General features: G+C 33.0%; 1 pseudogene; it reads left to right on the top strand.

Moving 5' to 3' along the window:
• The first annotated feature begins 11,729 nt into the window (after positions 1–11,729).
• LOC149538679 (carotenoid 9,10(9',10')-cleavage dioxygenase 1-like) lies at positions 11,730–55,652 on the top strand (annotated as a pseudogene).
• Positions 55,653–72,089: the final 16,437 nt, after the last annotated feature.

The following is a 72,089-nucleotide window of genomic DNA, read 5'->3' as shown; positions in this document are numbered from 1 at the left end:
AGGCATGGAGAAATACTTTGAAAGTGAGAATGCAACATAAGCTCAAAAGATGAAGGTGACATAGGAAAGAATGAGAGGAGTAGGTCTCACATGGTGGAAGTTCATCCAAGATGAAAGAGTAAAAGAGGGGAAGAAACCCAATGAAAATTAGAAGAGTATGGTGAGTCAAATACAACAAGCCTACCTTCTAGAAGACTTTGAAGTGCAGATGTATACCAAAAGGTAGAATCTCAAGCAAAGGGATAATGATGGGGCAAGCTATACTAAAGAATTCCAAAAACTATACCTCATAACCAAGGTACAAAAAGTTTAAAGCATCAAGATAGAAATGTATGTTAATGGCTTAAGGTGACCTATTCAAGAGGATATTCAATCATGGACTCCTAACATAGTAGAAAAGTGCTATCAATTAGCACTTAATGTTGAGGAAAAGTTGAAGAAGAAGCAAGAATTTAGTAATAGGAGTAGAGGTAAAGGCAAAGAGAAAATTAATCAAAGAGGGAACTTTGGTGGTGGAAGAGGCCAAGAAACTAGACCCCAAGGGGATAGTAAACCAAATGAAGTAAGTGGTTCAAGAAATCCAAGAGGCAGTAATAGTTTCAAGGGTAGAAGTAATAGTTAAGGTAAAGGACCTTCATAATGTACCATCATAAAATGTTATAATTGCAACCAACTAGGATATACCTCATATAGATGTCTAGAGAAGGCTTCTAAATCAAGAGAGAAAGGTGGCTTATGCTCAAGAAGATGGTGGAAATAAGAAGGTAGCAGATCTCTCACTTGATTCATAAGAAGGAGAGAATCTAATGTTTAGGAGGACACTCATTAGGGAGCCCATGAAGGAGGAACCAAGTCAAAGGAGATCCCTATTTAGGGTCAAATGAAAAGTACAAAATAAGGTACATAAGTTTATCATTGACTCTAGTTCTATTGATAGCATTGTGTCAGAATAAGTAGAAGATAAGTTGAAAGTTAAAAAGCTTCCTCATAACAATCCTTATAGGGTCACATGGTTAAATAAAGGTTAGCATGTTGAGGTGAAAGAACAAGCATGGGTACACTTAAATATTTGAAGGTATAAGGACAAAGTGCTTTGTGATATATTGTCCATGGATGCATGTCATATCCTTTTAGGGAGGCCATGGAAATATGATAGAGGCCCAATATGATGGCAGGAAGAATGTATAAAAGTTTAAGAAATGTGAAGAGCCTACACCATTAAATATTTTTTGAAAGGGGAGAGAAAAAATGATGGAAATTAATGGACTCGTGTTAGGTGAGAAGGATTTCCTTAACATCATGAAGGAGAAGGCATAGTGTATTCCATTGTTGTCAAGCCCCAAATGAAAAAAGCATTATCATATCACAATTACCTAAGGAGGTGCAGGAACTATTGAATTAGTTTGATGACATTGTAGGTGATGAAGAGTACAAATTTCCACCTAAGAGAGCTATCATCCATTAGATAGACTTCATCCTTGGGGAATATTTTCCTAATAAGGCATGTTACAACATGAAACCAAGCCAATATGAGGAGATAGCCAAGCAAGTGCAAGATTTGTTAGACCATTACTTGATAAGGAAAACTGTAAGCCCATGTGTAGCACCAACTATCTTGGTGCCAAAGAAGGAATGTACTTGAAGGATGTGTACAGATTCAAGAAAGATCAACAAGATAACAATTAGGTATCGATTCCCAAGAATTGAAGACTTACTTGATTGTTAGGGCAATGCAAAGTACTTCACCAAAATTAACTTGAAGAGTGGATATTGTCAAATAAGGATTAAGGAAGGAGATGAGTAGAAGACAACTGTTAAGACTACTAAGGGGTTATATGAGTGGCTAGTGATGCTCTTTGGTTTCTCAAATGCCCCCTCCACATTCATGAGGCTCATGAAAGAATTTTTTACTGATTATTTGGGTAAGTTTGTTGTAATTTACCTTGAAGATATCTTGATTTTTAGTAGTACAAAGGAAGAACATTTAAGCAATTTAAGTCTAGCTTTAAAAAGGTTGTTTGATGCTCAACTCACCATCAACTTGGAAAAGTATTATTTTATGAAGGAGGAGTTGGTCTACTTGGATTTTTTCATCTCATAGGGACTGGTCAAGATGGATCCTAGCAAGGTGGAGGCTATACTTAGTTGGTCAACACCCAAGTATGCATCAGAGATAAGGAGCTTCCATGGCTTAGCGCAATTCTATAGGAAGTTCATTAAGAATTTTATCCATATTTGTGCACCATTTCTGGAGACTATAAAAGGTGGGATTTGAACCCAATTTAAATGGACTGATGAGGCCACTAGGAAATTTGAAGTGTTGAAACAAGATATTTCCACCCAACCTATTTTAGTCCTACCTAGCTTTGAGAAATTATTCACTATTGAGTGTGATGCTAGTAACCTTGCCATTCAAGTGGTACTTAGCCAAGAGGGTAAACTAGTTGCATTTCATAGTGAAAAACTAAATGAAGCTAAGAGGAAGTATTCTTCCTATAACCTTGAATTGTATTCCTTGGTCCAAGCCTTGAGGAAATGGAGGCATTATCTCTTGCCTAAATAATTTGTGGTGTATTCTGATGATCAGGCCTTAAGATTTCTCAATTCCTAAGAAAATTTGAGTCACAAGCACATGAAGTGGGTAGAGTACATTAAATCATATACCTTCACCATAAAACATAAGAAAGGCATTGCAAATAGGGTTGCAGATGCACTTAGCCATAGTTTGTTGACTATACAAGAAGTGCACATTAGAAGTATAGGGATTGAGAACTTCAAGGAGATGTATCATAATGATCCATACTTTGCTAAACATTATAAGGTGTGTACTAATTATGCTAACCATTTTCATAATGAATACTTGGATTTACCTTGCAAGAAGGCCTCTTATTCAAAGGCAATCAGCTATGTGTCCCAAGGGGTTCTATCAAAGAAAACCTTGTACAAGAGAAGCATAATGGTGCTTTGATTGGGCATTTTGGAGTTCATAAAACAATATATTTGGTCCAAAGGTTCTATTACTAGCCTACATTGAGTAGGGATGTAAAGAAATTTGTGGAGTGTTGCATTGTTTATCAGAAAGCCAAGGGAGTTTCCACCAATGCAGGGCTATACTAGCCATTTCTCATTCCTCAAAGGCCTTAGGAATATTTGAGCATGGACTTTGTGGTGGGGCTACTTAAGATAATGCAAGTCTATGATTGTGTCTATGTCATTGTAATAAGATTCAGCAAATTGGCTCATTTTTTGCCATGTAAGACCACAGATTATGCATGTTCTATTGCTAATTTTTTTTTTTTAGAGAGGTGGTAAGGATACATAGCCTACCTCTTAGCATTGTGTCTGATATGGACACTAAGTTTATGAGTAATTTTTGGAAGACTCTATGGCATAAATTGGGAACTAATATTTCATTTGGATCTACCTACCATCCTTAAATGGATGGGTAGCTAGAAGTGGTCAACAACAACTTGGGGAACCTCTTAAGGTGTTTGACCAAGGAGTATGGTCAAAGTTGGGACCAGATCATTACACAAGTAAAGTATGCTTACAATGACACTATCAATAGATCTACTAGGGAGAGTCTTTTTGGAGTAGAGTATGGAGTGCATCCTATGGGAATTCTTGAGCTAAGGGACATGAAGGCAAGTGCAAAGATCATTGGAGTGGATGAAGAATTTTCTCTTTCCATGAAAAAGGTTCATGACATGGTCAAACAAAGCTTGGAGTAGAATATAGCGAACATGAAGCAAAGGGAGATGCCAAGAAGAGAGATGTAAAATTTGAAATTGGGGACTATGGCATGGTCCATCTTAACAAGCATAGACTTTCCAAGGGATAATCACACAAACTCCATATGAGAAAGGTGGGGTCATGCAAGATTCTAGCCAAGTATAGATCCAATGCCTACCAAGTTGATCTACCAATAGATATGGGCATTTTTACTACCTTTAGTGTTGCAAATTTGGTAGAATACAAGGGTCCCATCCCATCTTACTCTCCAAAAAAGGATGCAAACCTATAGGACATTATAGCAACTTTACCCAAGCCATCTACAAGAAAGTTGCAAGCTGAAAAAGTATTGAGTTCTAAAGTGCACAAAGTGACTAGGAACAAGACCTACATGAAGCATCTTGTAAAGTGGTAGGGAAAACTAGATAGTGAAACCACTTGGGTTATAGAAGTATAATTCAAGAAGTAGGGCATTTTCCTTTCTCTCATTCCCTCTTAAAGTCTTAGAAGGAATTTTGAGCTCATCTAGGGAGTATGGTGCAGGAACACCTAGGCTAGGTCCCTAAAAAGAAACTAAGGGTTTAGGAGTTTGGATAAGACATTAGACCTATTAGATAGGAATAAAGAGTCACAATTCATGCATGTAAAACACCAAACACTAATATAATGCATGAGATGAGCAAATTGGATGTAATGATGCATTTGTTGTCAATTAGGAGCAAAAGTACAAAAAGTGGATTTAGAGGGCCAAATAAGCATAGTGAGGTAGGTAGACATGGAGATGGTCTAAATATGGACTAAATAGATTCCATGTATTTTTTTGGGTCATAAGGTGTATTCCTACCAAGTCTAAGATGAAAAAATGCAAAAATGCAAAAATTGACAATTTTACAAAAGTTGCATATTGACAATTTTGCAAATAGTGCAACATTTCTTGTCAAAGTTACAAAGTTGGTTAATAGTTACTAGGAGGTTACCAATGAGTAAAATTTGGTTTTTTTAGGTGTGGAATGATTTTTTAAGTCCCTAGAAGTCACTTTTCTAGGGTTTAGAACTTTGGCATTGTACGGAATCATACAATAGAATAGCATAGTTGGAATGAAAATTGGAGTTTTGTGTTAGAGTAATTAATTATTTATACTTATTAATTAAATCACTTTGATTTAATTAATTAAGTTTCCTATTACTCTAGTTTTCTTAAGCTTTAATTAATTAAGTTTTCTATTACTCTAGTTTTCTTAAGCTATCTCGTAGGTAAATATAATTAATATTTTATTAATTATAATGTGTAACCCTAGCTTTTTTAGGCTTTAGGTTACCCTTTTTAGGTTTCGATCTCCTTTAGAAGGATTGATCTCTTTGTAAATCAAGAATCCATTGAATAATATTTTTCTTCTTTGTTTGAGTTTTTTAGATCAAACCCTTGCCTCTTCTTGTCTTTTTCTTCTTTGTGACAGGTTTTCTACATGTAGGTTTTTTTGGTTTCATGGATTTGTTATGCTCTTTTACTCAAATCCTACATGGTATCAGAGACAAATCTACTATAGCTTGTTCCATGTTTCAAGAAAAAGGGAGAACAAGGGTTTGGCAGATCAGATCTGGTGTTTTTTTGAGTTCTTTCTAAGAAAATAGGGGGGTCACTAATTTTCAAAGTAGTTTGAGGCCAAACGGACATCACAAATGGATTTAGAAGGCGTCAAAACCCTTGTTTCCATATAAAATTTGTCCAATTTGGACAACGTTGATTTGGGATGCAAATTTTTTTTTGTCAAGCAGGACCATACGACCCTTGGCACGCAGATCAAGGCACTAAAATCATGAAATCACAATTATTTTTTAAATGGCATTTTTTGCCGCAATGGTTTAAAAAATTGCCTGCGATCATCATGATTGCTAGCGGTTAGCAGTAACCGCCTGTGGTAAACTGCCAGCGGTCCGCTAACCGCAACGGCTCCTGGTGACCACCACTGTCAGCACCTCCCGTCCACCATCATGGCCACCAGTAGCTCCACCACCTTTCTTCAATCCACCCCCGCCCACATGTTGGCATGATTTTTTGTGAGATTTTTAATTTTTTTATTATTGTTTTATTTAAAAAATAAATTTTTCATGCATTCTAGAGGCCCTAGAGGTTTTTTTTCTGTAACTTGATCATACGGATGTATTTTTTCGATCTAAAAAATGCACCAAAAAGCTGGTCCCAAGAAAAAAAATTTGGTATAGGTTTTTTGGGGTTTTGGTGCAATTTGGTTGCCTATTTTGGCAGTTAGAGCTAGATGTTCTATTTTGCACTCTAGGAGGTGTATCTTGAGCATCCGATCTCCAATTTTGGACTTCTTTATCTCATTGGAAAGTTATTTATGTGCTCTTTTCATTGATGCTATTTGTTGTTCCAGATTCTACTCTAGGCAGTTTTTATTCAACCTTATGCATTTTTGCATGCTAGTGGATATCTTGGTTGTTTTAGGTCCGGAGATCGATTTTGTTGCTTTAGATGCTTTGTTTTGGGATGTACCTTCTATTGTATCAACCTTATGCTTTTTTTTATCATTTTTTATATTCACTGTAAGAAACTTTATGCAAACACATTGAGATAAAGTGCCACTATTATGTTTTGGGATCTTTTTCATCATTGTGATTCGTTGTACTTGCATTATATTATAAAGTGCCATGGGGGGGATAGTTGATTTCCATTTATGCCCTCTTCCTTTGTCAAGTGAGTGTCCCTTCCATGACATTAGCCCCATGATGTGTTGATGACACATGCCTTTATAGGTCTCTGTACGTCACACTTGATGTGTTTGATTCTTGTGTTGTAGGAGATTTTTGGCCCATCTTTTCAGTTGCTTGTCACCTCACCTCATCTGCATTAAGTGAGGGTTATTCTGTAGTTCTAATGCTTCCTTGGTTTGATCGTTCTTTAGTGTGAGCTATGTATTTAGTACCTAATCCTACATACTAGGTGATTGTAGTGGCTAGCTACCTATACATTTTGGTGAGATGAGTCATCTACCATATAGACATGCTTGTTTTGTGTCTTCTATTTCCATGGAGGTTCTATAGATTAGCACCTTTTGATAGAGTTTTGTGGCTTTTCATGCTTCAATGGTTCTCTTCATGATCTCTCTTTGTTCTTTTCTTCTATAACATTCTTTGCTATCTCTTTTTGGAGAAGGGTTTTTCCCATGTGGTTTTCTCTATTTCTCTAGTTTATAGAGATTCTCTTGTATTGGGTACCTAATCAGGCCTTATTGTTGAAACCCATCTTTATGCTTTCATAGCTATGCTAGGTTACCTTACCTCCTAAGCTTTGCTTAAGGAGGGGTTTTAGAGTAATTAATTTTTTATACTTATTAATTAAATTACTTTGATTTAATTAATTAAGCTGCCTATTACTCTAGTTTGCTTAAGCTATCTCATAGGTACATATAATTAATATTTTATTAATTATAATGTGCAACCCTAGCTTTTTTAGGCTTTAGGTTACCATTTTCGGGTTTCAATCTCCTTTATAAGGATTGATCTCTTTGTAAATCAAGAATCCATTGAATAATATTTTTCTTCTTTGTCTGAGTTTTTCAGATCAAACCCTTGCTTTTTCTTGTCTTTTTCTTCTCCATGACAAGTTTTCTGCATGCAAGTTTTCTTGGGCTTTGTGGATTTGTTATGCTCTTTTGCTCAAATCCTACATTTTGGATTGCTGTGTGATTGAATTAGTGTTTCATTTTGCAATATAGTTTCTAAATTTGTTCTACTATGATTTTTTTTGGTTTGAATTTTTAAGCAATCCATTGGCATGCACAATAAAATGTTTTGCTAAACTATCTTCTTGCTGGCTTATATTGGGAAGACTTAGCAAAATGGTGTCTACAAGCATTCCCCATGGTTGAAACCTTATAAAACCTTGAGGAATTGTAGTAGACATATTTTATATTATGTGGGAGAAGGGATGGAGTGTAACACCCTGCCAAGGGATCCAAAAGAATTAACCTAAAGTTTTACTAAGTTTTCCAAACAATTTTTTTTTTTAAACATGAAAGATAAACCATTCATAACATACACATAGTAATGAAAGCAATAACAAACATTCAACTGAAAATATACAAATCAAGTTACATTCCTTAAGGATCCCAAGATGTTGAGTCACATTTAATCTAATTAATATTAAGTCTAACAACTACCACATCCACATGAAAGAATAATTAAAAGTCCACAGTCCATAATGTATATTTGTTCTAAATGCCTCTTGGAAATTAAATTCGAAATACTCAATCATCCACTATACATGTCACAGGGTATGAAAAGCTTAAAATAATATACATGTGTGAAAATGAAGTACATCATCCTATTCTAATCCATGATGCAAGTGCAATAAAGTAAATGAAACCAAATTCCATACATGATACATCATCATAGAAGATATAAACATCCATTGTAAAAGATAGTCATAAATCATAAACACTACACATAATTATCTAAGTGCATGGTTCCTCCCAATCGTAAATAGCATCATTAGACCATTGTGGGTCCTAGCCATCCCTCTATGCATAACATCCTAAGTCACGGAAGAGATCATCGATATTATCATAGTAAGGACATCACTCCTAAAACATACTACATCATATGCATAAAGCAATCTAAAATGCTACAACATATGCATCAAAAATCTAATCATGCAAAATAAGGCATAAGATAAGTAAACAACATCATCTATCATATGCTAATCATCAATATAAGGATACATGTCCATCATCATAATCCAAGAATAGAATGAAGATAGATGCCAACAAGGAATGGATCAGCCACGGTGTCTCAGATGGATCTCAAATGGTAAGAGTGAAAAAGCACTACCACTTGACCACATGGGACCTAAATGACCCTCTCCCACTGTGTTGAAGAGATAATCTCAAGTCCTAAATAGGTTAACAAATCACATAACACAATTACTCTCTAAGTCAAGGAATTTTAAAATTATACTAACTCAAAGGTTCCAATCACAAACTGACATCTAATCCCAGAGGCATAACAAAGACATGTAGGAAACCTACTATGCAAGTAGGAAAGTGTCATCGCACGAATCACACTAGAGTTACCTTGGTAGTCTCTCAATAGACTCTGGCCCCATAGTGATCCCTATGCAGCCACTGATATCCTCTCATACTGATGAGGCATACTACAGAATGCAAGGTCACAACCAAGCATTCTCTCTACTCCTAACCTAGTTTTTACTAGCACTCAAGGCATGGGTGAGAACATACAATTATCTTATTAAGTTTATTTTAATCCCCATTTAATGTAAATGTTTTCACTTATTAAAACAACTTACAATGAGTTACCCTGGCAGCCACTTAGGGCCCCGACCCCCATTGCAAGCCACTTCCTGATACTACATGTAGATAACCTACCCTAAACTCATGGAATCATAAATCACAAAATCACCATAGTCCTATACAAGCGACTAGAAAAATATTGAAAGATACTCCACAATAAGAGCATCAAATCTCCATGAGCAATTGAAAAGCATCCATTGATAATCATGACCACAAAAGTTATCTATTGGCAACTAAAAGTATCAATGATAATCACAATATCCATTAGTTCTCAACAAGAAACTATAAGGAATTTAATCATATTGATCAAAGACTCCAAAATGGTCAAGTCAAACATGTCACAACATGAAATCATCAAGAATTAAATCAAACACTTCAGTCTCATCAAGACAACTAGAAATTAGTCAAAGGGCCCTTGGTCTACTGGTGAAGTTGAAAGGCACACAAATATTGGAGTTAAGGAAAGCCAACTCTGAAGATGCCCAAGATCACCTACATGCGAGAACCTGTCAAAGAGAATCCAAGAAGAGGAAGAGCATGGAGCAAGGGAAAAACTCTAAATGGACATGAGAGACCACAAATGCAAACACAATGAAAATGTATTTACAATGAGAAGTAATGTGATGTGTTAATGTGATGAAAATACAATGAGAGAGAGCCCACTTATAAAGAGCTCATGGAAGCTTGTAGAACAAGCTGGAAGGTGGTAGAAGATAAGGATGACAACTCAACACATATCCACAAAAAGGTGGAATATGCTAGAAGGGAACAAACTCCCGTGTTGTCAACAACTAACCACTACATCCATTAAATAATAAGTATTAAATAAATGCATTAACATAAGTAAACTTAAGTAATAGAATAAATAATTAACAATTAATTAATTATTTACTCTAACACCCCCCCTTAAGTGCAACTTAGGGGAATGCCTTAAGTTCACAAACTAAGATGAATGCAAAATGGGTCCTGGCAACAAGGCCATGTTAGGTACCCAAGTACAATGCAATAAAATGCAACCTCTGAAAGCAGGGAAAGAGAAAAAACCACGTGGGAAAAATCCTCCCCCAAAAAGAGGTAAAAACCTAGTGAAGAACTGAAGAAGTCTCCAACTAGGGAAATGTCCCCTAAAATAGGAACAAGAAGTGATCATGAAGAAGCATCACTGAAGCATGAAGAGTCGCAAATCTGTCAAATTGCTGATCTAAAGAATCTCCATGGAAGAAGAAGGCACGAATCAAGCATGTCTATATGGTAGATGATCCATCTCATCGAAATGCATAGGTAGCCAGCCACTGCAATCACCTTGTATATAGGATCAACCACTAAATACATAGTTCACACTATCGAACCATCGAACCACAGATGCATTAGAACAAAAACATAACCCACCCTTAATGCAGACAGGGTGTGATGACAGGCAACTGAGAAGGTGGGCCAAAGTCTCCTGTAGATGAACCAAGAATGACAAGAGAGGGAAAGAGGTATAGACACCAATAAAGACATGATCAAACTAACTCTGCATGGGGCTAATGTCATGGAAGGGACACTCACTTGAAAAAGGGAGAAGGCCTAAAATAGCAAACAACTATCCCCCCCATGGTGCTTTATAAAAATAGTGCATGTACAACTGACTCAAAATAACGTTCATGATCCTCAGAATGCAAAAGTGGCACTTTATCTCAGTGCGATCCATAAAAGTGCTTCAAAATGATAGCTACAATGATCAAAACTGAAAAAGAGCTGCAACAAAACAAAGTACAGCTAAAAACAAGAGAATTCATGCCAAAAAAATGATCCTCTAGCCTAAAACACTCAAAATATCTACCATATAGAAAAAATGCCAAAACTATGATAGAAAGAGCACGGGCCAAAAACTCAAGAAAAAGACCACATTTTTGAAAAGGTGACAAAACCATCTTTTCAAAAATATAAATTTTTCAAAAAACAAGCATGGGACGTAAAAGATATGCTTGCCGGAGTCAAAAACATAACTTCAGAATTTGACTGAAAAAACAAAAAATAAAAATGCATCAAAACTTTAAAATATCTACACCAAAGTCTCTGTCTTGGAACCAATTTTTTGGTGCTTCTTTCGAATCAGAAAAATACCTCCGTATGAAAAAGTTATGGCCAAAAAACCACAAGTAGGTCAAAAGGGACATAGGAGAGGTGCAAGGGACATGATGTAGAATGACATCATGCTGATGTCAGTGGTCCGCAACATTAAAATTGATGATTTTGAAGCTGTCATAGTAAAAAAGAGTGCCATGTGGCATGCCACATGGTAAGTCCACATGGAAGCCACATGGCAAAAAGCTGACATGGCAGGGTCCACATGGCAATGTGCCATGTGGCACCCCTGCCATGTGTCTCACACAGATTGGCTGCTTAGGAGCTAATTAGAACACAAAGTTGGAGCTAATGTTGATACTAGCAGAGTGTAGAGGCTGAGCGGCTCATGAGGTGGAGCAGCGCTAAGGTGGTAGAACCAAGCGCTGACATGGTAACGGGCGGTGGTGGCCGCAGGCAGAGGAGCTGAGCAGAGGTTCAAAAATTGCAGAACCACCGGCTGAGAAAACCCATGGTGGAAAAATTAGCAGCTAGGTAGTGCATTCAGGTGGAGAACTTCGGCAGAGAGGCATTGTAGACAGGAGGAGCAGCTAAACAATGGCTGGTCGGAGTGGAGGAACACAGCCTAGGACTGGGTTGAGCCACCGGCAGAAGAAACGCTCAGGCTACGAGTGGGCAGCCTCGTGGTGGCTGCTGGGTGGTGTTGCAGTGGCGAGGCCCAAAATATTTTTTTTTTAATTTTTTTAAATACCAAAATCATCCGTACAATCCGTACGAAAGTGCCTGGAGAAAATTTTATTTGCCTCCCAGAGCTCTATCTCCAAAAATAAAAAGTTTTATATGAATCCTGACTGCAAACGGCCTTCCAGATCCAATGGTGATGTCTGTTTGGGCTGAAAATTCTTTGAAAAATTGTTGATCCCCTAATTTGAAGAAAAAATGCACAAAAAAACTAGGGTTTGTGACTTCAAATCACATCTTCAAAATTCTTCAACCAAGCAGCAGTAGGAAGGCTCTGATACCATGTTGGAGTTGAAGAAAGCCAACTCCAAAGTCGCCCAAGATCACCTACATGCAAGAACCTATCAAAGAGAAGCCAAGAAGAGGAAGAGCATGGAGCAAGGGAAAAACCCTAAATGAACATTAGAGACCACAAATGCAAACACAATGAAAATGTATTTACAATGAGAAGTAATGTGATGTGTTAATGTGATAAAAATACAATGAGAGAGAGCCCACTTATAAAGAGCTCATGGAAGCTTGTAGAACAAGCTGGAAGGTGGTAGAAGATAAGGATGACAACTCAGCACATATCCACAAAAAGGTGGAACATGCTAGAAGGGAACAAACTCCCGTGTTGTCAACAACTAACCACTACATGCATTAAATACTAAGTATTAAATAAATGCATTAACCTAAGTAAGCTTAAGTAATAGAATAAATAATTAACAATTAATTAATTATTTACTCTAACAACAAAGTACCCACTAGGGAATCGAGTCTTGTTGAGTGCAAGACACCAATGTTTAAAAGGGATCCAAAAGAATCATTTAGACACGCATAACACACATGATGAAGACAAGACAAGAAAGAGCGTAATAAAATATGTGAAATAATTACAAGTGCCTACCTGGACACTGATGCTAATTTGCTATGCCTCAAAAAATTATAGAGAAGCTCCTCCTCTCAAAACCTTCTCCTTTCTAAAAATTCCTTCCTTCTCCAACATTCACAATTCCACCAAGAACCAAACCCCCAAATGACTAAGAGTGCTTGTAGAAACATAAGAGCTTGTCCATACACACTAGGAGAGCCTCTATATAAAGGCCTCTAAGATGCATCTAGAATGTGTCTAGAAAGAACTAGGAGATAAGCATGACAACTAAGCACATAACTTCCATGATAAGAAGATAAACATGATGAGGTGTCTACAATGTTGTAGACACCATGTGCTCAAATAATGCGCTAACTCCTAAGTGTAGACAACATGTGCATAATTAGAGTGCAAACTCCTGTGTTGTCAACATGACAACTCACAAGAGTTTGCATACTCCTATGTGAATAAATAATGCATATTAATTTATTTAATATTCACTTGACTATTTTTAAATTAATTTATTAATTTTAAATCTCATGCACTCACTTTATTAAATCCACTTGTTTTATCTTAATATATTCTAATCACATGCATGCATCACGTGATCTAGAATCTTTTAATAATTTTAATATCTTTTCCACCTTTAAATTTATTTTCAAAACTTTAATTGATAAAATATTTATCAACTTAAATAATAATATTATTTAGCACTTATTAAAAATGACCTCTAAAATATTATTAAATAATTATTGTCATGTTCTAAATTTAAATTTATAACTTTTATCTTCAAATTTAATTATTTTATTTAATTAATTTTCCAATTAATTAAATAAAATAAATATCATATTAATTTTCCATTAAATTAAACCATTAATTAAATCTTTTAATTAGGCTTAATTAATAGAAAATACACTAAAGACTCATAAAGTAAAATACAAAAACCCATCATAGAAAAACACATACAAAATCAAACCAAAAGGGCTAATATCATGAATTACATCACTCGACGCATTCGGAGGGTACTCGACTCAGATACTTGTCCTAATTTTCAATTAGGACAAATGGCTTAAAGGGTTGGGATTTGGACTTGAGAATTTTATCTCCCCTCTCTTACCATTGAGATAATGTGATAGGGTGTGCTCATCCTGGCAATTCAAGGAAGTCGATACCCGGTACTTGCAACCTGCATAAAACCCACGCATGTACAAGAACAATATATATACTAAGCTAAACAAGCAATGGCAAGAAGTGGTGCATTGTGTAGATCCCGACTAGTAGGTGACTACGACTCCCTTCCTTAACCACATTAGAAATGCCATACAGAAAGAAAACAAACACGCACACCATACACATGCAAGTATGGGGTAATTATCCATAAGAAAACACACACAGAATAAACCATCTATCTAATCATCATCAATAATTGAAATCACTTTAATAATCATCATGCATACATGAACTATAAAGTACCAAGTAATCTCATCATATAATAAACTGAATTTGAAACAATATCTAATAATCTCAAAATAATGTTTCTAATAATCATCAACATAAAACTAGCCCTAAAAGAGTTCGACAATGATAACAAAATTGCAACCTAGGGGCAGGCACTACATGGAGCCAGCAGTGATGGGCCAAGCAAAATCCTTGGAAGCCCTTGGCGAGACAATGTTGTACTTGGCTAGAAATTGAGCCAAGAAGAGAAGTTTACTTGAAAGGGTGAATTTATTTGAAGAGTAAGGGTGTTATGGAAGTCTAGAGAATGGAGTGAAATTACTCTGGTTGCAAGGAGAAACTCTAAAATTTTCTAGGAAGTGAGGGAGAGTATATTATCTCTTAACTAGTTTAGATTGTGGCTAAACCCTAGCAAACCCTTAAAATAGGGTTAGGGCATCAAATAGAATTTGGGGACTTGCAACCTCAAGAATCTTGAGGACCTTGGAAAATGCTATCAACATTAGAAGTTTTGTTGTAGTCTCCTTGAGTAAATTTTCGCACAAAACCAAAATTAGTCAATTAGGAGGGCTAATTGAGGGTTACTAGACCTAATAGAGAATTTTAAAGGATTTGAGGGGATCATATAGTAACCTAAGGAAATTAGTGTAGGAAATGGAAGAGAAGAAGTCCAAAACACTGTAGGAAGAGCCTCCAACCCTTGCAAGAACAAGTGAACTAGTAAGGAGGCCTAGAATGAAGTTCAAGTTAATGAGAAAGCCTCAATAGATATGATAGTCAAAGGGAAAAGTTCAACTCAGTTGATTAAGGATAACTTTTGTAAGTAGGGGATATTTAGGAGAGTGTATCCACTAGTTAAATTACACTAGATTACTCCTATCATTGTGGTACAGTTAGTGGAGCCTCTTCAATTGTAGAATCTTGCTCCAATTGAGCTACCTTCCCTACTTGGCCTATACTCACATCTCCATTAGTAGTGGTCTAAGTTTCTTCTTCTATTGTTGGAGTTAGAGGCATTATATTTTACTTTAGTGGAGGTGTAAGGCAATGTCTCTATCCTTCTTAGAGGAGGGGGAGGTATCTCTACATGTACCACTAGTACATTTTGACTCATTTTTTGATGAAAATTGGTCAAATTTTTTACTCATGTTGGTTTAATTTTTAACCAATTAGTTTGTGGCTATTTTTTTTGTTAAAATTTTGACCAACACTTGTATGTTGGAAGTTCGACCAAGCATTTGGTCAAAAATGGCGTTTATTGTTGTGAGGACCATTTGTCAAAATTTTGGCCAATCTTGGTCGAAATGGCCACCATATATTTGTCAAATGTTTGACTAACTCTGGCCCTTCATCGACTAGCATGCCAAACCCACAATAATCTAATTGGTCAAAAATTCCACCAAAATTGGGTCAAAATTTTGACTAATGCTAACCCTTGATTGGCCAACATGCCAAATCCACAACCAATGCATTGGTCAAAATTTTGACCAATATGATTTGTTTTAAAAACAATAGTGGAAGATAAATATTCAAAGTAATCACTAACAGTATCTTAGTTAGTGATTAGTTTGGATATTTATCTTTAGGTCTTTGATGGGTCTACCACCACCTTGAGATGAGATTTCATAGACCTATATTGATGGTACTACAAGTGGCTATAGATGTATGAGGTTCTCTGATATTTTTTGCATATACAAGTCCAAATGTTATTGTACCTTCATCATTTCCCTTTTGTACCCTTTTAAATTGAGGTAATTTAACTAGGGAATATAATCCCCAATATTAATACGCCCATGATACACAAAATACTCCTTAATTGCCTTTGAAATAATCTCATCCAAGACCTCTGACTCCTCTCCAAAATACTTCTTATTAATGATCATAGACATGAGCATCTGTAAGTTCAAGAAGGAGAATCCTTGAACCTCTTCATGTTAACACTATTCTGTAGTTGATCCTGCTCAAATAGAGAAGTGACTCCTTTAAAAAGTTGTTGGGATCTCAATTGGGAGAAAATGATTGGATTCTCTTGGGAGAGAGAAGCTCAAGAAAAAAAATCCTTTGATCAATTCTCTAGAAGGGGCCATATGTAGCCCAAGAAAACATTGAATAATTGTACCCCAAATGCTTCCCTTGTGAAAGTTGAGGCTTCAATACCAAATCCTTGTCATTCATTGTGAAACACTCTCTCAGTAACTCTATAGAGCTTATTATCAAAATGGGGTGACTACCAAATTTGACATGCATAACTGACTCATAGCTTTTATAAAGAGAAGCTAAGATCTGGTGAATTGGCCTTTTACTATCAAGAAGCATATGAAAGTTCCCAATTAGGGGAAGACCGCTTGGGCCTAGAGGAAGATGGTTCTTGTTATTAGAACTTGCAAGGATTTTTAGTAGAAAAAGAGCAACATAAATTGTACCAACTCTTGGCACAATAAGAGGCCATGTCATTTTTAGCTCCATCTCAAACCTCTAATTTTCTTTGTCAATGCTATTGAAAGTACACTAGGTTACGATACTTATATAATCACACCAATAAAAAAATGTGCCTTGGGCATTTTTAGACATCTAAGAATCTTTAGTATTGGAAGATAATTGAACAAATTTCATATTTTAAATTTAATTTATCTATCATCCTCTATATCTCTAGCAATCAAGCTTCTCACATCATACAACTTAGTTTACACAATATACTATAACATGATATTAATGCTTATAGCAAGTGAAAAATTTAAACCAAGTCATAGTTAGAGATAATAATGAAACATTTCTTCTTGCAATGACCTAGTCCACAATCAAGTCTATGTAATTATCTTTGTAAAAAGTATCATATAAACTGGAAAAGAAATCTAGCTCTCATCTTCCATTGGTTTTACGAAATATGAAAAGTTTTTCTAATAACCAAGTAAATATAGCTATCTCAAATTAAGATACTAACAATGATTACTAACTTAAGGTGGCTCTTCAGTAGTGCTACAACCATACATCAAAAACAAGTTATGCAAAAAAAAATGTATGCTGCAAACAATTTTTTTTACAGAGAATGAAAAAAGACAACCCATTATAGCACATACATTTTCTCAATAACTTCCACTCACTCCTCCGTTTGGCTCTCACTTATTAGCTCCCCAACCTATGAAGTAGTGCACATATCACGAGGTTTAGCTCAATCCAAAATAATTATATCATGGTTAATGTGCATTTTATTTCTTACATCTAGGCTCACTGCCTAAAAATATCAGGAAATGAGGCACGTACCTTTGGTACAAGTACATCCATGTTAGGAAAAGTCCTCTCATCCTCATTAAGTCACATGTAAAATACCTTGATCACTTTTTGATAGTTGTACACAATAACTGGAGTTTTAAATATCACCTCAGTTAAATATCTACATCAATTGGGTACTAAAAATATCATACATTTTCCCAAAAGTTGGATCCAACACTCTCATGAAAGTGGATAGTGCATGTATAATCATATGTTTTATCAATTATTCTAGCATATTCTAGAAAAATATATGGGAATCTTATGCTTGGCATACCTTTCATGCTTTGATGCTATATCAATTCCCCATTCTACCTTGTTCTCAAATTTATTATCTCTGACCTTCTTACTTGCACATAGATACAAAATTCTCAAGTCCTTATTATCATTAAAGTTTGATAAGTCAAGAAATATAAATGGTAATATATTCCTATAACTACGTGAAAAATAAGTATAACCTTCTCTAATAGTTGAACAACCTCTATATAGGTAATATGTTCAAATGGAGTTGAAACTAATTTGTGAAGAGAATTAATGGAAGTTTGGTTAATTCTTTGGTTTATGAATTTCATATTATCAAAGAAATTATCAAGCAACCACTAACAAAGGAATTTCATATAATCTTCTACATAGTTCATGTCATCCTAAAAATGAGATTACAAAACATTCTATAGTTACACCAACCATACATTATTTGTAAGATTTTATCAATCTTCATCATCCCAATATCATTTAAGATTTTCACTAGTTATTTAAATCAAATTAAAAGATCTCAATTTGTTCATAGTATTTTTTCTCAAGGCATCAACTGTGAGAATCCAATTTAATGTAAATCACATCAAATAACATACAAAAATAAGTAGAATAAACCATTGATATGCTCCCCCAGCCATGCATCTATAAATAGCATTAATGAAAAAGAATACTACTGGCATAAACTACAAGAGTTTCTATTCTAATCAAACCATTTCATATTTATTTGTTCCATATCATTACTAATTTACTAGTCTACTCAAACTATTTCATATTGGTTCCATACTATTATCAATTTAAATGTATGCCACATTTTCTGTAGAAAACTCTATAAAGATAATCACTAGTGATGTCATAAGTACAAAATCATATAACTAAAACAATTGAATTCTACACACTTTTTGCAAAGAAAAAAATACTTACCAAGAATATTATTGTTTGAATTAATTGCTTGCATCATGTTTCCCTTCTCTTGCTAAAAAAAATTATTAAAAAATATAGAAAATGGGAGAAAATCCAAAGTCATAAATGAGAGGGAAAAAGGAAAATCAAAAGAAATAAGTGAAAATGATCAATTACATATATAGTGATGAAATCAATGGACATATGAGCATAGTGCATAAATTTATTTTACTTACCCAAAATAATTTTGGTTGGATTTTATCCTGCATCATGATACTATTATATTACTAGAACTATTTAAAATATTATAAGTAAAGGAATTGAAAATAAACATTTAACACTTTTTACTAGAATTTGGTCAATCATTAGTGTATAATGCTTAAATCAACTAAGTATTAGATATAGCATAAAATACTGTGTGAGATCAAGTATGCAATATCTATAGTCATAACCACTCTACAAGAACCATACACAATAACAATGAGTACATGAAAGACTAATATAGGAGGCCATATCATGCATGATAGCATCAATATTTTTCTTGAATTCCTCAAAGTGAAATAAGGAATAGATGAAGCTATAAGGTCAAGGAAGATGATATATATTTAACAAGCATTATGTCTATGAGAACTACAAATATAATTAGCAACACAAAATCTTGGAAGAATATTTCTTGTGCTACACCACTATTGTCCATCCATGTGATGTATAGATCCAATACTATCTCTGCAACACCTTCCTCATGAATGTGTACTTCAAATGAATACTATTAATTCATATATTCAATATATATATATATATATATATATCAAAACTTATTATATGCTCTCCAGTAATTAAAGATCAACATATTTTGAACTCTTGGAAGAATCTTCAAATCCATAGCCTCAAATTCCTAGCTACTACTTCCCCTAAAATAAACTGAAAATCCCAAATTTGATTTAAAGAATGATTAAATAAGAATAAAAGAGAGAATTTAAAATGCAATATTGGTATTCATAAATTTTTAGTGTATTGTATTTGTAAGTTTTTATTGATATTCAATAGATGATTCTACAACTTATGTTGATGTGTTGTATTTGTAGATTCCTAGAGCCAAGTATACCTTTTAGAAAAAATAGTGAGCATTAAATAAAGTATATATACATATGAATTAAAGTATATAAATGTAATTAACAAAAAATTACAAAAAATTACTTGATCAAAGTTGATTGTTGTTACAATTCTTGATAGGGGAGAAGTAACATGATCTAGATAAGAAATGGTACTAAGCATTGCAATTTTCTTTACAAGGCTTACAAGATCATTATTTTTGAATCCAAAAAATCCTATCATGACTCCCTACATTATGCAAATACAAAATTTAGCTAGTTATATGAACTTTTTTTCTATATATGTATATGTATAGATTGAATTGAAGGTGAGTTTAGAGGTTGTTGATTGCAAGGAGATTTGATAGAAGGTACCTTCTTGCTTACTTTCATTTATTATTTCTTATGTGTTCTAAAATTTTTTATGGATAAAATAAAGAATCACTTACTGCATCTATTTGTGTTTTGATAGAAACTAGTTATTAATTGCTCAAAACATAGGAGCTTGATGCTTCTAGGGTTCTCTCATCATATTCCATTATCCACTAATCAATCAAGGTTGTGATTCCATTTGAATTCATGGAGATATCATTATTTTTAAGGTTATTACTATAGCTACAATGATAAGAAATTAGATTTTCCAATACATTATGGCAATTGAGTTTCAACAATTTGAAGTCTAGTATGATGTCTCTAAAGGCAATAGCAATTGGGTTCATCGCTAAGAGGAGAAGGTTCAAAGAAGATATAGCAATGAGTGATAGAGTTTTCTCTATACTTTATACTAATGTGTTTTATCATTGAGCAGAGAAGGTGCCATTTTGATATGTTGATGAGTGACAAGTCTTTGGATGTCATTGTATGTTATAGCCATTATAATCTATCATTGAGCGATGATAGTACAAAACCTTTTGGAGATCAGTGATAATGGTTTGGATACCACTAAATCCCAGGAAATCATCACTAATCAATGCAATAAAGGAGCGGCCTTGGTGATCAACGATGAGATGAAGTCATCATTATAGCTTGTGGCGATCATCACTAATTGAGAAAATAAGCTCTTAGACATAGTGAGTAGTGATAAAGAAAGGTTGTCACTATATTTTATAGTGATCATCATTGATCAAGGTATTGAAAAAATGATTTGGCAATTATTTATAAGATTTTTGTGATTATAGAAGGATATGGTGATGAAAGGATATATTATTAAGTAGTTATCATTGCATTCTGTGTCAATAAAGTAAGTATGATTTCTAATCATGCTGGGTGTAATGGAGATATAATGATCAATGATGAGCTACAAAATATCAATATATGTTACTTCAATTCTTTCTACCAGAATAAAAAATAGATAGTTACAATCACCATACTTAATAGCATAAAATTGTATCGGGGATCACAGTTGAGGGGTTTGCATTGTAATGATGAGTGATGGTGTTATCATTGTTATTATACCGATGCACACAGAGTTGAAAATAGTTTGATATTGGAGGAATTTGATTATGGTGATCAAGAGAATCATATATTCATATTTCTAATGGCTATAATGATGAATGTTTGAATACATTATATCAGGCATAGAAATGAGTACATGAGATGACCTCTGACAACTAGTTCATCTACTACAATGATCAAAAATAGCTTTATGTTTTGATTCATGTGGAAAGTAAATGGACGAATGTAGCGTATTTTGTAATAAAAGGGTAATCATTATAGTGTTACGGTCACAAATTCTCATAAGAGAGCCAATAAAGTTAACATTTATGCTTAGTCTTCATATGATATTTGTATTCATAAAAGTATTAGGAACAGTCATGGAGAGCTCTGGATCTATTTAGAAAAGGAAAGTAGAGAAGGTTAAGAAGGTGAAGGCTAAGAAAAAGTAGAAAGTTGATGATGAGGTGTCATCACAAAAACTGAATGAGGATCTCATTGAACAAATGGAATTTGCAGGCCCCAAATTCAAAAGAGGTAAATTTTCTTCTCCAAACAAGGTAGAAGATAAGTACAATGAAGTTTGAGATGTCTAGACTCAGACTAGAGGCTATGAGTTGTTTCTATATCATTATGTGAGAAGAAACCATAAGACACCCATATGTCATCCTTGGGAGATGAATTTAGGAAATTGGTAATGGTGAATGTATTCTTTAACGTGGAGTTACTCAAGGTCATTATTAGAAAATATAATGCTAAGGATAGGTGTGCATATGACAAAAATGGGGAAAAAATCATGGAAGTATCTATTGAATCCTTGAATGAAGCATTTAGACTCATTGATGGTGTGACAAAGAAATTGTCTTTCATTGAATTGAAAAATGTATATGAATTGTCAAATATCTCATACATGCAGTGGGATTTGGTGTTGCATAAGATAGAAAAGGAGCCTTTGACATTAGTAGATGGGGCTCCTTTTAATGTCAAATTGTATAAGACATACTTAGATATGACTTATCAATCATGTAGGAAAGTAAGAGGAATGGAAGCACCTAATTTGATGGAGGTTGGCCCTATGGTGTTAGCATCAGATGTACAGATGTTGGAATTGAGACCCTATGATTACACAAAGTATGTTGTTGACAATATTCATACTGCTTTTGTTAATTTTGATGATGTAGAATACCCTACCTTTAAGTACTATTCATTATTTATGCATATGGTTTTGTATTTTGGACCAATGAAAAGATTATGGGGTGATAGTTTAGAGTTGAATTTTAGACAGTCCAATGGGGGTATAAAACCAATTCAAATGTGGATGTTGATATGGGATTATAATTTTAGTGCTTCTTGATATCTAACATTTGAAGATCACTTTTTGCAACTTTTGTATACACTATTTGGACACCACTCTTTTCCTTCAATCAGCCCTAACATCAAAAGATTTTAAGACCTAAGGACAATGTGCTAGGTGAGAAGATTAAGAATAATTGGGGTGACTAGTATGCTTATCAATATTTTTCTTTTTTAAGAGTGTTTGGATTTGAAGGGAGACCATATAGATTTCTTGCATTAGTTCTTGATTAGATTTCTTATTTGGATAGTGTTAGGAAGATATCAGAGTCCAACAAGAAACACTTTGGAGGTAAGAAAAGAAAGAAGTCTTTCCTTCATGCGACCTTATCATTTGGAGATTTTACTATTTGCTCAACCAAGTCATATGATAAGTTAGAAGAAAAATTGTAGAATGGGCATCATATGTATACTGTGGATTCCTGGAGTCACTATGATCCAAAAGGATACATTCATGTATGTAGAAAATCATAAAAGTTGGGTGATTACATTCACCATGGAAATGAGTATGAAGAAAGTTTCAAATACATGGAATTAATTGAAGTAAAACAAAAGATTGAGGAATAAGAAAGGGAAATGGAAGAACAAAGGAAAAAACCCAACAAGAAATTCAGAGAAGAAATTCAAAGAGTTCCAGATTCCCCTGTTCAAGTTTCCAAAACTATAGAAATGTGATTACTTTAGCATATGGAACATGATGTGAAAATCATAGAGAGGATAGATACCAAGAAGGATGAGAGACTTTTAGAGTCTATCAAATTTTTGAATGATGATTCTTTCATCAAATCCAAAGAAATTATAGTTGTATTATATAAACATAGAGGTAAACTATTGAGGCAGAGTATCCCTAATATCTCTCCTGAGAATGAATAGGAATTAATGTTAAATTTGAAAGAAGATGTTAAGAGAGAGGTTGAACACATGACTTTGGCAAGAAGGAGACAATTGCTGAATGAGGTAGGGGTAATGGTTCTACCTAGTTTGGAATTAAGTACATCATATATTTTGACAATTTGATCAATTTGGCAAGTAGGATATGAAGTTGGGTGTACAAGGAGTTAAAGATCTTATTAATGTATCATGATTTGATAAGGATGAAAAATCTATGTTTCTTTGATATTTATATCCACCACATAAGAGGGCCACAAATCATTGATGTTGATCAGGCATTTGGTCATTTAATGACATTAAAAGTTGGTGTCATAGACCCAAAAAAAGTTGCAAGCATACAAGAAGATCTTGCATTATGCAATCAAGTTAGTGTTATGAGGTTAATTTTGAAAGATATGATTGGAAATCTATGTATGAAGATTTGATGAAAATAGGATAGCCTCAAATTCAACCAAAGATACAATAATCTAATGATGCCCTAAAGTCTTAATTGAAGAAGGTGTGAGAGGAAAATGTTAAATTGAAATTTATCTCAATGATCAGAAGGGTGGTCGCTAATACCATGATTATAAATCATTTCAAGAAATTATTGGTTAAATTAGGTTAGTTTCAGGATGATTATAATGTGTATAAACATTTGGCCAAAAGATATAATGAGATATATAAGAAATTCATTAAATAAAGAGATACCCTCGAAGAGGAAAAATATATAAAGGAGGCTAAGAAACTGATTAGAGATCATATAGTATATTCTCAATAATTCAAGGTTTCTTTCAGAGTGATGGAGGGATTAGTGATAGAGCATGGAGTTGTATCTTGGTAGGAAGAAAATGGTGACATCATTAGCCAAGATAGATGGATGGATACATGCCATGTGATATAGAGAGAAGCATTAGAAACAACACAAAATGATGATCTAGAAATGACAAAGGCTAAAAGGCTAGCATACAGATAGAGCATATCTTCAAGATTGAAGTCAAAGCCTGAGATATTATCAACAATGCAGATCTGGCAAAGGATGAGTAGATTGATGAACATGTTAAGCTATGAAATGATTTTATTAAATCATCATCAGAATTAGTGACATAAAGCCTTTTATTTTATAGTTATATTCAAAAGTGCATTCAGTTTGTTGTTAATATGTCAATTGGTCATAAATTTTGTAAACAAAGGGACATACCCTTTTACAATGTAACCAATATGATGCCTATAATTATAAAGGTTGGATTTAGAATAGGATATCATAGGATAGAAAATTTTACATTATATATTAGAGGAAGTCAATTCTTTTTGTTTACAATAGATTTTGTCAACTATATGCACCAGCAACATATGTAACAATGTGGTGAAGCATTTCAAAATTAATTTAAAGGCTTATATGCTCATTTGATCATACTTGCAAATCATTTCATGGAAAATTTATGAGGACATGAGACATGACTATTTCCTATGGTTTTTTCATGAGGTAGACAAATATATTTTTGAAACCCTAAGAAAACTTTAGCACATTTCTCACTAATTTTCATAGGGTATTTAAAATTTCTTTAGCTAGGTGAAAATCAGGCTAACAAATACAACCGTACTTTTCTTAATGGTTATTTCTTCTAATAGTTTTTTTTTAATAGGGTGATATGGATGCTTACCTAAGGGATATAAAAAGACTTGAGATATCTTCTTTAGAGAAAACAATCAAAAATATTACAAAGAAAGAACAAAACTACTATATTTGTACTTATTTTATCTGGATCTTGTATTTTCACCAACTATAAATAAGATGAAACAATTGAACAGAGTAAAATTCACTCATCTACGCATCAAAATTTAATGTAGTGGTTGAACAGTACTCTATTTGTACTTTTTAATGTGGATCTTGTATTTATACCAACTATTAATAAAATGAAACCCTAATCAAAATAATCAAAGGTAAAATTCATATTGATCTACTCATCATTATTGTCATTTGATTACTACCAACAACCACATCATGTATGTAAAACTATTGTTTCAGTGTTAGCCCTAGATCTAGCTACAAGACCCAAAGTGAGGCGGGTGGTAAATTTGTTGAATGAAATTGATTAATTAATGAAGGTATGTTAATTTGAGCTTCACTTGGTTTCGAGAATACTTTAATATTCTCTATTTAACAAGGCCAACCATGTGAAGGTGGAAGTTCATCTGGCCTTACCCCCCCCCCCCCAACATCAATCTAAATTCCCCATTATCATCTGGTTGCATACTTCATTAAAAAAATGTTCTTTCATTATCCAACAAAATTATTAAACAAGGTTTATCAAAGAGAATTTTCAAAAAATATTTCTTCTTTTTTTTTCTTAGCTTTCTTAAGGTAAAGGCTAATAGGAGCATCAATGTCTTCATCATTCTCCTCCTCTTGTGGCACATGTAATGTCAAACTATGATGCCTCCTCATATTTTGAGGAGCAAGAGGTTGCTGCACTAAAGGGAGTTCTATTGCAATAACAAGTAAATGGGTTAAATTGGCACACTCTTTTTCTTGTTTAGCTATTACAAGTATTTAATTATCTAGTAGAGCATAACATGTATTTTTCTTACCTAAAAATGGCACATCATGTATGATAACATTTTGATCCACCACCACCTCAACATGTTAAACACTTGGAATATGCTCCACTCCTTCGCCATGATGTTCAACATGCTCTAAAATATTTAGAAAAAGGTTACATGTAAAATTGTAATTGAAGATATTAAATTATATTCATAATTACATAATTAATTTCCAAAAGAAAACTAATACCTCCACCACTATGATGCACATCATGGCCTTCATTATGTCTAGGTTCTGTGATAGGATTTGAAGGCTACAATGAAATGTTATGTGCATTGTTATGCAGTCAATTTATGTTGGAAACAAACACCAAAAAAGAAATTTATCAACTATTCAATTTGATCTAATTTTTATTGGACCAATTTACCTATGTCTCAATTGTTGCACCAGATTCTTGGGTATGGCTTTCTGATTCTTGGCGTAGGTGTGCAGCCATGACTTTATAGTCATCCTTTAAGGAAATTTTTTTATCTTCATCCGTGGGCTCTACATTGAATTATGAGCCCTATATTTTTTGCTTAATATCGTCATTTTTGCACGTATGATTTGATTAAATAAAAATGTTTGCAACATTATATATAAAAAAATTATATGAAATTTCATTATTTCTACTTACAAGTTGAGTCTGAAGATTCATATAACCACCAAAGCCAAGTTTGTATTGGCCAACCTTTTATAGTCTCGCTTTTGTAGCCACTGATGTGCTTTGCAGTCTATGAACTATTTGAAACGTGTTAGTTATATATTTACAAAGATTACTAACTAGTGCATGATTACATTCTAATTAATACTATCATGACATACCTTCTTTTTCCCTTTTCTGGTTCATTTGAATACCCCTTAGCCTTTTCTCATTTTCATCTTCTATTATTTCATTCCACTCCATCGGTGGAATAATAGGAGGATGTTCGTACTTTGGGTTATCCTTTAAACCCCTTCTATATTGGTCCCTCACAATCTTTATATGTTTATATGCTCTTTTGAGAAGTAGGGTAGTGTCAAAAATGTTTTTTTCCAAAAAGGTCCTCAAAAGATGTAATGAGCTAATTTTTTAATTTAGGACCATGATCATTCCACCTTTTTTAAGAATAAAATTGTTAGATCAATAACTTTAATATAGTACAATAAATGGAAGAAAAGAAAAATATTGTAGCAATGTTATGAAACTATGTACCTTTTACGTATGGTGCATCCAAATAGCTTCACTATCATATCAAAAAGATGATCAAAGAAAATATTATTTCCTACAAAAACATCATGGAATTATCAATCCAAAATGAGTTATGTATAAGTAAACTACAATTACATTGTAACTAATAACAATTTTAAAGCACCTAGAAGCTTTCATAATTTTAATGGAAACATAGTTTACTTGTTTAGCAACAATGTCCCCAAAAATGAACTAGTACTAGTCACACAAGCTGCTCGAGGAAATGGTTCAGCTTCAACAGTTCTAGTCTGTATTGCTCTATCAACTAAAAGTCTATCTATTAGTGCACAAAATAGGTCCATGAGTATAAAATCCACACAACAAAAAATGAAATGCATGATTAGCACATTATAAAATATAGAAAAACAAGGTTTTACCAGTTGTACTTGGCATAGTTGAAGATATTTGCAAGCTCCTTCTTACCAACAATGCACTTGACAATATTAGAGTGATGACAAAAGGAGGCATCTGCACTTCATCATGAGCTAAAGAATACATTTTTAGCAAAGACATTTTCAATGGATAAAGATCAAATGGGATACTAGCTAGAAACATCCAAAAATAAAAGTTAAGTGTTATAATGTTGATGAAAACAAACAATGTTGCACTAGTAGGGCCACAATCTTCTATTATTGCTTATTTTATTTCACAATGTGTACAACTACTACATGCTTTCTTCTCATAGGAATATGAGAAAATATTAATCAAAGAGATAGTATAATACTACTGTAATTTTCAATGATGTTGAATAAATGGATTAAATATATATACTGAGTTGGCATATTTCTTACTACAAAATCAGCCCTGTATACAGTGCCCCTTATAATATTATTATTTAACTTATCAAAATTGAATGTTTAAAAGTTACCATTCATTGTTATATAGTCAATGGAAGGAAAACTCTTAAAGTGGATTTTTTCAAGATAATTATCACCAAATAGTAATTATTCTAATATGGGGCATTACACATCATAATGAAGATCAAAACTATTGATGGATGAATTAGGTGCAACCATATGGAACACAACAGATGTCCCTTCAAACATTGCATGCGGCAATAAGGAAGTGGTAAGTAATTAAACATCTTTTTAATGATATAAAAGGGTACATATGTTTGCTAAGTAATTAAACATCATTTAATTAGCTATTGCCTAAAATATTTTTGAGAATGGAGTTGATTTAAGTGCAGCAAATAATTATAAACAAATAACTAGGACCACATGGAAAAATACATCTTGGGCATCAATATGGGTTCTGTTGGAAAAATAGGATAAAGAAAACCTTAAAAAGCATAATAGAATTACGAAATCCTCTACTAATAATAGTCAAGTATTAGAGCCAGGTTTCAATCTTGGGACCTGTGGGTTATGGAGTAATTCTAATATGGAATCTTATATCACATAAAAGCCATATTTAGTTGTAAATTTTGATCATAGAATGTGAAGCCTTCATTTCAAATTATAAATCTTATACCTGATATGATCTACAACTTACAAATAGATTTGTTAACAATAAATAAGTTCTTAGTTGAACTCAATGGTCATAACACTCTCACCTTTCATCATCAAGCACAACCTAAACTAGTTTAGAAAGAGATCCAAATATGGAATAACACTCAGTCATAATTGAATATGCCTTAAATAAACTTGAATATATAATAATATTGTATTTTTTAGTAATGTTGTAAAGAGAAAGTGTTACTTACATAAAGGTTGTGCACTATGACCCTCACCATGTTGACCATGCAGTCTTGTAGGTGTCACAAAATTCTATAGAAGAACACATAATATTTTATATCATGATCCATAAGATACTATAAAATATCAACATATATTAAACTTTTATTATTGCTTAAGATTAATTAATGTTTACCTTTAAAGAATTGAGTCTAAGTATCAATTCTTCTTCCAATGTCTCTATCCCCTTAGTTAGGTTTCTCTCAAGGATAATGTTAAGAATTTCATCACTATATTTATGTATGATTTTGTGGGCCATGAATATAGGATAAGTACTATGGGTTATGTCATCTAGAAATGATGCTTGTGTCTCAGGTCGCATTTGATCTACTATCATTTTTTCTTTTCCCTATCAATAAGTATCAAGTTGTGACATCAATATCAGTAAAATTTTATCAAAATAACTCCAAATCCATAAAGAAAAGAATGTAATAATATAGCATTTTTTTATATATAATTTGTACAATTATAATAATTAAGGTTTAGCTTCACTAAAGAAGGTGTGTGAGCCGGTACGTCCTCACTTATGCATTGTGGTGTATCCATGTTGTGCTATGAAAAAGATTAGTAATTCTTAGAAATTAGCAGTGAAATCAAAGTAATAGACTTACCAAAAAAAATCATTAATAAAATAATAGATTGTGTATTGGAGTCAATATTAATTGGAGACAATTAGTTTAAATGTTATACTTACCAGTCCCATGATAAAGAATTTTTTTGTATCTACATGAAATATAAGTTAGTAAGCATGTCAAGATTATCAACTTATGTATTTCTCAAATGATCATCATAATTACCCATCAATTATAACCATTACAAGAGGTATTTATTAGGAAGATTGAATACCAAAGGATAAATTTTTTCACACCATTCAAGTGTTCCCATGTTTACATCAAACAACATAAATGCAGCCATAATTGTGTGTGTGTACATATGTATGTAGTTTTCTATCAGCAAATAGACAGTCGCATTATCAAAAATTAGCATGATATTGTCTTTATCACCACCTATGGAAGATTAATCAAATAATGACAAGTGAAGTGAACAAACTAATTGGTAGTATTATTCATAACTATGCTAAGACAATGATAAAAGCCCATTTCTCAAAAAGAAAGGTGTTATCCCAACTTGTGGGTGCAAGTATCCAATAACAATAAGATCTATTATAAGGATCAATCCCCTTCTAAAATCAAGTATTTCTTATTATCTATTTATCTTTATTGGATTGCCCAAGGGAGACATTGGTCATCATCTTCATCTGTGTCATCATCATCATTACCATCATTATACTTGTCACTTTGATCATCGTCATCACCACCACCATCTTCATTGACATCATCACCATTATCATGACTATCATCACCATCTTCATCAGTATGATCATGATCATTATCATCATCATCATCACCATCACTATCTACATCACCAGAATCATCATCTTCTTCTTCTTCATCATCATTGTGTAATAGTTATTGGTGATCATCATTTACTTTGTCTTCTAATTCTTCACTATCTCACATTATACTTTATCGGCCTTCCTTTTGGATCATGTCTAACAAAAAATGACCAACCCAATTTATGTAGAACACCAAAGTAAAACACTTGCTCACATCGGCTTGGAAGAACATAGGGCTCATATCCAACTAGCTCAAATGACCTTGTATTAATTATTGTAAATCCACTATCATATTCAATAATAGTCCTATCAAGATCATTTTGATTCAACCATAGCCTATACCATTTGATCTATAATAATGTATGTCATTTCTAGATGAAATATTGGTGACCTCAAAGACTACACGTATCCTAGAATCACAAGTTTTTTTTATTTTGTCTAACTTTTTTATTCAAAATTTATGGGCATGGTAGTACATAGCTTTGTTGTGTTTGATCTATAATTATTCAAACATGTCAAGATTATTTCCATTGATCTGTGAGTTGATATTAAACTTATGGGTCATGATTAGTAATCTTTTGTGTACCTTCCTGTCTCTTAAGCCATATGCTAGATCAAGTACCATTGGCCTAACATTGGGATCTCCATTACAATAAGCATCTTAAACTAACAATGCAACATTGTCCCATGTTAATGAGCAACCATTTTCTTGAGATAGTTGAATCCATACCATCATCCAAACAAAAATTGTTTACAATATAGAAATGTAGTGTATCCCACTCATGACCAACTATAAAGAAAACAACTAGACCAGTTAGAAATAGCTTATATTTATGATGGATAAGAATTAATTAACTAAAATAACATCTTATAATTACCTCTCACTCTCATCAATCTACCTTTCCCCATTAGGTACTTCCCTTTTAATTCATTAATAGATTTGGGATCCCAAATGTGATCTACGTGGATATTTGTTGCAAACTTCAGAAGATATTCACTAATGTACACCATGGTCTAGTATACCATATATTCCTCTACCAGAGAACTCTCAGGATGTGCTCTTTGTTGAACCAAGCCCTTCATAAATTTCAAGTGCCTTTCAACCATCCACATTGACCTAGTTTGTACAAGCCCACACAATTCAATCTCCTCAACTTGATGTATGAGGTAGTGTTCTTGAGCATTGAAAAAAGATGAAGGTAGACACTTTTGCATTTCACACATAAGCTGTGGAATTTTTCTCTTCTAATATTTTATATCTTTTTTATCAATTTATTTAGATGATTACCCCCTAAAGGAGATTCAGCATGCAAGAACATATAAACAAGATTTTAGATAAAAATATACAATAGATTACATAAAAAGTAAAGCAAGTCATAAATATAATATATGTGCAACAAATCTAAGAAATAACACTTCCAACCTCATGTATTTTCCAAAATCATATATAACTTGTTTAATGCCATTGTCAAATTGGTGTTGGAGGAATAGAGGTAGGACATATTGCAATCATTAAAAATTTATTATTTCAATATTATGAAATAATAAAATAGGTGGTAAATGCAATTCTACAAATATATTATAAATAGTGAACACAACTTACCTTGATGAAGGTATGCCAATCATGTGTTTTCAATCCTAACCCAAAATCACCTTTATTTGATATAAGACTACTTATATTTGCAGTAAATCATGTGAAAAATTTTGCTTTTTTTTATGACTTCTTTTAATGCATCACTTTTTTGCTCCGTTAATAACCAAGGAAGGGCACTCGTATTTATGAAGTCTACATTGCTATTTGATTCAATAAAATCTTTTAGTGCATGATTGGATTCAAGAATGCTATTAGAAATTTTGGCATTTTTTCTCTATCATGTCTTCCATCCAATATTTTCCATAGTGTCTTGATTATATTATTTCCAATATGCATAGCATTAAAAAAATGCACGATTGAGAGATCCTTTAGTATGGTAACCTACTAAATTGAGTAGGATAACTTTTTATTCCTCTAAAAATTTAGTCATTGATGCCTTGATGACCTTTGCAAGCATCAGTTACATAAGTACTAAATAAAAGACAATATCAAAATATAAATTTCAAACTTTGGACCACAAACTAGACATTACCTTAGTGATTTAGTTGATCATATTCCAACTTTCATAGATGAGGTGTCATTCTTCATGGCGTTCATGGTGTCTCTTCTTTCCCATTAAAAAGATGTTTTGTAGTAATTTGATACTTATGATTATTATGGAGAAAGTATGAAAACTCATCAAACACTTTCTTTCTTAAACTTTATGAATGACAAGATTTCATCTTCAGACCACAAACTAGACATGAGAATTTTTTCTTAAAAGATTATGTACAATTATCATGCACAACTTAAGCATACAAAAATAATGTGTAAGCACTATAACAGACCAAATATATGTGACCTTAGCACTAGCTTATATATATTTTATATATATATAATAAGCTGAGAAATATTTGCCTCATTTTTACTTCCATTTTCTCTATGCAATTTTGACAATTTTTATTATAATTATATTTAGTCTACTTCTATTCTATTTTTCTGACATGTAAATGAATGTCAATTTTTTTTCAAAATGAAAAATGTTTACATTGAAGATTGTTGCCACTATAGAAATCCTCTCAGCTTAAATATAACATACCACAAAAATGAATTAGCCTAGGGGCATCATGTATTGTCCATACAAGTATTGCATGAAATTAAAATTGTCTTTGTCCTATTCATCTAGAGATGTCATACATAGTGACCTCATTCTATAAATTCAACAACTCATCAATAAGGGGCTAAATATAAACATTCATATCTTTAACTTGGTACTTACCTAGTAATGAATGAACAAAAATATTACTTAATTATTATGACCATTTTGATGCACTATTTATAAATTAATTTAGATAACTATTATATGAAAAAATACTTGCTACAATCATTGACAACATTATGTGCTCTCTCTTTATGGACATCCAAGGAGTAATTTTATTGTTAATAAAAAAAAAAGGCCACACTAAGTAAATAGATCTCATAGCTCCAAATGGGTTGATACCTTTCATTGCCAATGAAATCTTGAGATTACGAGGTTCTTCTTTAAAGTGTGGCCATATTTTCTTCTATCTCTTTAAATGCAAAACCATCTATAGGCATTTGCATAATGTCATCTTGACTTCTATTGCATGAATGGTAATCCATAAATTGTGTCAAGCTAGTGCACCTAAATAATCGATCAAGATGTGGAATAATGGGAATGCACCAAAGAACTTTTTGAGGAACCTATTTGTTATTTGATCTTACTGATATCTACTAATATGATAATTAGGGCATTCTATTGCAAATTCATATTTTTTATGATATAGAATGTGATCATTGGGACACGTATGTATTGTCTAATACTTTATTCCAATTTGATTCATAATGGTAGATAATTTTTGGTACAAATGATGCAGAATGTTTGATGGTAGTGACAAAAACTCACCTATTAACCTACAACAACAAATATGAATTGTTAATATAATGAATATTAATGGTATTCTAACATTAAAGATGGCAAAAAATGACATACCGTAGCATACATGACATTGCTACATTGGATAAACAATTCACAACCTTCAAGTTCACCAACAACATTATGGTAGAGAGAAGAGTTGTTTGGGAGCCTTTGTATAGGGGCTCATTTTCCTTCTCAGGTATAGGTATATCAAAACCATCTTTATCATCATTATTAGATGTGCTAGTACCATCATCATGAGAATTTTTATTAGTTGCACCAATACCATCTTCTTCAATCATGTCCTCTGGCACATTATCATCTTCTTCCATGGGAGTGTTATCCTCATCTTGGATATTCACACCTCCATGTTCTTCTAGTTGGATATCCACATTCACCAATCAACAAAAATCATGGCCCCCTTTAATGTGACCATGTTGCCTACAATGACTTTGGGTTGTTGTGATTAGAATTCTTCAATTCTTTAAGCCCTTATAGTTTTTACAAGGAGAATTACATTTATCAATTTTCTTCAAAACTAAGGCCACAATCTAGCAATTATCTCATTATTTTGTTCTGGGTTCATATTTCTAGCCATGGTCTTTCTTCACATGAAAATATATCTGAAAAATTATTGGAAATGTTTTACTTAATGTTTATATCTGCACATATGGTTTTGCAAGAAAAATTTGGTGTAATTAATGTGTATTATAGAAAAAATATTAGACATGTTTTACTTAATGTTTATATCTGCACATATGGTCTTGAAAGAAAATTTTGATCTAATCAATGTGTATATCTACAAAAATATTGGACATGTTGTACTTAATTTTTATATTTGTACATATAATTTTGAAATAAAATTTTGGTCACCTTGCTCAAATTCATCCATATTATAATCAATGAAAAGTTGTCCACTTAAATAAAATTCCATTATTTGTGTTTAAAGATTTATCATTAAGAAATTTGCATGGAAGAAAGGAAAAAAGTTAGAAGAAGCCAATGATTTCATTACAAGTATCGCCTCCCAAAATCCAATCATAGAAACAAAAAGAAATAATTTGTAGAAATGCAAGATGGAGAAGCAGAAGAGTTGGACATGGTTCCAATGAACTCAAAATTGTTAAATCTTCCAAAAGTTTGGAATTCTTATATGTTCAATGTACAAAAAGCCAAAGTGGGGTAGTGGTGCAAGGACCCAAGGTCCTAAACAAGATGGTCAAACATCAAATTTTGGATATATTATTGGATTAATAAGTGTCCAAGTTGACACATGGCAATAAGTCAATCTCAAGCATCCTAGAATGTATTTTAGGAAAATTTCTTGCATGTTGTAATAAGTCCTATGGGCAAGTTGTAGGTCATTCAACATTGGTCAATAGTATGAGTTGACCAAAAATCTTCAATTTTATGTTTTTTAGAGTATGTGGATCATTTATCAAGTTTTGGTAGGCATTTTAAGTCATTTGTTTGGAAATATTGAAAAGTTACAAAAATTATCAAAAAGTTGTCATGCAACTTTTTCTTGCAAATTTGGAAGGTCAACAATCATAATTTTTTTTTTATCCAACAAGTAGAGGTGAATATGTAAGGTCAAGAGGATTGGCCTATAAATTGAACGTTCTTCAACCTAGGAAGGTTGTTGGTGTTGTGATGTATGAAATTTGAATCAATAAAGCATTTTTTGATGGGAAAATAAGTGCAGGAAGCAAATACTATTTTGACAAGCAATTAGAGGAATGATATTGTAGAAGAGGTTCATGATGACAAGAAGATGGTGATTGGTCAATGCAAGACCACATGTAGTATATAATTGGAGTCTCTTAATGTAGAGGCAATGAGGTATCCATGGACAATAAGCACAATTGAAGTGCAAAAAAATGAAGTGAAAATAGTAAGGTTAAAGCTGTTGAATTGGATAAAGCCATCATTTTTGGAAATTGGTATGTTGAATAGTCAAAGTATGGTATTTATGTTATAACCTTACCAAAAATGGGAACTCTTATATAAAGCAGTACATGCCACCTCTATAATCTCCTCGTTGTCACTAGAATTGCATTATGAAGGAGGAGGTTCTATAGGAATGCACTAATGAAAGTGATCCAAATTTTCAAAAAATGGAACTTCAATTATAGAGAAACCTAAACTAGGAAAATGTTGTTTACTCTATATGGGTGGGGCTAGTCAGGTTTAATATATTGTAAAAAATGAATTCATTTTCTTCCACTTCAATGATGATGTAGGAAGAGGACAAACAAAGAAAGGTTTGGTAGAGCTTAAATGTAGACCATAAAAAGCTAAAGCCTTTTCAAATGAAAATATTCTTTAGGAGATCACTAGTCTATGCATTATAGTAGTGTTGATTTTAGCATACCCTTTAATGTGAGAATATTAATCCTCTAACCAAATAGACATATGACCAGCAATCATTACCAAAAATAGAACAAAAAGAAGAAAATATATAAAGTATTTTAACTAATCACTAGTACATTTGACCCAATTTTTAGACCAAAATTTTCCACCATCTATTAAAATGGGGTTAAATTGGTCAAAATAGGCAAGGAAAAATGTCTTTTTTTTAAATCCATGCCCATGTTGGTATAAATTTTAACCAACACAGGCATAAAATGTTATAATAAAAAGGGGAAAGTTAGGGTTTATTGTTATGAGTGTGTGTGAGAGTTGCATAGGCATTCCATTTGGAACACAGGAGTTGCACAGGCATTCCATTTGGAGCGTAGGAGCTGCATAGGTATTCCCTTTTCCCCCTAGACCTCTTGTTTGCCTTTGAAGGACTATCTTGCATGTTGTCTACCAATTTCTCCTCATCTAGAGTAGGGAGGATCTTTGTGTGTGTGAAAACATGTGTGGGTATGAGTATTATCTGGTCCCAGAGGGTTACAGGTATGTGTGTGAGTGCATGCATGAGTATCACTTATAATCTCCTCAAAAAACCTCTCCATTGAATTCCAACTATCAAGATCATCCACAAGAATATTGGTGCCCCTAGATATCTCTTGGTTTGAGAAATCCACCTCCCCATCATCCATGCCAACCATTCATTAATCTTTTAGCCTAAAAAATAAAAACTTCCTAACAGAACAAAGATTTAACAAGCAAGGATTTATCAAATACTCACTCAATGGCAAAAAAATTTATGCCCCTCAAAACCCCAATCTAAACTCTGAGGATCCAACATGATCCCATCAATGTTCACAAATTGTCTAACCCTTTACACAAAATCTTTCTAACAAAGTGACAAATTAGACAACATAGACCTATCAAACTCGACCATATTGGTCTCTATCTACTTTCTTTTTTCTGCTATGTTTTCACTCGTCTGATGTTTTTCCTACATAGCATATTAGTTGTTGATGTGAGCAATGCAAAAAACCTTGAAAATAGTAATGCCCACAAAAAAAATCTAATGTTTATTTTAAGATTTATGATACCTTCCATTCCTTGTAGTCGAGATGAAATACAAACTATGAATCTTTAGAGCCTGTTGATCTATCTTCAACTGTTGGAGCATTCCTACGAACTGTAAGTGTGCAAATTTATAAGGGCTCAATTAGATGTTGCAACTGAATCCAAAGAGACAATATGGATATTTTATAAACATAGCTACAAAAGAATGATCTCATTTTGTTTTAGTTAACACACCTAATTGGCAAACAAAAAAAAATTAAAATTATTCTTATTAAAACAATTGGTCTCATTTAGCTTCACAAGTGGATATAATTTATGAAATTGCCTAGTAAACAATTTAGACCTTGTAACTACAAAGTGGAAAAAGTTGGAAAACATGTGTAATATGGCTTAAGTTGACTTACTTAAAATGGAATAATAATGTAGGATGGCTCTACTACCACTGATGACGGGCCGCACCACCCTTACCAACTCACAACCAAAAATGCAACAATACGGAGAAAAGAGAGATGACAAAATGCTTCATAAAACTTCCATTAATACTTTAAATTCATTACAATATCCTCCAAATGAAAGGACTCTAAATTCTTACAATATAAGAGATATTTTCTTACTAAGAGCTTCTACTTCCCCAAACTTCTACTTCTCAAGCTTCCTTAAGAGAGATTACATTTGAAGAGCTTACAATTCAAGAACTTCTATTTCTCAAACTTGATTAAAAATGATAATAAGCCTTCCTTAAATAGGCACTTACCACCCAAGGCATGATTTATCCACAACCTTCTACAATATCTACAACCTTCTAGAATTTCCACCTAGATACAACTAAGCACCACTATGTGGCCCAATTAGAAAATTACATTTCCTTTATGGATCACAACAAATATTAAATGCATGATTTAAGAAACTTTCCACAAACTTCTAAGTTGCCACCTACACACCTCGATTAATGGAATAACAACTATTTTTATTATTTTTCTATTTACGCCACCTATGCACCTTGAAAATAGAAATTCCTCTTTTCTCCTTTTTTCCTATTTTATTTTTAAATTATTTTTCCTTCTATTTTCGTCACTTTCTCTCTCCTCCGCAATTTTTTTTTTCCCTTTTTTTTTTCTAATAATTTAATTTTCCCATGCAAGATGCTCCTGCATCAGACTCCCTTGGTAGATAGAAAGGTGTGTCCCACACTTTGATGCCAAAAGAAAGATATACAACCATCTTCATCTTCACCACAAGCTTCCACCTCAATAGGGACAAGAAAACCAACATGCAAATCTTCCACATTTTTTTTGTTGATGCATGATGCTCCTGCATCCGACTCCCATGGTAGGAAAAATTTTGTGAATATGGATTCACAAAATGAAGTAGCCAATGTTGATATATTTTAGTTTTTTTTTCTTCCTCCAACACATAGCTAGAACAAGTATTCAGTGCCGATATATTTCCTTCTTTCTTCTTTTCCAACACCTAGCTGGAACAACTATTTGCTTTTGAAAATACTCCTTCACAATGAACTCTATCCAAGTATAACTCTCATCCGTATTCAATCTTGTTGAATTAATCACACCTATAATAAACCCAGCAACACCATACCAATCTTCCTTTGCATACCACACATGACTAACAAGATCCTCATGCAAACCATCATCAATATCTTTTAAACTCATCTCAAAGACAATATCCCATGATTCATAGAAATTTACCTCTTTGACATGTTCATCTTCGCTTGCCTCTTTTATGTTGTCAACAATGCACGTAACTACTTCACTTGCTTGATCTCAAAGAAAGGCACTATATGTTTCCTCCATTGCTACAATCTTCAAATTATCTTCATCTACTTCAAGTTCGTAAATCTTGTCATCTTTATGCTCTTCCTCTTCTCTTTCATCTTCTTTAGGTTTGCAAATGATTTCTTCTTCATCTGCTTGCTCTTCCACTGGATCATCTTTCTTTTTTGCATCCAAATAATTATCAACATCTCTTTTCTAGTGACATGCTCTTCAATTCCGCAACTCGGCTTCTAATTCATTCACTTGCTTCTGCAAATCAACTAGCAATGACTGCTGATTTCTTGCTCTAAATTTCTCAAGTTGAGGAATCCTTAGAATCCATCCAATCACAAAAGTCATCTTCTTATTTCTCTTCTCCATAATCAATTATTTAGAAGAAAAATCTAGTGCAACACAAGAACCTTATGCAAACTGCCTCATAGTCGGCAATCTGTCTACACAATCAAGAACTTCTTGACAAACTTCACCCAACTCAAGGTCCTGGTGCAAACTGCCTCATGTTCGGCAATCTATCTACACACTCAAGAACTCCCGCTCTACTAAACTTCACCCAACCAAGGTCTTGGTACAAACTGCCTCACACTTCGATGATCTGCTTGTACACTCAGGAACAACCTGCTCTGATACCACTAATGTAGGATGGCTCTGCTACCACTGAAAAAGGTATGCTCTGATACCACTAATGATGGGCCACACCACCCTTACCAACTCACAACCAAAAATGCAACAATATGGAGACAAGAGAGATGACAAAATGCTTCATAAAACTTCCATTAATACTTGAAATTCATTACAATATCCTCCAAATGAAAGGACTCCAAATTCTTACAATATAAGAGATATTTTCTTACTAAGAGCTTCTACTTCCCCAAACTTCTACTTCTCAAGCTTCCTTAAGAGAGATTACATTAGAAGAGCTTACAATTCAAGAACTTCTATTTCTTAAACTTGATTACAAATGATAATAAGTCTTCCTTAAATAGGCACTTACCACCCAAGGCATGATTTATCCACAACATTCTAGAATCTCCACAACCTTCTACAATATCTACGACCTTCTAGAATTTCCACCTAGATACAACTAAGCACAACTATGTGGCCCAATTAGAAAATTACATTTCCTTTATGGATCACAACAAATATTAAATGCATGATTTAAGGAACTTTCCACAAACTTTTAAGTTGCCACCTACACACCTCGATTAATGGAATAACAATTATTTTTATTATTTTTCTATTTACGCCACATATGCACCTTGAAAATAGAAATTCCTCTTTTCTCCTTTTTTCCTATTTTATTTTTAAATTATTTTTCCTTCTATTTTTGTCACTTTCTATCTCCTCCACAATTTTTTTTTTTCCTTTTTTTTTTCCCTAATAATTTAATTTTCCCATGCAAGATGCTCCTGCATCAAATAATTGTCAAAATTCATGCAATGTGTGCATTTACAGAGAATAATATTCTATCAACTTTTCATGAGAATCAATTTTTTTTAGCCCTTAAAATTGAAAAATGAGAAAATTTCTTTGGCCTTACCAATTTTGTGGTCACCATTTTCACTGATAGTTATCTCGGCATTGCCATCCCTAACCAAGAAGGATAATGCAAAAAGGTTTTCTAAAGCCCTGCCAAATGATGAATTCTCAGAAAGAAGACTATTCAACACAAGAAAATTTTCCTTCACTAATCTTCTGTATAGTATTTTGACCTCTTTTTCCATGCTTTTACCCTTGTAAAGCTCTTTACATTCTAGATTCTAAATAAACATTCAAATAAAAACCAAGGCTTGGCACATTTTATAGTAGAAGAAATATAATCATGCTTAGCAATCAAAGAACTCATTTCAAACCATAAAAATAATGAAAAACATTGGAAATATATAGAGTTTGAATTCAAATACCTCATATTAAATAAACAAGCCAAAAAAAGGTAAAGATACCTACTAAATACTTAAAATCATCCAAAACTTCAGGTTTAATATATTTAGAATCTGAGGTATGTATGTTGTTAGATTTTCGGTGTTTAACACTTTCTAAGCTAAAAATTCAAGGAGAAAATCTTGATACAATGAACCAAAAAAGTGCTATAACTATCATTGTAGTAAATAACCAACCCCAACATTTATTTTGACAGAGAAGGAAGAAAAAAAACATACATGGTGGGGTAGCCATATTGCATATCACCAAATATATGAGCACCATTTTGTCCAAGAGAATCCCAGTCAATTTTGAGGTTGTTCTTTTGAAACTCATTAAAATCTTCTTCAGCTTTAGGCAGGTAAATACTCTTGTCAAAGTGTTCCAATATACCATTAATAAAATCTAAAGGAGCGATGCCCATGCACTTCTCCTTCTCCTCCTTAAGACATGTAAACAAAGAGACCACTTGCTATAGAAGTAGCTTTCCATCTATAATCTGCTCCTTACTATAGAACATAGAGCTATAGAAAGTAGAAAAAATGGAAACAAAAGAAAATTCATGAAGCAGAAAGAGACCAAACTATTTTTCTTGATGTTCACATGCGCAATAAGCTACCTCAATTTAGGTAATGGAAAGTCATCAAGATGGTCCTTAGCTACGAACTTATTATATATATTATTTTGATGTTGTCATTTGAAATATTGCAAAACTTTATGGGGTAGTCATTTGAAATATTGCAAAAGACCAATATGTGTCAAATGCATAACTTCCTCTTTCTAAGGATGCTCCTCTATTGGGAGAAATAGCTAACATTTAGTAGGTGAAGGAACATCCTTGGATGCAAATTTGAGGAAATATTGGTCTCTTGTAATATTTCATCCCATTTACATAAAATACATGAAATTATTTCTTGTGAAACAATTTTGAGGCTTGACTCATAGTGGGACGGGAACCTTATCAGTATAGCGCTTATCATCTATTACCTTCTACAACATGAATGTGATTGTCTTAAATGAATATGAGGCATTATGATCTCTACTTTACACTCTACTCGACTTTTTTCAGCTTTGTAACTGTATTTTTACAATATTTGTAGCTTTCAAACAATTCCACTACCATAAGGAAAGTTGTTTGGGAAGGAGTTGGTGATCAAAGGAATAGATGTATTGAAGTTTTGGAACAATAAATAATAAATTTCTTGCAAACAGTCACTTCTCTGCCTGTGAGGATACAATATGGTGTTTGTATTGTTAAAATCTTTATTTCAATGCAATATTGACTAGAAATGTATTAGATTGATGATATTATAAGTTTTTATTCATTCCATACAATTGTTACATTTTTTTGTTAATGTTTGAATCAAAGAAGGACAAGTTTATTGTTGACTATCCTAGCAGAGTGTTTGTGAAACTAGTCGTTTGTTTTAAAGACACCATGAATGTGAAAGACTTCCCCACTTACTGTGTTTAATGTGAGTGGAGAGTCCAAAAAACATGTATTATATTTATCCGTATGTATTTGGTTCCATATGAATTCAAGGATGTGGTGGCAGAGAGTAGTTTATGGAAAAAGGTTAGAAATGACTATCTTAGAAAATTGCAATCTAGTGCAAGGGCAATATCTCCCAACTCAATCATTGGATCATTCAGATTTTGAGATATGTGAACCTAAATACACACATTCTCATAGTGAATTCGTTTGATGTGGGTCTGACTTTGATGGAGAGTGTAGTGGACAAAAGAACTAGTGAATAAAGTGTGGATCTATTGTTTTTTATTAAATAGATCAAAGTCAATGCTAATTATTATTATTTGTTAAGTTCAAATAGATTTGAACTTAAGACCTTCTAAATAAGAGGTTCATAATATACCATTTTATTGTAGGCTCTTATCTAATCTATTTCTTTTCTTGTCTTTGCTCTCTCAATAATCGATTTTATGGGGATCAATCCAAAAACCAATGAGAAGAGAATTGAAGTGGAGCAATGTGTTTTGAGTGAGAAGATGGCTCCAAAATGCTTTCATTTTGCTCCAATAGACTTAAGAATTAGCAATTTGGGGTCACCTAAAAAGTCCTCTAGCTCAAACCCATAACAACCATATGCTTTGTTCTATAATATCGGCTCATGATTACCACAATTTGATTTGGTTACACAGTTATAGGAGGCAATTAATTTGATTGAAGAAGGTTAACTCTTCAAACCAATTTTAACATAATACAATTAAAACCTTAATCTCAGATACACACATTAAGCCTATTAGAATCTCACATGTATTTTCCTTATTCTTCTCTATATATGTCATTCTATTTCAGATTCTTCTTTACAAAATGTATAATGGTTTTGAGATTTAGAGGGCAAGTTTCCCTGTTTTCAAGGGAATAGATTTTTGTTTATAAAATATTTTTCTTATTCTGATGATATATCATAGAATGGGGAATTTTCTTTTGTTTATAAAATCTTTTTCTCATTCTAATGATAGATCATAGAATGTATTTCAAAAAATTGATGCTTAAAGAGATACACACAGTCAAATTTAGAATTAAAAAATTTCATGTCAAATGAATTGTAGAAATCTGATAATATTTGTTTCTATATTAGTAAAATAACTAAAGACATTTTGATGTGTTCCTCTAAATTGGCTCTGAAGGATCCAATGCCCTCAATTAAACTACTCTTTTATATTTCTTAATAATATTACGATTGCTTACATATTGTAGGTGACTTTTTACTTTGATTGCTTGCTTAACATATTCAATCTCAATTTTAAATACAATTAACTGCCCCTAATATAGCTTGATCTATCATTTTTGCATAATGAATCTACTTTAGTGCAACATCAATGTATTTTATAGTTTTTTTCATTTCAAACAATGTATCATGGATTAGAGTCATTTGTATATAGTACTACACATAAAAACCACAGTCCTATAACTTTATATACAAAATGGGGAAAAACATGGCTAATAGCCCTGTTCTCCATTATCAAATGAGTAAATAGAAAGATAAAATTTCTTTTAATGAACATCTTTTAACACCACAGCTGAAAAATATCCTTATTTTAGCAGTGTTATACCATTACCACACTTTGTTTGTGAATTCTATCAAAAAATTCACATGCCTTGTCTATGCTTCCATTTTTCAAACATGTCTACCACGAAAATTTGACTACAACATCTAACAAAAATTCTTTATGCTTTAATGCATGTCCATAGCTTATTCCAAAGATCTTGTTTTAGCACAGGCATCAATAATGCTCACAAAGGTTGTGTGATTTAGCTTTATACCTACCAATTGCATTTTCTTGAATATAAACATGTGTTATATATGTGTTTAAACATATATATACACATAGTTTTCTTGGAAAATTGAGCAACTTTCTTTCTTAGTTTCAATGGTGTGAGCTCTTTCTTTGCCTCTTGGTCTATGGACTGCAAAACTTTGAGCTCAATGGATAGCCCATGGCAATCCCAACCAGGCACATAGTGCACCTTATACCCTTCAAGCAGCATATATCTATTGATAAAATCTTTTAGTATCTTGTTCAAGGCATACCCAATAGGAAAATCTTTCGGCACAGATCCTACTCATGATTATGAAGGCACATATCCTACACATAATAAAGGCTCTGATGTGCATCACAATGATAGAGGTACATATTCAATTTGTATTGAAAATTAATTATGTAATTATTAATAAAATTTGGCATCTTAAATTGCAATTGATGTAACCTTTATGTGATAATTTTTGAGTATGGAGAATGTCATGGTAATGGAGTCAAGCATGATGTTAGTGTTGAGAATGTTGAGGTTGGGGCGAAAACAAATGTGGTAGATGATGTGGCACTATCAAGTAAAAAAAAATCCATGTTATGTTCTTTAGATTAATGGAATACTTATAACATTAAAAAAAATGTTTAGAATTAAACCCATTTATTTCTTATTATAGGAGCACATCAGCCTTATGCTCAAAAAAAGAAGAGGAAGCCTCATGTTATAAGATTAGAACCACAAGAGCCATAGGAGAATGTTGAAGATAGTCACGATGTGCCTCTTAGCCTTTATGCCAAAGATAGTCACGGTGTCCCTTTTAGCCTTCATAATCATAAGTAGGATCTATGCCAGGAGTAGAAGGATGTAGTGAAATGTCATGCACATTGTTATCATTCAAAATTAACATCAAATAGATTATTTCTCATGAAATTCTCAATTTTAGTTATTATTGATTAGGCCTATTTACCTCTGTGTGAACCAATGCACCAAAATATTCTACATTTCTTTGGCCACAAGAATTTGTGTCGTGGTGGGTAACCACTACTTTATAGCCTTACTTGAAGCCAATTTGTTTGTCTTCTTCTGTGGGCGCTAGATTAAATTTATATATTATAAAGACAAACAACAATTTATTATTCTCCTTAGCATAAATTATTGTTTGTCCTCTAGAATTTTATATATATATATATATATATATATATATATATATATATATATATATATATATATATATATATATATATATATATATATATATATATATATATATATATATATATGTGTGTGTGTGTGTGTGTATATATATATATATGTGTGTGTATATATATATATATATGTATAGATATAGATATATATATATATGTATAGATATATATATATATATACATATATGTATAGATATATATATATATGTATAGATATATATATATATCTATACATACACACACACACACACACACACACACACACACACACATATATGTATATATATATGTAGATATATATACACACACACACACACACACACACACACACACACACATATATATATATATATATATATATATATGTATATATGTATAGATATAGATATACACACACACACACACACACACACACACATATATATGTATAGATATATATATATATGTATATGTATAGATATATATATATATATATATATATATATATATATATATATATGTATATGTATAGATATATATATATATATATGTATATGTATAGATATATATATATATATGTATATGTATAGATATATATATATATATGTATATGTATAGATATATATATATATGTATATGTATAGATATATATATATGTATATGTATAGATATATGTATAGATATATATATATATGTATATGTATAGATATATATATATATGTATATGTATAGATATATATATATATGTATATGTATAGATATATATATATGTATATGTATAGATATATATATATATATGTATATATCTATACATATACATATATATATAGATATATATATATGTATATATCTATACATATACATATATATAGATATATATATATCTATACAGACATATACATGTATAGATATATATATATATATATATGTATATGTATAAATATATATATATGTATATGTATATATATATGTATATGTATAGATATATATATATGTATATGTATAGATATATATATATATATGTATATGTATAGATATATACATATATATATATACATATACATATATATATATATATATACATATACATATATATATATATGCAATGCAATTGTATTTATGTAGATATATATGTTTAAATGTATATTTCCATATATGTATATATGTATGTATGTCTATATATATATATACAAACTATCTCCCATAAGTATATATACCCATATATGTATACATATGTAGATCTGAATTATTCATACATTCTCTTCTGTATATATATATATATATATATATATATATATATGCAATTGTATTTATGTAGATATATATGTTTAAATGTATATTTCCATATATGTATATATGTATGTATGTCTATATGTATGTCTATATATATATATATATATATATATATATATATATATATATATATATATATATATATATATATATATATATATACAAACTATCTCCCATAAGTATATATACCCATATATGTATACATATGTAGATCTGAATCATTCATACATTCTCCTCTGTATATATATATTTCTATTTGTGACCAAAGCTAGAAGTGTAAGGTGCTAAATAGTTTTACAAATTCCTATTTTGAGAATAGGTGACTTGTTAAATTTTTTTTTAGGGGGGTAAGACCTATTAACCCCTTATCCCCCTTATTTTCATTGCCATGGAGTATTGTTTTTTAATTGCAGGTTATTCAAGGATTGCAACATTTACCTCTAGTGTCCACCATTTCTTTAACCAGACCAAAGATCTCCTCAAAATTTTGTTGCTCCAATTTCCTCCAGCATTAATATTTGTAACCCTCTTAGCCACTGTTATTTTTAATCCCCAATATGTAGGGAAGGGAATATGGATGAGATGGATTTTGATACAACCTTGTATTTATTTTTGGAGGTTCTTCTATCAAAAATCCTCCCCTTCTATAAAAGCAGGTATACCTTCTTAAAGACCCTTATAAATGGCATCTGTAATGTATACAAGACTCCAGTCCTGAGCTATACTAGGGGTTTTCTTTGCCCTGTTCTTTTTCCCCTAGTGCTTATAGTTGAACAGAGCAAAAAATTTGTAAAATATTCTGATAATATAATCTAAAGTCTTGATTAATATTGTGTATTAATGAATTTTATATTATATTAATGAATTTTATGTGATTGTATTGATTGAATGTTCTAGCTCATAAATGGATGAATGAAATGAATGAAGTATGTAATTAGTTTTTAATGGGGAATTTAGATTGATGTTAGGGGGAGGGGGGTGAAGCCAGATGAGTTTCCACCTTCACATGGTTGGCCTTGTTAAGTAGAGAATATTATAGTATTCATGAAACCAAGTGAAGCTCAAACTAACATACCAAGGAATCACAAAATCTAAATCCATCTACCTCTCATCTTCTCATCCCAATAAGTCATCTTTTCTGCCACTTTTATTTGGAAGGGTTTAAAGTCTGATCAATTCATAATCTGCATATCCTGAAATCATGACGCTCTAAAGAAAAGAATGTTATGCTTGGATAATGTACACTATTTCTTTCACCCACTTTATTTGGATGATAATTGCTTACATCACAAAGTTGAGGTAGTGTAACTTGTAAGCTTCCCAGAATATGTGCTCATATCTCACCTCAACTAATGCAAAGTATATAGCCTTAATCCACCAAAATCTTCTTAAGTGCCTAGTAGCACCCAACCCACTACAAGATGCCAAGTAAGGTTTCCAACCTTTACCCAATGCTGACCTCTATCTCTCTGAGTGGACTCCACTTCTCTAAGGTCTTACCCCCTTTCTAGGGCTCTTAGAAAACTTGGGTCAAATTAAGGCTTTAGGGACAGTAGCCCTCAATCAGGCCAAATATGGAAAATTAGGCAAAATTCTTTCAAGGCTTCAAACAAAGACTAGTTTTGTCATTCCTAGCCCTATATACTTTAGTTTTTATTAAATACAAATACAATAACTCCACCACTTAACCTTTGATTCAAATATGGTCACTTTCCCTAATGTTGATGGTGCTATCTTGCCAAATGGAATTTTTAGTCACTATTATTGTCCTCATATAGCATAGTTGTGTGAGAAAGTTGGTTTATATATGCACGCACTTCAGGTAGGTTATTCATTAGGAGTACACTTGAGCTTTAATATAGATTGAATATTTTGTATGAAATATTGTCTATATGAATTTTTGTGGAAATCATTTTTAGGTTTACTCCATTTTTCCTTATTTCAAATGGTTTCTTAGGAAATATTTATGCATCACTAATATTGTAAGTTTGGTTACAGCACTATACAGAGTTGCCTCGTATCAAACGTGTCATTGTCAACACCCATGCTATTGAGCCATAGGTCTATGAAACATCCTGTGCTCTTGAAATTGAATAGAAACTATCAATTCCCTTACTGATTCTAGAACTTTTTAGGCCCTTTTTCGAGTTCTTTGGGACCCTTTCTAGAGAGTGGGCATTGGAGTGCATGAAAAATCCCCTACTTGGTAAAGTGGTGGATAGTGGCCCCAATGACCACATTTTCATCTATTACTTTGACCATGGAGGACCTAGAGTACTTGGTGAGTAACTATATTTATTTAAAAGTCTAATTACTATCTTTAATTGTCTCTAGTGGAATTTCAAAATTTCCAATGAATACTCAAACTAAAGAGAATCTAAAAGCTGAACATTTTTGCATTATTTTTCAGAATAGATTTCCTGACTACTCTAGGTTGTATAACCCTCCATTTACTAAATTGGATTGAATAACCCTCCATATACTAATTAGTCTCATGGATGTCATTAAAAATATTCATTCATATATTCATTTATCATTTTTTGTCTACAGCTATAGCTTGGAGAATCACCAGATGAGGCAGCTTTTTTTGTGGCTGCTAAGATGCTAGGTATTTTTCTTTACAAATGGTCAGCATCTTCACTATTTATTCAATTTTATCAATCAACTGGGAGGTACCATGAGTTTGAATATGAGGTGTTGAACATAATTGATTTTAGTAGTACAAGGTAAAATAGTTCATTGATATAAATTACTTGTCATAGTTCATTTGTTTACAATATACATGTAATAGGTTTTGAGTGAAATTTACTCAAAAATTTATAGCATATACTTATTTTTCTCAGTTGGGTTTCAAGAAGTGTATGTCTATGATTTTTTATAATCCACATGGTGAGATTTTACTTTTATGCAAAGGTGCTTATAATGTCATTTTTGAGAGACTTTCTTGGAAAGTAGAGGAGTGGAGATACAGAACACTGGAGCATTTGAAGGAGTATGGAGAAGCAGGCCTTAGAACGTTGGCTTTGGCATATTCAAAACTTAATGAAGAATCCTCCTTGGATTGCAAGGCAAGTGCATTTAGATGCAGGTCTTGTTGTCTATTGGCGTATTCTTGCACACTGAATTCAAGTAATAGAGATGAAAACATGAATTCATTCATTGAGATCTATTTATGTTTCATTTAATCATAATTATTTTTAACATGTGTAGAAGAGATGGATCAAAGAAAAATAGGATATTATTAATTTTGATGAATAGAGTCAAAGTCTGGAATAGTTAGCTAGAGAAATTGAAATAAATTTGACTCTTATTGGAGCTACTACCATTGAGGACAAGCTATAGGTGCAAAACATTGAGAAATTTTGAGTTTTCAATCAATTAGAAACTTTTATAGATTACACTCAGGGAGTTTTCATTTACTCATTATAGTATGATTCCTTTGGATTATGGCTGCAAGTTTAACAGAGATAAGTAGAGATTATTGAGTCATTGAGTTTGACTTAGAAACTACACTGTTGAATCTTGATAGCAATATCACAATTTAGTAGAGATGTGCATGTTTTATTCTACTAAGATTTCCAACACCATAAGTCTCACAAATTCTTCTTAAATAGTGTTTTTCCCTATATTCAAGTCTCAAATAATATCTTTAGAGCACTTATATGAATGTTGCATGCATACAAATATACAGATGTATAGAACCTAGTATAAATCCCTCACTTGGTTTTAAATGGGGATATTATCACACATTTCTATGTATGCATTGCACATACAAGGCATTGGCTCCATAAAGTGAGGCTCACACCTTATTAAAATGTTATTTATCCATCTAGAAAGTAGTCTTGTTTATGTGTATAGGTTACTCTCCCATCTATGCATATGTATGCAGTATGTACCATACATGTATATACATGTGTGTGTGCACACACATATGTATATTATTGCACATATATGTGCATCTGTCACTCTCTTTTTCTATAGATATTTGTCTAGCCAGAATTTTACAACTTGCTAACTACCATATCTATGTTCTCACCACTCCTATTTTTTCTGTCACAAATAATAGCATCAAACGTCACCATATTGCTATGCCACAAACTAGCCAATTGTAAATTCAAATTGCAGTCCCACTTAGGATTTAATGGCCTTCTGGCAAAGTTTTATACCACAAACCACAAGCCAAATTTTCATATATCTCGTATTAAAAAATGCATTATAAGTGTGTAAAGAAGAAACCTAAATTCTTTGCAAAAGCATGGTAAGAACTTCAATTCACAAGTATATAACAGGTTTTCCTGGACCCAAAACTAATTGCTACTTTAAATGTACTGTCAGTTATTGCAATCTCAGAAATAAAATCCAATTACTCATGTGACAATTTTGAAGACTTAGGAAAAATCTCAAATGGTGATTCATGTAGTGTTCAACTTACTAAATAGCTCCTTGACATAGACTAGAACTCTCTTAGGTGACTAGGCTACTCCCAAAATTAGTCTCAAATCCTTAAGAATGTCCTCAACCCCCAACAATGTAAAGGAACTACCTAATGTAAGGTACTTAACTCTCCACAAACTGACTGCTAATTTATGCTTGCACAGATCTTCAAACAACTTGACCATAGATGTACGTCACTAGGAACTTTGTGGGTTGTGGATTAGAATATGAATTTCCATGCATTTCTTTTTTAGGTCCTATTTGTTAAGTTTATAACTAGAATAGCATAAAATGAACAATAGATATCTAAAAGAAAATGAACACTAGAGATGCCCTTGGAAAACCCTCCTTGTGGGAAATATCTAGCCACACCAAGAAAAGTCACTTTATTGAATAGTGGATGAATCTAAGTACAAATCTCACAAATGCTAAGCCTACAAGCTTTAATGAACACTATATTGATTTCCTTTTACAAAAATGGAGACTTGGATATATCCTTTTCTCAGACTTGGATATATCTTACTTGGGCATTCTTCTATCAAAGACTCACATAGAATCAAAATTACTATAATCTTCAAGGTGACAACCATAGGCATTTGTCAAACCACCTTTTTGAGCTTATAGAGAGTACTTTGAGTGATTTAGAATCAAGAAAATGTGTTTCCATAGAAGATGATATGTATCTTTCTCCTTTGAACCTGGGGATGATAGCATCTTACTACTATATTAGCTATACCACCATTGAACTCTTCAGCTCAAAAGCTATATGAAATAATGTAGGGGGAGAAATAGAAAGAAGATTGTATGAGGCCATGTGGGAGAAACCAATCTTCAAGCACTTGAGATGGTTCACAATACTCTTGATCTGCTTCCATCAATGCATGTCATTTATAATATGTACTTCTTTGAATATTGTCTCTCATTGGGTAGTGTCTGCAACTTTATGCACTTTTTTATTGGTTTGTCCCTATGAGAGTGACCTCTTTTTTCTACCCACTTAATGGTATTTTGTTAGAGCCTATGGTAGGAGGCAGAAAAACATGTATCCCACCTTCTGAACTATGGTGCACTTCATTTTAAGACATTCTAGACATGCCTACCTTCAACGCTCATGAGAGAGAATTATCACTTGAGAAATTCCATCAGCTATCATTTAGTGATAACCTTTGAGGCTTCCATGGCTACTACATTCCATCAAAGTGCATGCTACTACTAGAAAAAGTTTCTGTACCCTTCATTCCTAACCCCCATCTAACTTCTACCTTCTCTAACCAAAGTCAAGGTGAACAGAATATTGTCAAATTAGAAAGATTTTGTTTGAAGAAATTATTTATAATGATTAGTCTACATTTAATCTACGAGTTGGAGATCTTAAAGGAATATCTAGACCTAGACTTTTAATGGTCTAGATACATATGTTACGTACAAAATTTGGTGTCTTGGACATGTCATATGGAGGTGGAATAGGTAAGTTCTTTAACTGAGGAACCATGTTGTGGGTGGCATTTGCTTAATGCATGGTGATATTCTTTCTTTTAATATTTTATAAATGTGTCATTAGTTATATATTTCTTGTTGTGAGAGAAATTTGTTATGTTGGTAAGAGTTGATATTTTGGCATCTGCAATCATGGCTCTTCTATATATTTCTTTACTCGACTAATCTGAGTTTTTCATATTATGCAGCCAACACAACACTTATATATCATCATGGGAAGCTACTTGTACTTTCAAAGGCAGATAAGCCTTCTAATACTTTCTCTTTCTTCCCTCTACCATTACAGTCTTTCTCATTGGTTAAGCTAGGGAATAGAACCTATTTGATCTGGTGATCCTTTGAATATAATAAAAGTGATTGAATAATATTTTAATACCTAGTGCTATGTCTTATTACCATATAACAACACATAAAACACACAATGGCAAAATCAACAAAATTTGAAAGCATATATGGATACAACTTGAAATCTATTTTTAATTCCTTAATCTCCACAACTGATGTCATTCATAGCTACACAAAAATTTACAGCATTATGTGACAATATTTTTATTTTGATCCTATCTTTATACTAATTTAATCAAAAATCAAATATTCTAGAAAACTAGCTATACTTAAAAGCATCTTTATCACTTATAAGGATCAGATTGAAGATTATGCCAATTGACTAGTGAAAAATTATAGGTAAGACTTATTTGGCTAAATAAAATATTTCACTTAATCACTAGAGTGATGTACAAGATAGATTAAATCAAAGGACTTTGAACTCGAACACATTCACATTAAACCTATGCATAGGTTCCTATTTGACCTAAAACTTTAACAGTAAAGTACCAAGAAACTGCTAACATGAATGGAATTCTTCATCAATAGCTTCTCTGTTAGCATATTTGCTACCGTGTTGATTTTTTTTCTTTTTCTCATTTTGCAATAGGATACAATAGCTAAGAAACTATTTAGTGCTTCAGGAAAGGAAAAGTAATCCTATATTGAACTTATTTCTTATTTTCTCCTTTACAGATGCTCTTTGAGTCTTTGAAGATGGAGATTTGTAGACTCTTGGATTGATGGATTATGATGAGAAATTAACTCATTCATTCACTGCGCACCCAAAGATTGATCCAAATACAGGTAGTAGAACAAGTTTTGTTTTGATAGTTAAAACTTAATGCAGTTAAGAATGTTCAAGTAAGCTATAGGCTATTTTAGAACATAAAAGAAGAATCAAATAACTATAATGCACAACCAAAGTTTGATCCAATCACAATAGTAGAACATGTTTGAATTTTATAGTTAATGTAATTACTCGTAAAGGATGTTTGAGAAAGCTATAAACTGCTTTAAAATATAGATTTATGTGCCTGGTCATTTTTTCCATTATGTGTAGGAGAAATTTTTACATTTGGCTACCAAAACACTCCTCCCTATGCTACTTATCGAGTTGTCACGAAGGAGGGAATAACGCTTGATCCAGTTCCCATAACGCTTTCAAAGCCTGTCATGATGCATGACTTTGCAATAATTGATAGCTATGCAATTTTCATCGATCTTCCTCTCTATTTTTGCCCCAAAGGTATTTTTATTTTAGAGGAGTGTTATATCATTACCTTTTTGTTTGAAGAGTATAGAGAAGTTATTGGAAACTATCTGAACTCAAATAATTCAACAGTATGAACAATGTATTTAAAGCCTTAGAACTTTAGATCCTTTTTGTTCTTCATAAAGAAAATACAGGATAGAGGTTGTTTGTACATCTCTCTAGAATAAATCAAATTGATGAATTTTACCTACTGCTATCTCAAGATATGGTGAAGGATGGAAAATTCATTATTTCTTATGATACTACAATGAAAGCACATTTTGGTAGACTGCCTCAATATGCCAAAAATGATCTTCAGATGAGATGGTTTGAGCTACCAAACTGCTACATCTTTCATAATGGTAATGTTAAGATACAAGCATAATATTTTAGTATTGTCTTTATAACTTATAGACCATTTTTCCTTAAGTTTCCTTCAAGACTCATTTTTCCTCACATTTTTTAATGTTATATTTAATAAACGTACATTTTTCTCTTTTAAAACTAGTAGTGGATAATTTTGTATTACTATTGTCAGTTTTATGATTATCCTACATAGACTGGTCAATCACTCTGAAAATAAGCTGAGATATCTCTTAGGAGTCTTATATATCTTTTATGTTGGGTACTATCTACTAAGTATTAGCCAATGTGTGCAAGGAGGGTGATGAAGTTGTCCTTTACACTTGTCGATTGGTTGACTTGGATTTGGAACTCATTGGTGGACCCATCAAAGAAAAAATAAAAAATTTCCAGAATGAATTGTATGTGAACCATTCAACTTAACTAGTTCTTTTTTGCTTTAGTTACTAACCCATGCATGAATAAAGGATGAGTCATCAGGTATTATCTGTTTTACTTTGGTGATTAAATATGAGATGCATTTCAATTTAAAGAGTAGGAGGGATTCATAAAAGAAACTATCAAAGTCTACAATAGATTTTCCAAGGATTAATAAAAATTATATTGGCAGGTCAGACAATTCTGAGTGATTATATTGATACATACCCTCTTTACAGAACACTACATCTCTGATTTTGTCTCTATTTTTTGTCGATCTTACTACCTTGTATATAAGGTTGATTGGGAAATATATAATTCTACTTTATGATTGAAAATGCATGCAAAAAATAGCATTATGTGTATGGTACTACACTAGATTTAGTAGCTAAGATCAAGGGACTCATAAAGTTTGATCTTCAAGTAGAACCTAAGGCGAGAAAGTTTCAAATTGAAGTTGAGGCAATGTGCTAGGGGTTTTTGACTTTTTACCTAGAGGATTTGGTTCTGAGGCAATATTTATTCCCAAGGATTCTAGGTTAGCTTTGGAGGAGGATGATGGTTACTTGATATGTTTTTTTCATGATGAGAACACTGGGTATGGTTCTAGATTACACTCAATTTTTTTGAGTCTCGAGTTGTCTTATATTTTTCTCTAGAGATGATAAGAAGAAACTTATATTTATGTGAAGGCTATTGTCTCTCAAATACATGATGAATAGGTTGTCTATTACATGCCACTATTTTGAGAGATATAGTTTTTAAAAAAATGGCTCAGAATAATAACAATACCATAGCCAATAGTGAAACTAGGATTAAGATATATCATATTATTTACTATTAATCACTATATTAGTAGGTGACATGTCAGGAAAAAATTGATTATGTTAGAGAAATCAGCAGTTATGAGATGATCAATCAAGAGGAAGCACTTGAGAGCTTAGAGTGACACAATTTTCAAATGATCATATAAAATGAAATGGGCGTGCGAGTAGAAAGAAACTAGAAAGACATTGTGTATAGATGCAGTCATTAAAATGGATCATTTTGGAGCACTCAGCATAGACACTCAACATTCAGTACATATCATCATTTGAGATTAAATGGGTGTGTGGGATTATACACACAATGAACAATAAAGGAGGGAATTGAACCCTTCCTAAAGCTCACACCTTTTGAGGTCCACTTCAGCAATGGCCCTTCCTATGAAATTGCTATCTAAAACCTTTCTAATGAGATAATGTGTTATGAGATCTTCATTAATGGGATGTAACGTGAATCCAAGAGGTAGTTGTGCATCACCCATATCATAACTTTAGTTAAAGTCATGATATGGGTGATGCACAACTGCCTCTTAAATTCACATTACATCCCACTGATGAAGACCTCATAACACATTATCTCATTAGAAAGGTTTTAGATAGAAATTTCATAGGAAGAGCCATTGCTAAAGTGGACCTCAACAAGTGTGAGCCTCAATAAAAATTTGACCAAGCGTTGGTCAAAATTTTGACCAATGCTTGGTAGTTTTCTACCAAGCATTGGTCAAAATTTTGACCAATGCTTGGCAAAAATTGTACCAACAATTTTGAAAGTTTTCAACCAATGTATTGGTCAAAATTTTGGCCAACCAGTAGGATGGTCAAAATTTTGACGAGAAAAATTTTGACCAATTGGTCGGTCCAAATTTTGACAAACCTAGGTGAAAAATTAAACTAATAATGGTCAAAAAATGAGCCCAAATGTACTACTGAATGATTTTTGCAATGTGTGATCACATGGTTGACTATAAATTTATATTCAATCTATTTAAATAATAGTGTTTGTTAAGGAAAAGGCCATCTTTGCTAGTGTTTACATAAATATCTAATTTTTTTGTGCATTACCATATTTGACTAGCAATTACACAATCATATCAATGCATAGATCATTCTTATGGTAGAGGTGTATAGAAAATCCACTTATTTGTCTCCTACTATCCCATAGATACTATAGTATTTGTAATCCTTAATTATTTTCTAGCAAACTAATGATTTTTTTTTTGATTGCTAAAGGTAAACAAATTTTAAGAATACAATAGCATTTCATACCTCTTGAATGATGAACTTATAGTTGAGACATATAGAGGAAGTCGAAAGTGCTCAATCTTGGAACTAAAATAATTTCCAAGAGAAGAATGATTTTTTTCAAATAGAATCCTAAATTCCCCAAATATTTTTGGATTAGGGAAAGAAGAAAAGAAATATTGGAGGAGGAAGAATGTGCTAGAGCTTATGCTATCAAAAAACTCCTATTATCCCTGTATCTAATAGTTTTCTTTTGTGGGGGGATGAGTAGTTGCAGGTGGAATGGTTTTAAAATGCATTGTTGTATGTATAATAAACCAACATATAAAAATGTACAATCATTGTTAAACCTTGCTATAGCATGAGAGATGAGTATTTAGCTCCCATAGTCATAAGTCCCTAGCCCACCCATGAATGAATGATAAATATTGCTTACCATTGTTAGTACTGGAAGCTTAGGTGAATGATATGGAATGCTTACCACACACCAGATGCTCAGTGCCAATAGCTCCAATAGTGCATAGAAATGAAAAGATGAAAACAAGCAATAAACAAAGTTTTTGATTTTGTTATTTGAACCTGAATTGGTCAAAATTTTGATGAATCCAACTTGGGAAACCCTAAGTTGGTCAAAATTTTGACCAACTCAAGCATAAAAACCAAAAAAAAGGCATTGAACAAGTCCCTTGAGGAGTTAGTCAAAAAATTAGGTCAAAATTTGACTTCTAATGTACTAGTGTACCTATAGGAACAAAAAAATGATGTTTGATTCATCACTTTTTGGCTCTCCATGTGGTGTATTCATTATCTCTCCTTACTCTAATTATTTTCCTATGGGAATAAAGTCAAAACTAAAGAATTCAAACTCATCCAATTCATCCCTAGTTTTTTTTTATGTCCAAGCTTCCTTCTCTTTATCAATAGACTCTTTAATTTGGATAAGTTGTTCTTGTGTAGTTGGATTAGGTTTATATCTTGATTTCCCTCCTTTCATACTCTTCATATTGCCTTATTGAGAATTTCCTTATGTTAAAAAGTATGTAGTATGTTGGATCCTCTTCCCCTTCTTTAGGATCTTTTGGTATAGTCTCATGGATAGAGGATGAAGGAATGTTATTTTTCTTCTTCAATATCTGATATTTCCTATTACCAAGGTCTTAGTCCTCTTTTTCTTGGAACTTATCTAGAGGCTTTAGATTGAACTTGAGGCTCCTCTAGCTATTCTTCTTTCTATACTACTACAAGCTCCCTTTTATTCTTTTTTTTTGGTCTTCTCTTCCATGTATAAGAAAACTACCTCTTGATTATGTTGATATATCATTTGAGGCCTTACTAGAGAATTATCTTTCCAGCTTGGAGTGGTGACCTTGGCCTCTTTGGCTTTCTTTGGCCATGAGGGTGATTTCAGTAAAGGTACATTAGGCAATGGGTCCAACGGGAAAGGCCTATGCACCCAATCCTTGGTCATCTTGTCAACATGGTAGGCTCAATTTTGGATATCATTATTTTCTTCCTTGTCCACCTTGGCATTTATTATCAAATGATCAAGCACTTTATCTTTATTATACATAGGATCTAAGATGTGATAAGTATCCTTATTTCACAATTTATTGGATATGTGCTACCCTAAAACCTTCTCTACAAGTGTCAAATCCATTCAATAATAGTCTCTATTCTAGACTTCATAATCATCCTCACAATTGAACTAGTGGTCTCTAGTGGATGCATCAGGTATAAACTCCCTCTTTGAGACATGCTTAAACATCCCTATGTAATTAGAGTATAGATATCCCACTAGGTACTCCTCTAGGGGATATGTACCCCATTCCACCTCATAAGACACAATATCACTTTTTTCTTTGACCTCATAAGGCCCAATACAAATGAGCCTTACTCATCTCTTGTTATGTTATGTGTGTATCTTGGCATAAGCCAAACTAATTATTTATTAGGATATCTCTAGTAAGATTAGTTTATTTTAAGGATAGTGTGGTAGTTTCTTAGGATGCAATAACATGCTAGCCACTTGATGTATGTGAAGGTGTGAAATTGTATGAAATGTCCACCAAATTTGGTCACCTTTTTCATAGCTTCAACTATTAGCATCTTCATATAATTCCCTTCTATGAATTGGATTAATGGGAAAATAAAGGTGTCATTTATGATCTTGTAGTCTGGGTTATTGTTCTACATCTCCTTTTGCACCAACTTAGGGTACATAATATGTGGCCATTCATTGGCATCCTCTATTATTCCCCTTATGGTAAGCCCTAGGTATGTGACTCTTATGGAAAGCAAGTATGCTATATATGAGGTCATGTACAAGCAAGGGTTCATTTTGATCAAAATTAATTATATGTCCTATGAATCACTAATCATAGTGCCACAATCAATCATGTTGGCCTTTTTTCTAATCTTTTAAATGAAATTCACCATCCATGTTTTCATAGGTCTAGTTGTAGGAAGACCCATTACTCTACTTAATAGCACTATGTAGTAACCAATGTCTACAATCATATATCCCCTAGTCATATTGACTTTTATGGCCTTGTTATGCAAGGTTTGAGTGATTAAATACTTCTCTTGTACTATAACATTCACTTTTTCTTGGTGTTCCTTGTACCACCTATCTATACTTTCATAAGAAATCCCATAATACTCATATGTGATGAAAGACCCTTTCTATATTTTTTGCCCTTATGTTCAGGACAACTTCTCTAGTAACACACTTTACAACCTTTTCATCGAGAACATAATGGTGTGCTAGAGTCATGATTAATTTTGAAGATTGTACCAAGATAAAGTGTAATGTAGCATTAACCAATCCATTTTGAATTAGTGTCAAGATGATCTCTAATCTCTTATGGAGTTTTCTAAGGAGCATCACGAACTCATTTTGGTCAATCTATTCTAGTTCAGTATCCCAAATTTTTTAGCGGAGATCTATAAATCTTTATTTCTTTGGCACTCCCTTGAATTTGAAGGTTACAGGTTTTAGGGAGATCTTCAATTTTATTATGAGGATGAGGTGGAATCCATGGTTACCTACATCAAAGAATATTGTTAGTACCTCTATTAGGATCCAAGTGGGTGGACAACTCAAAAGGACCTAAAACACTGAGGACTGAAGAGACAAAACTTTTTTTTAAAGTAAAAAGGTCCAAAAGAGGGGAGTTGATCATATTGTATAAATTTACGCATTCACATGTGTGCAATGTGTGCAACAAACATAATCTAGAAGTAAAAAGGGGTGAATCAGAGGTTGTATAGGTTTTGCACTTGCAAAGATGCACATTTAAAAAATTATGTAACTATGAAATCTTTGAGTTGTGTTGGCTTTAAAATTTGTGTAGTGTGTAGGGGCGATGTGCACTTGTGAACTTGTGTAAGTGTGCACATGCACAAGTAAAAATGTGTAATAAAGTGTGAATTGTTTGAGAACTTGTGCACTTGAAGACTTGCATAGTCCTCAACTATGGACCTCATAGATGAAAATGAGTGGATGTGAGGACACCCCCGCCCCCTCCTATTTATAAGTGTTTGGACGTTTGATGATGTATGTGGAATTGTGCACCTACACAGGTGTGTAAGTGTACACCATAAAAAGTTGCATAGGAGTTAAAGGATTGTGGGACTTATGCATATTGGACACATGCACATATACATAAGTCCATAACTATGCAAAAAAGGAGCTTGGTAGAAAAAACTAGAAAACAAGGTGACTAAAATTATCACTACTATTTTTTTGGTATCCTAACTTTTGAGACCTCTTGTGAGAGGCCTTATTCTTAAGGTCAAGTTGCTTTAGCATGAATGTTGATGATACTACATTGTGGGAGTATCTTGAGCATTGGAGAGTATTTATATGTTGCATTCATGACTATGTTTTTTATTAATGTCAACATAGCATTATTTTGTAAAGATTCATAGAGTATAAAATAGAGATCTTGATGGTACAAACAATGGTTTGATTTTTTGGTCATGCATAGTTATGGACATATATAGCATAGTGTCCTGATGACATGGTTAAGTGCACAAAGCTTGAGTCAAAGATGAACAAAAGTTGTACCTAATTTATAGAGAGAAACTTAGAGATAGAGTATTAGGAAAGTTTTTCCTAATGTTTGTTGGCTACTTTCATCCGAGATGTAATGAAGAGATGCACAATCAAGAAATGATGGAGGATAGTTATATGATGATGTTAATGAGTGTGTAAACCTTAGTCTCACATGTGTGAAGTTTTATATAGATTTTTAGCCAACAATGCTATTATAATTGTAATTAATTAATTATCTTATTTTAATTAATTGGAAAAGCCTCAAGGCTAACTCAAGGAATTACTATGAAGATGTGGTATAAAGGAAAGATTTTTTTTTAATTGTAGAGTGTGTCTTCAAGTATTTTGATTGTAGCAAGAAGTGCAAGTGTGTGAAAATGAGTAGAGTGCTTACTAAATGTGTGTAAGCAATCCAATGGATTATTGGATGTGTAGTTCATGATCTAGTTACAAGATCTAAAGGAGTAAAATGTTGGTTGATAGTACAGAGATAGAGGAAGGAAGTTCAACTTGATTCTACTATTCTACAAGGAATAATATAGAGATCATTTGGATATTGGATTCATTGGTCTTTCCCTTGGAGTTGTTTGGGCAGTGGGTCCATCTGTCTTCCACAACTCCTAACAGGGTTGGAATATCCTAATAGGGATTCAAAGTCTCTTAACAGGGGCTCATATGTATTAAATATTATAATAAACTCTTAACAGGGTCTATCCTCTAACAAGAAATATTTTTAGTAGTACATTGTCTTGTGGGTACAATCCCCATTAGCATTTTCCCTCTAATTAAAGGTTTTTCTAGTTAATATATCTGGTGTTGTTGTGGTTGAGTATCTTGTTGTGGTTTTAGTTTATATTACTCATATGGTTAAGATTTTTTAAAGTTTTTATTTGTGATATTAGTTGGATAAATGATTCCCCCCCACCCCCCACCCCCTCGCAAGTTATATCAGGGGACTATATATTCTAACAAGTTGTTGGGTCACATAGTGAAAAAGTATGGGAGGCCATTTTAGAAGTTGATGATGGGGCATGTGTTGTGGAGCCACAACACCTCCCCCCACCTTTCCTATTGAAAATAGATTGATACAAGTATGATAAATGCATTTCAATCATTTTTTTGTCATTGTGTCAAACCTACTATTTGCTAGTAAGACAATTGCTTATATGATTTAAGTACTATCACTTATTTGGTTGATGAAGAGGATTTGATCAAATGATGTAACAATAGCACCTAGAGGAAAGGTTGAGTTATGATATGCAAAAGGAGTACAAGAATCACCTAAGACTATGATATCATAGTGCATTGATAATTTACTTAAGGTTGCAAAGGTTGGTTACACTAAGCAAGTTTAGAAGAACAAGTTAAACAAAGTTTGTCTACCAAGCTTGACTGAGTAGATAGTAGGTGCTAAGAAAAGTTAGTGCAGGCCGAGTAGAAAATCAATTGTAGCCAAGCAAAATTCTATTTTAGTGTAAGTTGAGAAAAAATTAATGCCAAGTAAAGTTTAGTTGATGTTTAGCACTAGTAAACTTTAGTTCATGCCTAGTGATTTCATAGTGGATGTCAAGCAATGTAGTATGTGTCAAGCATTAGAAGCTAGTTAATGAGGAGTGTCAACATTATTAGAAAGATCATGAGTTCATTTGATTTGAGTTGACAAGTTTGGTTTTTTGGATTGTGTGAACCATATGGAAGATAAAATTGATGAGCTGGTGCAATAGAATTCATGGTAAACTATTTTGAGGTGAATTCAAAGAGGATTGAAGGAGAAGTTTCTAGAAGGAAATGAAATGAAATAAGGTGTAGATTCATTGAATCCTACCTAATCTAACCTAACCCCAAATTGGATGATGAGGATGAAACAACAAAATATCTTAATTTTCTATTTATAGAGATGGTTGATCAAAAGCAAAAGTTGTCATGTGCAAGAACCTAAGGAAGACAAGGAGTCTAGGGTATTGCTTCATTTAGTAACCTAAATGAAGATTTTGTATTGACAAGTTAAGCAAGAAGGCTTAAGGATATGGATGCTTGAAGGGTGAACAAGCTATCAAAGTTGAAGTGTGTGAAAGCCAAGTAGAATGGAGGACTAAAACAAAGATCTATAATATGCAAATGGAGTTGTACATTGTTATCAGATCAAGCCTTAGTATTACTCTCTAATAATTATATCAATCTAGGGTAAATCCTTTGGATTAAGGTTGACCTAACAGTCATTTGTAAATCCTTTAACCAGGTGACATTCCAAGTGAATGGTCTATAGTCCTCTAACAAGGCTCACTCCTAACAGGGTGATTGAAATCTTTTAACTAGGTCACATTTAATAGTGTGTATTGTAACTTTTAATAGGGTTGGTCTTTCATAGGAAATCACTTTAGAAGAGTGAGAAAGAGTAGCATCTTACTGGTGGTTTTTCTCGAATTGGGTTTCCACATAAATCATTGTGTCAAGTGTCTTATTGAATCTATTATGTTTCATGTTTACATTTCTACAAACTGATTTGACAGTAACCTACAAGTTTTAAGTGATTACATAATCTTATGGATGCATGTATGATGATAAATTTTTTATGGGTTTACTAAGCTGTGAAAAATTTTAATAGTACATCTAGACCATGGATAACAAATTCACGCCCCCCACCCCCCCAGTTATTCTAAAGAATTCCAACACTCCCCCCCAAGAAAGCATCACCAATACACAATCCATATGTAAGAATAATCTTTGAATAGAGTCTACTTATGCATTCCTACATAAACTACTTTGATGAGGCTTGGAACATAACCCCAAGCATACCTCCCATGTATTAAAAAGTATCTTTAGCCAAAGGTTTTGTGAAATAAAAATCTATCTACTCCTTTGTGCTATCATACTCCAATTTGATATCTTTCTCTATTACCTTTTCTCTTAAGAAATGATTATTTATTGTAGTGTGTTTAGTCTTTGAATATTATATAATATTATGTGTCATATTAATTATTATTGTATTATCATGGTGAATGAGAATACATTTTGAAAATTTAATTCTAATATCTTGTAACATCTATTAGAAATAGATAATACTGAGACAGGGGGTGAATCAATATTCTACAAACTTTTGCCCACAACTGTATATTGTTTATTACTTTATAACTCTCATATGAAAGTAAACCAATAATGTTAAATAGTAAATATAACCATGCACATAGATAACTCATAACACCAAGAAGAGCCCACTTCCCTAACATGCAATAATACAATTTAGTTCTTCACAAGATAGGTATACATATAATACTTGATTTCCTAATGTAACTCACACTTTCTTTGATCAACCATTAGATCTCACATCACATAAGGCTTGCATAATAGTTTGCATCACAATAACAACATCTCACAACTTCACATTATTTTTGCATCCAACACTCTAACTATGCAATATAAGATCTTTACTTATACCTTGCTCATTCACAAAACTCTGCTCAGTCAACATCATGTGTTCACACACTTTTACATAATATAAAATAACATATGGATTAATATCCACATATTTTTATCATCATAACTTAGTAATTATTTTGTAACCAAAACAATTCTTCAAGCTGTACAACTATGTTTATTGATATGCTTTGTTATGCTCTGTTAAATACCTGCACTAGTATTTTAATCATATCTTGCATCATATTTCTTGTACACATTTGCACACTTAACCACATCATCTTGATAGTGTCAGGAATATTTTCTTAAGTGTACATAAGAAAACTTTCAATGAGTCATTTGTAATCTTAAGATCGATTCTATGTACTACTGCAAATTGTCTAACAATTAGACAATTTTCTAACTCTAAATGCATAAATGAAATACTAAATACATGTTTCCATAAATGAAAACCTTCAAGAAATCTATCTAAAGATATTTACAACAATCTCCCCCTTTGGCATTGATGGAAACATTTGGTAAAATTGGCTAAGTCCCAAATTGATGTCACACATAGCAAAAAACAAAAATAAAGTAACTACAAAAAAATGCCTTCAAAGCATAAATATTTTATTCACATTTTGATGAATCATGCATTCCTTATCACTCCTTTACATTGATACATACATAAGCTCCCCCACACATATACAATAACATCTATACAATTTTCTCTATATAATATTCCCCCTTTGACATCAATGACAAAGGTGTCAAACTTGTATCACAAAACTTGTCGCCTGCTAATGATTAGCCCATAATTTTGGATATACAATCTACAAAGTAAATTTTCAACCTATCTAAGTCCTTCTAGTTTCCCTAGACTTTATTTGATATATTGATGAGTGTGCAAATTTCATGAGATGCCACTTCAACTACACTCAAGTTAATATAAACAAATTGGTCATAGGATGTCTTTGCTACAAGACATTCCTCCAACTACCTCTACAAAATGACAACTTTGGCTGTCAAATACTTTTTGAGAATAGAGAATCTCCTTATTACATTGTCCTTATCAAACTCAATTCCTCTAATAGCATTGTGAATCTTCTCAATTTTGATTTCAAAATCTTCAATTCTAACTTCTAGTTGCTACAATATGATAGTGAGTGTCTGAAGCTCACTTATATGGCCTTTGATCTTTGCATCAAAATTTGATAAGTAATTATAAGATGTGCATTGTCCATACAACTTCTTACCAACATTCAAGCTCTTCCTTAGCTCCTTTATACATACATCTAAGGTTTTCATATCATTTCTAACATTTGTACATGTTGTGTCAAATAGTGATGCATCATGTTGTGTTTGTGCTTGTATTGATGCTACTTCAGTTAAATTTGTGAACTCTGTATCAAAGGTCTTCACCAACTCTTTTTCCTTAACATATAAGTCTAGATTTTCTATAGCTTTGGAAACTATCTTCTATACCTACTCCAAGACTTCAGCAAGAGTCTTCTCCAAAGAATTAATAGATTATTTTTTCTCAAACAACTTGCTCAAAGTCCCCATGAATTCTTTCTGATCTTCATCATCAAAAGGAATAGGTACCATTATAGATGTTCCAACTAATGATACTATTGAAGGTATAGTAGCTTTTCTTTCCTCTACTTTCTTCTTTTCCTCAACCTCTTTCCTTGCATCATCTACTTCTTTCTTCTTTCGTTCTACCTCTTCTTTCTTCTTCTTCTCTTCTACTTTCTTTTTCTCCTCCTCTTGTTCTTTACCTTTCTTTTCATCTTCTACTTTTATCTTCTTTTCCTCTTCTTCTTTCTTCTTTTTTTCATTTTCTTTTCATTTTCTTTCTTTTGATTCTTATTTCCTCTTTTTCTACTCTTCCTTCTTATTTTCTTCTTCATCATCATCCTCTTGATAGATAGCCAAATGTCACAAATGAATTTTCTTTGAAATCTATTGTTATGTGTTTACTATCCACTTGCATGGATTTAGTGCACATAACAATGTGAGGTGGTGAAAGTGTTTGTTGTGTTTCTTCTACATCTTCTTCTATCTATACATATAATGGACTATTAGCTTTGGTCTGCACACTCATATTAGGTATTGAGAACATGTATTTTACTATAGTCTCCTCTATCTCTTGCCTATATGTAGACACTTAAATTTGTCCAAAACCCATTTCATGACCAATTAAATAAATATTTATTATTTATTTAATTTCTCTACCTTAATTAAATAAATTTCACATTTATTTAATTATGTTTTCCTTACCTTGATTTAAATAAACTAAGGTTTATTTAAATCCTAACCAATTCCCACTTGCATCTAACCCCTTTCACTTTAATTATGTCATTTACTTAATTAATTCCCTCCTAATCCCACTAGGAATTTAATATTAAATTTAATCCAATTTGAGCACATGGCTCCTACCTTTAACCCTCACCTAACCTCACTTCCCTAACCTAACCCAGCCTTCTAACCTAGGTCAATCCACTTTCCCATTAATTAATCCTAGTTTCCCTCCTAATCACCTCACTAATCATTTGTACAATCCTAATCAAAGGATTAGCAAACCCTAGTCACATGTGACATGTAACTTTTACATCTCTTACAACCTTGTCCCCCTTCACATGTGAACCAAGGTGTCTCACACATGTGTGAGAAACCTTGAGCCTCTAACCCTCTTACACATGTCATTGACCCATCACTTTCAAAAGTGTCTCACACATGTGTGAGGAAACATGATCTTACACACCTCTTACACCTGTCATTGACATGTCACCATCAAAGGTTTCTCACACATGTGTGAGCATATTGCCCCCTTTGAATGGTCAAAACCCTAATCCATGTGGAGTCTACTTGTCCTCCACCTCATTGATACCTCATTGATCCTAAGAAATCTTAGCCCTCCATCTTTCATTCGATCTTAGCCATCCATTGCATCCCTTTTCCTATAAAAGGAGAGCCCTCTTCTCATTTTTAAGGAAGCACTATCTAGCCTATTGTTATGTTGCTAGATTTGTGAGCAACCACATCCCACAACAATGAAATCATCTACACTTGATGATTTCATGAGGTTTGCATAGTGCTACTTTGATGTTCATGTTATGCTCATTTACATGTCTTCTTTCATATTTTGAGGTTTTGCATGATAATGTAGGAATGTGCATTAGTTGCTTAGTGTTATTTCCTCAGTTATATTTTTATGCAACACATTTTGGAACACCCGGTGGGACCCACTTCACAGGTTCAAACTAACGATCTAATGTGTTTTTGAGTATTTTGTGAGTTTTCAAGCTTGTAGGTCAAAAACATGCATTTGGAGATCAAGTTTCATGAGGAGCCTCTAATCAAGTCAAGGAGCCCATCATTGCATTTGGAGGACCCAAGGGAAGTTTTTTGACATAAAACACTTTATGTTTTGCTTATTGCTTTGTTTTCAAGTTCTAGAGTACATATGCATTAAATATTCGTTATTAGGAAAAATTTAAATTTAAAAAAAAAAAAAATTTACTCCTTTGTTCATAGATAAATAGGTTAAAAGCAAAATTTTAAAAAAAAAGGAGAAGAGGGGCTTGCTTTATTTTATTATTACTTTGCTTTTATATAAATTGTTTTTCAAAAAAAAAAATATAGGAAGATAGTTTAATTAAAAATCAAAAATCAAATTTTTAAAAAAAAAAAACGGGGGGGCGGGAGGGGTTACCATTTATATATGTAAAAAAATTTTTGGTAGTTTTTTTTTTTTTTATATAAATCAAAAAATCAAATTTAAAAGCAAAAAAAATTAAAAATTAACCCAAAAAAAAATTCAAAATAAAAAAAAAATCATTTTTTTTTGGTTTTTTAGCAGGTTAGCGGCGCTCGCGAGTGCCGCCCCTGCGGCCACTCCCTGGCGGCTCCCCCGGCACCACCACTTGTCTCCCAGCGGCTCCCCTCCCCTCTACGATTCTGTCGCCGCGGCCCCAACACCCTGCTCCCAGCGGCTCCCCCCGATCTCAGCCCCGGCGCAACCTCCTCCCGCGCCCCGCCACTGCCGTTGCCTCTTCCTGCAGTGACCGCAACTGTCGCGGCCGCTCTGCACCTCCTAGGTGGCTCCTCCCCTCTTCCTCTTCCACTGCCACCCATCCCTACCGTAATTTTGTCACTGCTGACCAACCCTAATGCGGCGGGGTGCCAACCATGAGCGTCGCAGCCCCCGCTCCCCACTTTCCAACTCTTGCCAGTCGTTCCTACCTCTGCTACCTGCAATTCCCACCTCCCAACACCTCCTCCACTTCTTAGCCACCCACGCGCTTTCGGTGTCTACACCCCCCATGCTGCCTAGTCCGCGGCCCACCGCCGCTCCTCCCTCAAAAACCCTGTCCCCCGCTCTACTCCCTCCATTGCTACGCCTCCTAGCCGCCTCTCTACCCACGGTCATCACTTCCATGGTGTGGCTCTGCATTTCCTCACTCTGCAAAACCCTACGACCATGCTGCCACCTCTCTGTGCTAACGCCTCAGCTCACCCACAACTCCTGCGGCCTGTAATCCTTCTTGGCCCATTCCACAAAACCCTGCTCACCACCACTGATCTTCCTGCCACTGCAACCAAAACTCCCATCCTCGGTTGAGCCACCTCCGCTCCCTGCCTACGCCATTTCAAACCCTCGGCCCTAACCCCCCGCTCCTCCTCCGCCATACACCCCCACGTTTTATTTTATTTTTTTGAAACTTTTAATATTGTTTCTTTCTTTAAAATTAAAAAAAAAAAAAAAAGAAATGCAAAAGGGGAAAAGAAAAAATTTCAAAATCAAAAAAAAAAAAAAAAAAGAACATTTTGACATTTTGTTTAATAATAAAATAAAATAAATTTTTAATATTTCATTATCTTTTAGAAAAACAAATTTATCTTTTTTTGAATGAATCATATAGATCTCCTTTTTTCAAAAATGTCCAAAAACAAAAAAAAAAAATTCTTCACGTTCTCATAACTGTCAAATTTTTGCTCGTAGGTTGCTGATGTCATATCTGTATCAGCGTTCCATGCTCTTCTAAACCATAAGGAGTAACCTTCCCTTTTTTGCTCATAACTTGAGCATATGAGCTCCGTTTTCGAAAAACACAATATCCCCAGAAAGTTGATTTTGAGCTCATCGTGCTGATATTGGTTTCATGAAATTTTGATGCTATTTATATCTCTATTTTTTTGTCAAAGACAAAACTTTGTGCTAACTCTTTCATTGTAGGGTTGTTTTATGTTTGCTCTACATTTTTTATGCACTAACTTATGTTTTTGCAGGGATATATTATCACTAATCATATTTCTTGCAAATTTTTCCTTAATTTTATTTTGGAAATGAACTTGTATGCCTAAACACTCGTCTTTGAATGCATGGTTAAACACTAAAACAATCAAATTCAATCTTGAATGCATTAAGGGATAATGGACATGTATGCTTAGACTAGCAAACATTTGGCATTGGTGCTTAAAATGAAGTCACACACTCTTGAATGTCTTAAAGGAAATTGACTTTATTTTCAACATCTTTCATTTATGCACACTCGCTTTACTTTTTTGTTGACAAACTCACATTTTCATTTACATTGGCACCATTTCAAGTTGGAAAGAACATTGTATGGTTTAATCATGTGTGTCTTCAAGTAGATTACATAACCTAAAGTTTCATTCAGAACGAACACGTGTCTTTTAAACCCCAAGGCCACTTATGTATTCTCTCGCCACGCGCCTTTGGGTGATCTTGGGTGCACAAGAAATAAGTGGTTTTGTTTTTCTTTTTTTAGGAGGCCTGCTTGGGGATTTCATCACCCCTTGGGACAACCTCAACTCCAACGTTCTGGCAGAGTATAAAAATCGGGAGGTGAATTGAAAGACACCTCTCTTGGAAGAAAAATATTGTCACTCTTGGCTAAGCCCCAAAGAACTTTATACCTTTGGGAAGTGAAGGAGGAGATTTGGGTTACCGTCTCCCCCCGACTATGTGGTAGTATTTTCTTTTTGGGCCTCACATACCTTGCGTATATTGAGGACACCCTCTAGTTGATCCTTGTACATCCTAGTTGAAACCTTATAGGATTGTTGGTGTGTTTGACATTCTTGAGTGTTTGAAACACACTTGCCTTGTACATATTTCATTGTATATATTTTGCATCTTAAACCTAAAAACCCAAAAAAATCATAAAACATAAAAAAATCCAAAAAAAATCATAAAACTTCAAAAATCCAAAAAAATCAAAAACAATTTCAAAAACAACAAAAACATGTCTTGGTCTAGGTCTTCTTAGTCAAGTTGTCCACATCACTTCCACCTCACTTCTTCTTTCCATCATAGTCATCACCCTCATCCATCTAATCTGCATCATTCAAACCATTTTCTTGACATCTGCATCATCTCTATATTCATCCACATCATTTCCTTGTCATTCAATCTAATTCCCAATCTTCATTCTAGTCATGCTTGATCATCATCTAGCTTCAATTTCTTTTGCCAATCTCATAATGCATTCTTAATTCAATCCTCCACATCATCATTCTTCTAATCCAATCCCTTGTCAAATTCATTCATTTCTAATCATTTTCTAATTCAATCCATCTACATATTCCTCCATAATCAATCTTTCTAATTTCATTCACATTTTCTTCTAATTCAACTTTTCATCAAATTTTCTACTTTGGTCATAGGAGCATTTTCATAAACATTGGACTTTAATTCAAATCTCACTCGTTCGCAATATCATAGGGTTTTAATCAAATCAAACCTTTATCCAATCAATCTCAATATTCATATCCAATCAAATCATATCAAGTCCCATACAATTCAAATCAAGTCAACACAAAGTCCATAATTGCTCCTAGTCCTAGGTTCATATTTCCTTCATCAACAAATCTTTCATCACTCTTCTTCTAACATCCATGGATTTGAATTTTCTTAATCAAATGGTTGACGATCTTCACCAAAAATATGGATTTCTACCTCATATTCAACCTACATATCAAATCCATCCTCAACATTTCATATCCAACTCTAATCCATCTCATGTTCATTATTCTTCTACCTTTAACAAGGGAAATCCACTTCATTACCCTTCCACTACATATGATTCCATTCATAGCCCACACACTTCCTCCAACAAAAATGCCCTTGCCATGGAAATGGAACAATTAAAGAATTATCTCCTAGCAAGTCAACAAAAAGAGTCAAACTTCCATGCCATGTGTCCTCTTCCCCCATGTTTCAAAGATCTTAGTCCTCATGTCCCATCCAAACCCAACCCTCCATGCAATCCCTTACCCATAGTTTCACCTTCACACAATCCTAATCCTCCAAAATCCACATCATCCCCACATTGTAAGGGGTATTTCTCATCATTCTTGGCTAAGTGTAAAATACAAAATGAAGAGAGCCAATCACCCAAAGTGATACCCCTAGTTCCATCTCATGATCTTCCTCCAAAGCATGACATTATAGATGCCTCTTCTCCTCTAGATCCAACCATTTCTCCATCCCATCCTTCCCCTATCCCTCAAGATCCATTTCTCCCCCCTAGTCCATCTCATGATTCCAT

Source organism: Cupressus sempervirens, chromosome 9 (genome assembly GCF_028749045.1).
Source record: "Cupressus sempervirens isolate cs-2001-9-10 chromosome 9, ASM2874904v1, whole genome shotgun sequence".
Classification (NCBI taxonomy): domain Eukaryota; kingdom Viridiplantae; phylum Streptophyta; class Pinopsida; order Cupressales; family Cupressaceae; genus Cupressus; species Cupressus sempervirens.
This window is presented reverse-complemented; position numbering and strand designations above follow the sequence as displayed.